At 51.0% G+C, this 71,115-nt stretch overlaps 1 protein-coding gene across 3 annotated transcripts; it reads right to left on the reverse strand.

Moving 5' to 3' along the window:
* Window positions 1-5,000: 5,000 nt before the first annotated feature.
* Window positions 5,001-48,229, reverse strand: LRRC27 (leucine rich repeat containing 27). 3 transcript variants are annotated; one of them, XM_014856842.3, is made up of 11 exons: window positions 48,087-48,229; window positions 46,393-46,662; window positions 43,086-43,216; window positions 38,787-38,845; window positions 31,869-32,021; window positions 26,186-26,561; window positions 24,924-25,070; window positions 21,837-21,933; window positions 16,873-16,991; window positions 14,875-15,004; window positions 5,001-5,950 (listed from the first exon to the last, which is right to left on the reverse strand). In XM_014856842.3, the coding sequence occupies exons 2-11, from the start codon at window positions 46,597-46,599 to the stop codon at window positions 5,804-5,806; spliced, it is 1,566 nt and encodes a 521-aa protein (XP_014712328.3). In that variant the 5' UTR covers window positions 46,600-46,662; window positions 48,087-48,229; the 3' UTR covers window positions 5,001-5,803. The 3 variants fall into 3 exon arrangements, 2 of the variants coding, with proteins under 2 accessions (XP_014712328.3, XP_014712329.3); XM_014856843.3 differs by lacking the exon at window positions 5,001-5,950 and adding an exon at window positions 12,767-14,752 and having other exon boundaries at window positions 48,087-48,219; XR_011506907.1 differs by lacking the exons at window positions 5,001-5,950; window positions 14,875-15,004 and adding an exon at window positions 20,148-20,813 and having other exon boundaries at window positions 48,087-48,219.
* Between the last annotated feature and the right edge of the window lie 22,886 nt (window positions 48,230-71,115).

Consider the following 71,115-nt stretch of genomic DNA (forward strand, 5'->3'; position numbering starts at 1 on the left):
ATATACCAGGGAAGGAGGGCACCCCACCCAGACACCCCGAATACACTGAGGGAAGGCACCCCCACCCAGACACTCCGAATCTACCAGGGAGGGAGAGTACCCCCTCCCAGACACCCCGAGTCTACGAGGGAGGGAGGGCACCCCCACCCAGACACCCTAATCTACAAGGGAGGGAGCGCACCCCACGCAGACACCCCAATCTACCACAATCGGGAGCAGGGCTAAGTTAGGATAGGCCTCCAGAACCGTCCCCCATTAGCCTGAGCACTTTCAAAGCAAGCGTCCAGGTGAGTCATCTCTGAGCCGGTGCAGAATAAGCAAGGGGAAAACAGAAGTGGAGTGATCCTGGAGCACAGAATCAGTACATGTTCCAACAGCCTGTTCTTAGGAGAACAATAAACAGACAAACCACTGGCGAACCTACAGAAGGGGGTGTGTGGGGTCCGGGGAAGACAGCCACTCCCTGGGCTCCTTCCCCTCCATGCCAGTCCACCTGCCGCCCCTGAATCAGATGGGGGCCGCGGGCTATGGATTCTTCAGGACCTCCCCGACAAGAAGTCAGCTGGCTCTTGCTCCCTCAAGGACAACAGCATTGGGAGTGCGCAGCCAGGATTAGGGGTGGGCGGGTCATGGGCCCTGGTGAGGGGCGGGGGTAACTCTGCCTCTCTCCACTAAGAGCCCAAGAACGAGCTGAAAAGGCAGCTTGAGTCCCAACCTCCGTGAGGCCAGGAAATGGGGGCTGGGGGGGGGGGCACTTTCTGCAGGAGCCTGGGGGTGGGGACAGCACCTAGAGCACCAGCCCCATAAAGGTGGGGGACCAGTTCATCATCCATTGAATGTAGCCAGTCCTGACCCAATAAGCCAAGGCAGCTGTTCCTATCTCAAGGAGCCAACCGCCCAAGAGAAGACGGGCTGACTCAGAGGGAGCCAGCGCCAGTCATGGCGGGAGGAGGGGACACAGACAGACGCAGGCCAGTGAGGGCCTTCGAGGAGGCCCATGTGCAGTGTGCACCCCCAGACTTCCAGAGCTAAAAAGTGAATCTCCGTAAATGCACTGATGGAGAGAAGAGCCACGTTGGGATGCAAATCAGAAGCATGGAAGATGAAGTGGAAAAAAGTCTCAGAATACTGAGCAGAAAGAAGGAAATGACAGAGCCGGGAGAAGTGACACTGAGTAATGAGGGCTTCAGAGTGACAAACAGGAGCAGGCGGAGAGCAACCCTTCAGGAAGGGAAGCAAGCAGCTGCTGATCCGAGGTGTCGCTGCGGCGCGGCTGGGCAGGGCTACCTGACTGCGGGTAGGATGGCAGAGAGCCCTGAATGCAGAGAGCAAGGCCCACAGACAGGCGCGAGTGCGGAAGGAAGCAAAATCCCACAGAACCCAGGGAACCGGGCGTGGCCCCTCTGGGACCACCGGGCTGGGAGGCAGCTGGAAGTCAAAGAGCAATGTCCACCCCAGGTCCAGCCCAGGTGCATTCACCTGCGAGGGCAGAGGGAGGGTCAGGCGGGGACGCCCCCTGCCTCCCCACATCCAGACGCACGTGTGTGATGAGAAGGAACCCTCACAAATGAACTGGAGCAGAAAGCTTGAGATGGAGCAGAAAAGGCGGTGAGCAAGGAGACGGGTCTGGATGTCTGCGTGTCCGCACGGACCTGCTCCATAAGGCGCTGCACCGGCTCCTGCTGGGAGGGAGCTCAACAGAGGGCGCTGACGCACGGCACAGGCCCTCTGCGCACAGGCAGGGTGCGGTGGGTGCGGTCTCCCGGCCACAGGGAGCCCCGGCAGCCCCGTGACTGCACCCACAGCGGAAGGAAGTGCCGCTGTGCGCGTCTAGGCCCTCCGCCTCGTGCGGGGCTGGAAGCTTCCACTCTGCACTTGCAGAGCCCAGTGGCCGCAGATGGGCACCCCACCGAGAGACCGAAGAGGCGCCTTCCTGGCGACCCTGCCACGGCGCAGGGCAGGGGAGGGAGCCCGCCGCAGGGCACAGGGAGAGGGGAAGCGGCCCAGCCAGCCACACAACGGTGGCTGCTTAAACCATAAGCGGTTTGTCACATGGCGATGGATAACGGGTGGTGGGGTGACGACACCGTGGAGGCCTCTCTGAGGCAGTGGGCAGGGAACGGGGGGAGGGGCTGGGCTTGGGGGAGGCGTGGAGCAAAACTGACATTTAATTTTCAAAAATTAAGAGAGAAATTCCTGTCTGATGATGAGTGAAGGTAAAGGGAACTAAGTACTAAAAGAACGGAACGCACACGGGACTTCAGGTTGACAAGGAGAAAAACGGCATGAAACGCAACCTGAGCAAACCAGCAAAACCAAACAATAAAGACGGAAGGAATAAAATCAAGCGCATCAGCCACTGCACTGAACGCTTAGACTGAATTTTTCTATCAGCTGTTTTTTCTTAACACAACCTAACAGACTTCGACTTTACCTACACACTGTTCCTAAGAATCGCTCTTAGAGCAAAGTGATTTTTTAAGAAGCCTGACATGAATGGAGCTGACTTCTGGGCGAGACAAGGGAGGCTGCTGCTCCTGCCACTGCGAAACGGCCGAGGCAGACATCACAGGGGCTCTGGGCTGCCGCGGGAGCGTGCCCAGGGAGAAGTCTCCTGTAGCTGAGGCCCCCGCCTGTCCTTCCCAGGGCGCAGCTGGAGGCAGGGGCCCCGGGCCAAGGGAAGCAGGCAGAGCTGTGGGGGCCCGTGGCCTGTGCTGAGTGCCTACAGACCCCAGGAGGGCTGCCCTGGAAGGACAGGGAAACCTCTGCCATCTTCCCCCACAAAGGGGATCAGGTCCCACCAGAGGGCGGAGCCTGCAGCAACACCCGACAGCCATCTCCTCCTGACTTCCGGAAGCAGAGGTACCCCGAGTCCCACTGAAGCTGGAGTGCAGGCTCACCCCGCTCAAGCTGACTGCATCAAGGAGATAAAATCTTTCCCTGTTTATCTGCCTGGCAGAGGAGAAGACCCAGCAGTCCTCTTACAGGAAAGCAACTTCATCTTCAGTCTCCATGCTTTAAAAGTTTACTTATAATGAGAGGCACACTTAAACAATTCTAAGACAGTGCAGCACGTGATAGAAAATGAGAAGAAAAGACAGATGAAATGCACGAGACGGGGAATTTCAACAGAGAACTGGCATCTCTAAAACACCATGTCCGACACCTACAGATACACCCTTCTCATGTGCACCCAGAACACTGACAGCGTAAGTTGTGGGTGTGTGTCCATGTCCATGGACTGGACTCATAGAGGACGCGTTCTCTGACCGACAAGCAGAGAGGACCTTGGAAACAGAGGCTCCGGCCCAGCTGGGGCTCTGGGTGACGGCAACCCAGCTGCCAGCCTGACCGCAGCCTCCCGAGACCCTGAACCTGAACCCAGCCGCGCCGCCCCCAGTTCCTGACCCCCAGAAACGAGAGAGAGTAAACAGTCATCTCTCCAGCTACTGCATTTTGGGGTAATTTGTTACACAGCAACAGAGAAGTAACACCTTTCCCAGCTTCCAGAGTGGGAAGCTTAGATTATTGATTTTACACATTTCTTCTTTTCCAACGCACGCATTAAAAAGTGATAAACGTCAGGGGCCGGCTGGGTGGCGCAGTGATTAAGTTCACAAGTTCAGCTTCTGCGGCCCGGGGTTCATCAGTTCGGATCCCCGGTGCGGACATGGCACCGCTAGGCAGGCCACACTGTGGTAGGCATCCCACATATAAAGTAGAGGAAGATGGGCATGGATGTGAGCTCAGGGCCAGTCTTCCTCAGCAAAAAGAGGAGGATTGGCAGCAGATGTTAGCTCAGGGCTAATCTTCCTCAAAAAAAAAATAGTGATAAGTGTCTCTCTGAGCACCAATCAAACCCAAAGAAAAGAGAAGGAAGGGCATGCGAGAAGAAGATGTCAGGGAGACGGGAAACACGCACACACAGAGGAACCCGACAGAGCCAAAAGTTGTTTTGCAAAGATTAACAAAATTGATAAATCCTCAGCAAGATTAAGGAAGAAGAACCCAAAACACCAGTAAGAATGAGAGGAGACATAACTGTGGGTCCTAAAGACTGAAACACGGGAGGGCATCAGGAAGAACTTTATTTTTGAAATGGTTTTAGTCCTAGGCTGGTGCGTGTTGAAGACATGACGCACACAGAGACGCCCGGGGTCCTCACTAGTTTGTGAGACTGGACGCGCAAGCACAACCACGCCGCCTCAGCACCGCGGGCTCAGGCCCTGGGCCGGGGCTCGCGGACGTGGGACATGAGTCTCGGGGCAGGAGGGGTCAGGGCAGAGTCCCAGCCCCCAGGCAGGCACAGCTCTCGGGGCTCAGGGTCTCGGGTCAGTTTGCTCCATGCCTCAAGCCCAACGCCTCCCCTCCCTGCCCTCTCCTCCCCCTCAGATGAGGCCTCGAGTGTCTTCGCCCCACACCCACCCGTCTCGGTTACCTGTCACTATGTGACAAGCCACTAGTGGTTTAAACAGCAGCCATTCAGGGTTGACCAGCTGGTTCTCCTGTGGTCTAGTGGGGGAGGCCCAGCTCCTGAGTTTCGCTTCTCTCTCACGACCTGTGTGGGGTCCTCCCGTCTGGATGCTTACGATGGGGCCCCAGCTCTCACTCCCACTGCGAGTCTGGTTTCTAGGAGCCATCAGTGTCGCTGTGGTTTCTGGCTATAGAGTCCACATTTACCAGTGGGGCTCAGAGTTTCCCCAGACCCTAAGCGTGTGGGTCTTGATGCCCCCAACCCTCTTCCTGCTGCTCTCAGTGGTCCTGACCCTGACGAGTGAGAGTGGGGCCAGGAAAAGCGAGCAGACCCCCTGACATCCATCCATCTCAGACCTGGGGACCCCATTCCCCGAGGGGCCAGGGCACTGGGACCTTCTGAGGGGGCCTGGACACCCTGTGTGGCTACTACAACCAGAGTGAGGCCGGTGGCCACAAGGGCCCGGGTCCAGGTCATCTGAAGGACTTGATGCTATAAATTTGACAACTTGGATGAAATGCAAAAATTCATTAAAAACATATTTACTAAAGTTAACACAAAAACAGAAAATCTGAATAATCCTATATCTATTAAAGAAATCAAATCAAAGATGTTTTCAAGATCAAGCCCTTATTTAACATCCAATCAGACCTACAGGGCAGAGACCCGTCAGAATCTGAATAGCCTGGTGAGGACGTGATAAAGACTGCTCTGTGGATGGAGGCCCGGGAGCCACAGGGCAGGGCTGTGCCCACTGCGCCCACTGCCCCACGTGCAGGGCGAGGCCAAGGGGCACCTGCTGCCCCACATGCAGGGCGAGGCCAAGGCTGCCAGCAGGTGAGCTCCCCAATGCCCTCGAGCAAGCTGCCCTCCCTCCAGGGCAGACAGGACCACAGGGCTTCTGACCTGGCAGGAATTGGAGACCTGGCCTCCCCCACAATAGAACAGGGAGTCACTGAAAGCTGTGATTACATTTGTGACCTGGGTGGCAGAGTGGCAGAGGGGGAGGGGCAGGTGCTAACATCCAGAACATTCTGTCAACTGGACTGGCAGAAACATGTCGACAGAAACGAACAGCACGCGGCTTGTTTACAGCAGTCTCTTCTCAAGCAGCTCAAACCTTTACAGCCCCAGAAAAGCAGCAGAAATGAGAAGAAGAGGCGTCTGAATAAATCACCAGAGTTACATCAAATCCCAATAGATCCCCCCGCACCCCCACCACACACGAGACACCTGAGGACAGGACGCCCAGCCGAGGGTCGGGTCGGTGATGTCTCAGTCAGTACAGGCGACACCTTGCCATTAGTATCTGTAAACTTTTTCAGATTCTTAATATTTCGTGTTAAAAAATATATTCTGAGGCTGTGATGCAGGCGGGCGAAGTGACAGGTTTCCAGAGAGAGCTGTGAATCGGTGATTTTCGCTCAAAGTCGATCCCAATTTTAGTTTCATTACTTCATCCTGTAGCTTTCTGCCCTTGGGGAGAAAAGGAGGGGGTGGAAGTTAGCCAGGCGGGCGGACCTGGGACAGCATTGCACCTCTGGCTCTGACAGGCTGGCCCCATGGAGGTGAGCAGAGCCGTCGCCTGCTCAGGGGCGGCCCCTCCTCAAGGAGCCAGGTGGGCACGCCTGCCCCACCTCCCCTCCTTGTGAGGACCACCACCTCTCCAGACAGACACGTGGGCTGCTCGCCTGGGCCCCCTCCAGGGCCCACCTTGGCGTCCTGGGCACACAGCCATCTGAAGAAATGCCAATCAACGAACAGGCAAAGGGAGAGCCAGGCTCTCCTGCTCCATCCCCAAGGGGCTCGTTGACCAACCTGCCGACCATGATTGCACCTGAGACCCACACCTGCCCTGGGCAGGCAGGGCCACGAGGGCCACCCTCGTTCACAGACACAGGGATGGCCGAGCCTGGAATCAGGGGCAGGCTTTCTGCTCCAAATCCCACATTCCCAGACAGTCTGCTGGGCCAGAAAGAGGTGACAGGGGCACGAGGCCCCGCGGCCCTCAGGTGGGCCAGAGCCAGCAGCCCAGAGCCGGCCCTTTCCAGCCTCTGCCTCACAGAACTGGGCCAGCAGCACCTGTGTCTGCAGGGCTGGGACCTCCCCACCCCAGGGAGGGGGCACTTCTCTCTCCTCCTTCGTGCTCCCTTCCTTCCCCGCTCCCTCCTCCTCCCCCCTCCCTCCTCCTCCCCCCTCCCCTCAGACCTGCCTCCCTGGGGCATAACCCGGACCTCCACCTCAAGCCCAGGCACCCTGAGACTCCGCACCCCCTCCTCCCCTCATAGTTGGGGTCGAATCCACATTCAGGTTTCTGTGTTATGAGCAGGTAAACACTGCTTGCTGCTGATCCAACAAGAATCTGCTGGTGCCACTTTCTTTCCCGTGGAAATCTGTGTTCTTTGTGGAATCCGGACCTGCTCCTTTAAAACACTTACTTTGTTTCCTCCACACCTGTCACTGAATCCTCCCAAACTGTGGAACTCCGCTCCACATCCCTCTCCCCAGGTCAGTCCTCAGACTCATCTGTCTCTGCTGGAGAGACCCTCTGGGGTCCTCGCTGGCTGCCATTGGGGCTCCTGGCCACTCGTTGGTCAGCTCCCTTTTTTGGGGACACTTGCTTCCTCCTCGGTTTGCCCCTTGTTGTGGGAGAAGGCGTCCCGCGGTGGCTTCCAGGGACGGCTGTGTGGGAAGAGTCCTCGCCTCCACTCTGTGCTGGCGCCTGGCTTGGCGTCTGTGCACGAGCCCCCGCCCAGGCTGCAGACGGCTCTGCCGCCGTGAGGAGCGGCTCCACCGTCTTTCCTGCTCCTCAGCGTGTGCCCCATTCCCTCCCCACCGCCACAACCTCACGGGGTCCCCTCCTCTCGGTTCAGGACCCCGAGCCTGGGGCGGGGCACAAGGCAGGCTTTCCATCTGGACACGCGTTCCTTGGTGAGAAACCTTCTTGCGTCTTCTGGATTCACCTCTCCCAGGATCTGCCCGGTGGCGTCACCCCTCGGCCAGTCCTCCAGGTCAGCTCCTCCGTTTCCCTCTCTCCTCTTCCCTTCGCTCTGCTTCCTAGGGGACTCACTCCACTTCACCTATTGATTCACATTTTTTTTAATTTTTAAAAATTTTTGCCATATTTTTAACTTAACTCCGAGTTCTTGGCAATCTGAGAGTTCTGTTTCTATAACCACTTGTTTCGTGGGAGCAAAATTTTCTATTATCATCCAGAGGATCTCATTCTCGTTTTCAATTTTTAGTTTCTTTCCAGTGGCCCCGCCTCTTCCACGAGCACCTTCCCAGGCGGTGGCAGCGGCTCCAGCCTCCTGCTTCTTGGGCCTTCCCCGGAGGCTGCTCAAGCCTGGCTCCCAGCCCCTCCAGGAGGAGGCGCTAAAACGAGATTCCATCGGGTGTGTGTGGCACGGGGCTTCAGCTGGGAGGCAGCCTTGTCGGCTGGGTCAGGCCAGGGATGCCCGAGGGTCAGGATTCTCTGGTCATTTGTGTTGGTCAGGTGACTTCTTCAGTGAAGACCCTCCTATCTTGTGACTAGAGGGGATGGGCTGGCCCCCAGCACCAGCGCAGGCCGGAGCCTCCCCACTCGCCGCGCTCAGGAAAGCCTCCGGGCCTTAGTGGAGTGGTGCCTCCTTGTTCACCCTCTCCAGAGACCACACCCTAGGCCTCCTGCTGGGTGGGCTGGAGTCAGCCGCTGACAGGCAGGGTGGGGAGGAGAGCCTGGGGCCTCATCTGACCTCGCACACTTTCACCTCTCACCCTGTTTCAGTTTCCCAGTCCTGTGTTTGGGGGTTAGCTTCCTGTGGGCACTCCTCTCAGTTGGCCCTTCCACTGCCTCACTAGGTGGCTTTCTTCTTCCCAAACCACACTGGCCTGAGTGTGGGTTAGGATGCAGGCCTAGCAGCTGTAACAGAGATCCAGATGATGGCGGTGGAACACCAGGTGGAGGGTTTACCTAAGAGGGCAGCTCTAGGTGTTGGAGAACATTACTCTGCTCCTCAATCCAAGGCTTTCACCTCAGGGTCTGAGATGGCTGCCCCAGCTCCTGCCATCATGTTTGCATTCCAGCCAGAGAGAGGGGAAGACAAGCTCAGGAAGTTTATGCACATTTTCCACTCCCATCCTATTGGCTAGAAGGTAGTCACATGCCCTCGTCTAGCCACAAGGGAGGCTGGGAAGCACGGCCTTTAATGGGGTGGCACGTGCTCTGTGACAAATGACAACAGGAGAAGTCGACATTTCTCCACTTTGTCTGCTCTGAGGAGTCCGCATACTTTGCTCCTTTCCTGTCATTCTGCTGGAGTCTCGGGGCGGACTGAAGATTAACCCATGTGCAGAATGGCTGTGCACCCCTGGAGGGCAGGTCCACTGGCTGGCCTGTTCTCAGCATGTCCCTCTTCTGTCTGGCTGTTTCTGGCTCTCACCAGGCGTCCATCCTGGCCGTCCACTCTCACACCAGCTCTGGCCAGGGCGCTTGTGTCTCCCACAGCCGGCATACCAGCTGCGAGAGCTGCTCACTGACCACTGGCCTGGCGCTTGGCCACCACACTGCTGTGCAGAAGGAAACCAGAGGGGAAGGAGGCAGGCTGGACACGACACCTCTGCTTCCGAGGGGCTGGGTGGGAGCTCGTATGGTGCACACATGTCTCACCTCGCATGCCCGCCCTGGGCTGCAGCGAGGCCCGCCCACGGGGACTCCGCGCCAGCTGCGGACAGGCCAGGGCTCTGGCTCCAGTGCTGCCTCAGGGTGGAGGCTCCAGAGGACAGGCCTGGGTTGGCGCACGAGCACTTGGGGCCCAGGCGCTCCTGCTCACGGGAGCTCCGCCAGGACCAGCCCTCCTGCGGGAGGCAGAAGGACAGGCTCACCCCCAGGGCAGGCAGAGCTGAGCCGTCCTCTCCCCAGGACTGGACAGACTTGTTCCCCACCCGGGCGAAAAGACACAGCACTCTTCTTTTTGGCTAGTGGTCCTGTGTGGGCGGTATAAAAAAAGATGGTCACTTGAAATGGACTGGGCCTTGGGAGAGTCAGGTCCTCAGAGGGAAATTTCAGAAAACAAAAGGATAATCAAGATCATCTCCTAAAATGAAGCTATCAGACCGCCCCGCTATGCCCGCCGACACATCCCACCAGCCTCAGGGGCCCCTCTCGCCCAGCTGTGCTCCACGGCCTGGATCTCATTCCCAATTGTTTTGAACTTGAGAACCTTCTACCGCTGGCCTGGCCGATCCTGAACAGAGTTGCGAGGGGAGATGAGGAGCGTCTTTCGTGTACTTTCCCTAGCACCTCAATCACAGCCCAGACGCGCAGGCGGGCCCTGCTGGAGGCGAGCGGGATGCAGGAGGGCAGGAAGGAGCTGCCAGAGCAGCCAACGCCACCGGGAAGAGCAGGACAGTGTGCCTCGACACCGCCAACTTCCACGGGGCGAGACAGGCTGCTTCCCAACTGTGTTCCTGAGAACTTACACGTCGCGCCTTCCTCTGGCTCTCCCGACGCCAGGACGTGGCAGGAAGGAAGCGAATGCTGTGGGAACACTTGGGCCTCTGCGAGCCCAGAGCTGCACGGACCGTGTGGCCGCGGGGAGTGGGCATTTCCAGCTCTCCTTGGTGGGGCAGCACGTCCCTCCTCCCTGAAGCTCCGAGAGTCACCTGGGAGCCAGGCCCTCAGCAGCAACCCAGGGTGGCCGAGCTGCCCACGTCTCAAGAAACTTGGGTAGATGTCTTTAATCACAGAAAAGCAGAGAGAAGCTTTAAAGCCTGAAGTAAACTCAGTGGCTCGTGTCCCCAAGGGGGCAGCACAGAGTTGCGCACAGGCTCGGGGTCCAGACAAACCTGGGTTGTCTCAAAGGCCAGCTGTACCGCGTCACCTTGGGCCGGTCGCCCCATCTTCCAGGGGCTCGGCTTTCCGTCCTGTGAAGTGGGCAGACACCACCTTCCCCACGTGGTAGCTGTGACAGAGAAGGAAGAGACGAGCCTGCGCTGGAGCAGGCATTCGAGACCATCCACTGCGGTTTCCTTCGTGTCACTCTCTTCTGGTCTACTGGCTCTCCCTCCCTGGGGCAGCAGGGCACTCTGAGCTCCTTCCTCGGGGAAGGGGTCACCGGGGAACAGTGCAGAGCACAAGAGCCAGTGCTCAGGTTTCAGTTTCAAAATAGACTTTTTTGAAATTAATAGATTTTCTTTCTGTAGAGTAGTTTCCATCCTCCACCAGACGGTCACTTGTCACAAGGGAAGGAGCAGCACTGACACATCGTCAGCACGAGTCCACAGTCCACACGGGGCTTCACTCAGCGTCACACCTTCTGTGCGCCTGGACGTGTGAGGACACAGACCCACCATCATAGCATCGCAGAGTTTCACTGCCCCACCGCCTCTGAGCTCCGCCTGTTCAGCCCTCTCTCCCCCAAACCCTGGCAAAGAATGATTTTTTTTACTGTCTCCATAGTTTTACCCTTTTCCAGAATGCTGTATAGTCGAAATAATAGAGTACGTAGCCTTTTCAGATTGGCTTCTGTCACTTAGTAACGTGCATTTAAGGTTCCTCCATGTCTTTTCATGGCTTGAGAGCTCATTTCTTTCCAGGGCTGAGTAATACTCTACTGTATGGATGGACCGCAGCTTATCCAGTCTCCTACTGAAGGATGTGTTGGTTGCTTCCAAGTTTTGACAATTACGGACAAAGCTGCTAGAAACATCCGCGTGCAGGTTTTTGTGTGGACATGGTGTCAACTCTCGGGTAAACTCCAAAGAGCATCATTGCGGGATGGATAGTTAAGAGTAGGTTGAATTTTGTTAGAAATTGCCAAACTGTCTTCCAAAGTGTCTGCACCATTTTGCATCCTCACCAGCAACGAATCTGAGTTTGGGACGCTCCACATCCTCACCAGCATTTGGTGTTTTCAGCGTTCACAGCCATTCTAACAGGTGTGTGGTGGTATCTGCTTGTTTTAATTTGCAATTCCTAATGACCTGTGATGTCAAGCATCTATATAGTTAACATCTATATATCTTCTTTGATAAGGTGTCTGTTGAGAGCTGTGGACCATTTGTTAATTGGGTTGTTTTCTTATTGTTGAGTTTTTAAGACTTCTTTGTATATTTGGGATAACAGTTCTTTATTAAATGAGTCTTGCAAATATTTTCTCCAAGTCTGGGGCTTGTCTTATTCTTTTGACAGTGTCTTTCACAGAACAGAATTTTTAAATTTTAATGAAGTCAACTTACCCGTTTTTTCTTTCATGCTCCTGAAGTTCTATGTAAATAGTCATCGCCAGCTCAAGGTCTTCCAGATTTTCTCCCATGTTGTCTTCTGGGAGTTTTGTATTTTACATGTAGGTCTGTGATCCATTTTTTTTTTATAACTTTGTTGAGATATAACTGATATACAAAAAACCTACATATATTTAATGTATACAGTCTGATGAGAGTGAGCCACTTTGAGTAAATTTTTGTGAAGGGAGTAAGGTCTGTGTCTAGATTCATTTTTCTGACATGGATGTCCAGTTGTCCATGGATAGCCAGCACTATCTAGAAGTGTTGCAGACTATCTTTGCTCCATTGAGTTGCGTTTCTTCCTTTGTCAAAGATCAGTTGACTATATTTAGGTGAGTCTATTTCTGGACTCTCTCTTGTGTTCCATCGATCAATTTGTCTGTGCTTTCACCAATGCCCCACTGTCTTGATCACTGTAGCTTTATGGTAAGTCTTGATGTTGGGTAGCGTTAATCCTCCAACTTTGTCCCTCTCCTGCCATAGCATGTTGGGTGTTCTGGGTCTCTTGCCTCTCCATATAAACTTTACAATTAGTTTGTTGATATCCACAAAATAACTTGCCAGGAGTTTGAATGAGATTGCATTGAACCTACAGACCAAGTTGGGAAGAACTGACATCTTGACAATATTGAGTCTTCCTAATCATGAACACGGAACATCTTTCCATATATTTGGGTCTTTCTTGGTCTCTTTCATCAGAGTTTTGTAGTTTTCCTCATATAGATTTTGTACATATTTTGTTAGATTTATGCCTAGCACCATTTTTTTTTGGTGCTAATGTAAACGGTATTGTGTTTTTAATTTCAAACTCCACTTGGTTCATTGCTGGTATACAGTAAGTGACTGACTTTTGTATATCAACCTTGTATCCTGCAACCTTGCTATAATCGCTTGTTAGTTTGAGGAACTTTTTTGGTTGATTCTTTGGGATTTTCTACTTGGACAATCATGTCATCTGAGAACAAACACAGTTTTATCTCTTCCATCTTAATCTGTGTAACCTTTATTTCTTTTTTTTCTTTTATTGACTTATTGCATTAGCTAGGATTTCCAATACGATGTTGAAATAGTGAGGAGGACACACTTACCTTGTTCCAGATCTTAGGGGAAAAGCATCTAGTTTCTAACATTAAGTATGATGCTAGCTGTAGTTTCTGTAGATGTTCTTTTTCAAGTGGAGGAAGTTCCCCTCGATTCCTAGTTTGCCGAGAGTTTTTATCATTAATGAGTGTTGGATTTTTTTTTTTTTTTTGAGGAAGATTAGCCCCGAGCTAAGACCTGCTGCCAATCCTCCTCTTTTTGCTGAGGAAGACTGGCCCTGAGGTAACATCCGTGTCCATCTTCTTCCACTTTATATGTGGGACGCCTACCACAGCATGGCTTGCCAAGCGGTGCCATGTCCGCACCCGGGATCCAAACTGGGGAACCCTGGGCCACCGAAGTGTAACGTGCAAACTTAACCACTGCACCACTGGGCCGGCCCCAGTGAGTGTTGGATTTTGTCGAACACTTTTTCTGCATCTCTATGATTATGTGATTTTTCCTCTTTAGCCATGATGTGATGCATTACACAAACTTATTTTCAAATGTTGAATGAGCCTTCCACACCTGGCATAGATTCCACTTGGTCGTCACAAATAATTCTTTTTAAACTTTGCTGAATTCAATTTGCTAATATTCTGTTGAGGATTTCTGCCTCTTGTTCATGAGAGAGATCGGCCTGCACTCTTCCCCTCACGTAACGTCTTTGGTCTTCGTATTAGGGTAATGCTGGCCTCACAGAGCGAGTTAGGAAGTATCCATCGGCTTCCATCTTCTGGAAGAGATTGTGGAGTTGGTATAATTTCTTCCTTAACTGTTTCACAGAATTCATCAGTGAACCCATTGGAAAATTATTAACTATTGATTAAATTGAATAGATATTGGCCTAGTCAGATTGTCTGTTTCTTCTTGTGTGAGTTTTAGCACATAGCGTCTTTCAAGGAATTGGTCCATTTCATGTAGGTTATCAAATTTGTGAGCCTAGAGTTGTTCATAACACCAAACAGACTTTTGAGTCCATAATCTGAAGCAGTGGGTTCAGATCAGATATTTAGAAGCCCTGAGAGGTAGGATTTTGGGCGTCCAAGGATGAAGCTATATGCATTAACAACAGATTTGGAGAGAACAAAGGCTCACCTGAGGCAGGTGAAATTCTCCGGGCTGGGAAGGAAAATGGTCTGAGAAGAGGGGGCCGCGTCTGACCAGGTGGGGTCTCTCAAGTGGCCCAGCCCAGCCTGCCCTCCTCCCTCCCTCATCCCCGCCTGGGCCCCAGCAAAGAGGGGACAACAGCAACGGAGCCCTCAAATGAGGTGTGGGGATGGTGCCGCTGGCTCTGGGGGCATGGCCCAGCGCCACCCAGACCCAAGTGGCTGCACCAGGGTGCGACATGAAGATCTGAACCACCCCATGAGCCAGGGGCCTGGGTGGTCTCGGAGAACAGGCATGTCTTCCTGCGGCCATGAGAAGCGAGGGCACACTGGCATCACGGTTCTCGTCAAGGCCTGGTCACTCTCGGCGAGGGCAGCGGCTTCCTTTCACAGGCTGGATGGCCTGACTGTGTGTCATTCAGGGTGGAACAGTGTCTTCCTTGATCACTGCATGACTCTCAGAATCCCAGACGTCTCTGCACACACAGTAGGTGCTTATCAGTGTCTGTGGAACAGATGGACGATGCCAGCAGCTGGGTGAGAAGACACCAACCGTCCCAGCACATGAACACTGTGGCCCGTCAGCACGTGGCCCAGATGCAGCCAAGGCCGTCTCCGCAGCGGCAGCCCTCACGGCCCTGCCAGGCTCTGCTGGGCAGGAGCGTCAGGTGAGGACCCCACAGACACGTCCTGTCCCATCCACTGATAACGCAGAGACTGCTGCCGGGGACCGTCAGGTGGCGCAACGAACACATCTGAGGGCTCACACTCGCAGAAACATTTCCTTATCCTCCGACCAACCGAAATTCTGGAACGTCCCACGCTGTAGGCACATAAAACGCCTCCTCACAATTTTAGAGAATGCATGCTCTGCAAAGGCATAGCAAGTTCTCTTTGATTTTTAATAAAATAATTTGTTTTTAAATAGAGCCAACAAATACTTACAATTTCCAAGTCCTGTGTAGCCTTCCTTATTTCCTCGAGTGGGACCATCCCCCGAAACCTTTTCCTTCGTTCGTGCATTTGCTCTATGTGCTGCTTTAGCTTTTCTTCTAAATCCCCCTCTTGGGCGGCACTGAGAAAGCAAAGGGCAATAAGAGAATGATTTTACACTTTGAGCCTCAGCGATTTCAATTCCAACAGGGGAGAAAGAGTTTTCCTTTTCTCCTCCAGAACAAATCACAGTCCTGGGGCTTGTATGCCCTCCCAATGCAGTGACAGCACAGCCATAAGAGGTCCCTGCTCCCTCCAGGCCCCTGCTCCCTCTGGGCCCCGTTCCCTCCGGCCCCGCTCCCTCTGGGCCCAGCTCACGGACAGACCCCCAGCCGCCTCTCCCAGCCCTTCTCCTTAGCTTAAAAGCCACTGGAACACACACTCTCCTTTAGAAACTTCAAATTCATTTAAGATATTATTTAGGACACAGCATGTTGTGCTACACAAAGGAGAAGAGTGTGTCTTTGTTTTCCTATGAAATACACACTTTTCATGAGTCCTCAGAAGAGCACAGAATATTGTATAAAGTGAGGATTTTAGACCTACTTGTTCTGCTAGCATCAGGGATTTGGGTTCCTGTCCTTTGACTTTAAGCATGATCACACTCAGATGGCAGAGAGACCCGAGACCCTGCTGCAGCGTCTCACACCCCACAGACCCCCGTAGCGCCTCGGGCGTGGGGTGCCGAGGCGCGTCCATCCAGAGCACCAATGCTCCCGCCGCCCGGCCTCCCACCGCACTGCACCCAGCAGCAAGGTCTGTCTCTGTTTCGTTTGCTTTTCAGAATAACTGTTGCGGAGATAGCATGGCAGCCTCCCGCATCCTGCACAACAGGCCCCAGGGTCCGGCGCACTCTCGCCAAGTGCCGCAGACTCCTGTTATTAGTAAACTCATGCCTGCAGGGCAGCGGGCAGTCTGTGGATGGACGTGGGCTGCTGTGAGCTTTCTAAGGGCCCATCAGGGTGACCCAGATGCCCTGGGGGATGTGAGAGAACATGCAAACGCTGTCAATTTTAGTCTAAACCATCCCCAATGGCTGGGGGCTGATTCAATCTGCAGACCTGGAGTTTCTCCCAGAGCTCCTGGCCAAGAGGGGAATGATTCCCTGAGAAAAGAAGACCCCCTCGCTGCCCCATGCATTCCATCGTGACCTGCCTCCAGGCCTCTAGGACCTCAAGTGGTCTCCAGAGCTGCTACAATACACAGCAGGGGGCCGTGCAGCCGGGCAGCCGGCCGGTCCTCCCAGGAAAGGGCTGCGGGCCAGGAGCAGGTGCATCCCCCATGGCCCACAGCTCACTTCGGCTCTGGCTCTGAGCCCGGGGGAGCCTCCTCCACTGCATACCCGCAGGGGGCCTGGTGTGGGCAGGAGCAGGCCACAAAAGCAAGAAGGGCATAGCAGGGCCATGCCGAAGCCTCAGGGCTTCCTGGTGTCTCCGGGCTGCCTGAGAAGTGTGTGTGTGATGCAGAGGGGAGGAATCAGAGGGTGAAGTTTCTTGGCAAAATGCACAGACAGACACACACACACATACACGGAGGTTCAGTCTGGTGGGGGGTCTTTATAGACAAGGCCTCAGAGCAGCTGAGGAAGGATGGGCACGCTTAGCAGTAATTCCAGGGGTGCAGACGCTAGACCACTACCCACTGTGAACCCGGGAAAACCAAAGAAATGCTTGCTGATGAGGTTAAAGGGGTCACATGCCAGGACCCCAGAGCAGCTGCCACTCTGGGTGGGGAAAGGGCTTCTAGGGGCCGAGGGGACCTAAGTGGGAAGTGGCTATGGGGGCTCCCTGGGGGCAGGGACCACGCCTCTCCCACTCTCCATCTGTCCCTGAGCCTACCACATGCCTGGACTCCAGGAGGCACTCAGCAGGGGCTGGGGGGCAGGGAGCAAATGCACGTGGCAGCAGGGGACTGAGCCCCAGGAGTTCTGGAGCACAACCCATTACTAACCCCATTTCTTTACTTGCTGGCGATGATTTCTCTTTGCTTTGTCTCATTTTTCCAAATGAATTCTTTGGTATTTTCTCATTATCCATCAGATCTGTGGCAAAGGGAATCTTTGATGCCACCTAGGAAAACACAAGATGCTCTCAGGATCCAAGACAAGGCTGCTGTCAACACAAAGCGTCTTCCAGGAGCATCACACAGTTTCACATCTGCGAGGGAGTCAATAACTGATATCTAGAGAATGCTGTTCTCACACCCAGGCCATCAGCCTGAGGCCTCGGCTCCCTCCTGCTCCCGCCTCAGGCTTGGCTGGACCTCTCTGCAGAGGCCTTCCCGGCCGGCCCAGGTGGAAAGGCAGAGCGCAGGGACACACGGCGTGCTGCCCCAGGTGACACCCACTCGGAATTCTGTCAGCACAACAGACAGAAAACACATGACCTACAATGGGTGCGAGTCCTTCAGAGAGATGGGACTGCATTCCTAAGCCACGAAGTTTCAAGCTGATACAGAATTGCTAACGCATGACTGACCGACAGGGAGAGAAAGCAGAAAGTCTTGTAGTCAGAAAGCTGCATTATAAACCCATCGGTCCTGGATCAACGACGTGATGAAACGGCACAAACAAACTTTGAAAACTTACGAGAAATTCTTCAGTGCTGGTTTTTGATAAAAACCACTGCGATTCCACGTGAAAACACGCAACTTCCACACGTAAACAGGACACAGTTAGAGCTCAGCTGCACCCCATTAACCAGCCCTACCCCGCCCCCAAGGCGGCGAGCAGCCACTGCCGGCTCCAGGGGTCCCAGAGCTCCGGATGGCAGGTCTCAAAGACGTCAACAGCCCCCTGCTATGGCCCAGGGTCTCCTAAACAACATTTTCTTGACCCCACCCCCAGAAGGCCTCGAGAGCCAAGCACGGCTGAGGCTGTGGGTCATGGGACTTGCTGGGCGTGGGCGGTGGCCAGGAGGCAGCCGGCGGGGAGAAGGGTGACGGCGGGGCAGAGGGCGACAGGATAAAGGCTGACCTGTTCTGGAAAGCTCTCTGTAAGAATCCACAGACTGCTTACATTTATTGCGTAACAACAAATTCCTTAAAACTTCTACAGCATTGCACAAACTGGGCTCACACAGCACCACAGATGCTGGAAAGCTCGCTGTTCCTGGGGCCTGTGACATCACACCAGGTTTCTGCTCGCCTGGACCCGGCGTGTCTCAGCCACAGAGTGCCATCCTCCAACTCCAGCCTGACTCCCTCTCCCCTGCTCCCTAGCTACTGGCTGTGCCTTCTGGAATCTTCCTTTCCCCTCCGTCCTTCTTGGGCCACACCTGGGTGTCAGGTCGGAGCTCTGGGCTCTCCTACACGGTGTCCTGACCAGTTGCTGCACCACCCCCAACCTTGGCTCCCCCTATCACTCGTCTGTGCTCTCAGCCGGGTGAGCTTTGATAAAACGCCCCTTTGGGCTTGGCCCCGGGCTGCCGAGGGATCTCCCATAACCCCATGCCTGATGCACAAGCCTGAGAACCAGACTGACCCCCTCCTACCTCAGGGAGCTTTACACATGTGGGTGCGTGTGTGTATACTTGCGTGTGTGTCTGCCTGTGTGTGTTGGGACAGTATAGCTGCTACGAAAGGAGAGAGGGTGCACCTCTCAGGGCATCTGGAAGCCGGACAGCGGGAGGAACAGGGCAAGTGTGAGTGCAGGGAGGAGGCTGGGTGGGCTCCTGGGGGGGTTGAACCTCCTCCCAGGGGCTCCTCCAGCTGGAGTCTGGTGGCGTCAATGCAAGTGCTTACCAAGACTGTCTGGAACTGTCTTATCTGTCAGGTCACCTCTACACGGATTACCAGGGCAGGACCTTGTCTTTCCGTGTCATCAGTGCCACTCTAGCACATGCCTGACTCTTAAGAGGGGTTTAACACCTGGGAAGTGTGGGAGGGAGGGGGCACGGGGAAAGGGAGAGGACAGAGGGAGAGGGAGAGGGGAGGCAGAGGAGGGAAAGTGGGGGGAGAGCAAGGGGGAGCAGGCATGGCCTTCCAACCCTCCCTCGGCCCCACGCCCACTATGCTGCCAGGCTGCGGACACAGCAGAATTACAACTATCTGCTGACTGTCAGAGCTGCACGCTTCCAGTTAATCAGGACTCTCCCAAACATTATTCCCACAGAAGAAAGGAACAAATGCTAAACCCAGCAGGTGTTTTTTTTTAAGTCAGACATTTCATTTTGTTTTTAAAAATATTAAAAGTATGATTTGGAAAGGAGCCAGCCCAGCCATATTTTACTATTACTAGAAAATAAGAGGAGGGAGATCCACCCAATACCCAGTCTAACGAGACAGCAAAGCAGCACACACACGGAGCAGGAGGGGGGAGCAGTGCCCTTCCGCCCCCAGGACCGCCCTGCACCGAGTGCGCCCTGCGTCCCCCCCCCGCCCCTCTGCAGGAGGCCCTCGGACGGGACTGAAGCCATGTGGCCCTTTCCTACTGGGGACACACAGATGGTCTTCATTTATTCATGTCCGCCCTGCAGACGACACTGAAACGCTCAGATGCGTCTTTGCATATAGACGCTTACGGTGTGGCTGCTTCTGTTTCTGTAAGATGCTCTACTCGAGTGTTCACAGAAAGGTGTGTTCTCAATAGACCTTTTGCACGAAGCTGAAGCGGCCGTGGCAGCAGCAACTGGGAGCATTCCCCTCACAGCCTTCCCGCCCCGTGTCACCCTCACTCCTCTCGGCCACCCTAGCAGGTGACACCGCGCCTCCTGAGCGGGTGGGGCCCTGTCACTATTTGTCGCATTTGGGCCTCCCTGTCTGTGAACTGCCTGTCACACTCTTTGCCCATTTTCCCACTGGATTCTTTAACTTTTAAAAATCTACTTATAATCCTTCTTCATATTTTAGGTAGTAATCTTTTGTCACAAACATCACAAATATTTTCCCCTGTCTTTTGACTTTGATTACAGTATTTAGGCCATATGACATATTTCAGTTTTATGAAGTAAAATTTTTCTACTCTTAGTTTAGAGCTCCTGGATTTCCCAGTTTACTTAGAGGTGACAGGGAGCTCGGTTTCCTTGAAAGCTGCTGCGGCTCTGACATCACTAACAGTAAAGGAACATGAAAGCTCGCAGAGAAGACAGCTTCAGGGTCTGGAACACCTTTAGGAGAACAAGCCATTCTAATTCTGTCCCCCTAGACAGATTTCTCTAGTCAGAACCACGTGTCACGTGAACGAACAGATCCCGTGGGAAAGGCCACAGTCCCAGGGGCCCTCTCACCTGTCACTCTGAGGACCTGGCGGCCGAGCGAAGCCCAGCCAGGCCGGGGGCTGGGGGGCTATCACAGCAGGCCAGAACTGGGCAGGCAACCTCAGCCAGCAGGCAGGGCCCAGTGACTCCAACCGCACCTGAATTGGAAGGTTTCCAATGCTGGAAATCAGGGCGTCCCACCATGACCTTCCACTAGGACTATATGGTCCCTCTTTTGTTTTCAAAGTTAACAAACCACTCCTCATTTGGACGGACAAAGGCAACTTGGGAAGTGTTAGGTGGCAGAAGAATTCGATCACAAAGATTCCCGATAGGAGACGGACCTCAGGAGGCTAAGAAGCAGGCACAAGCATGCGAGAAGCAGCAACTGCACATCCCAGCGTCCTCCCAAGGGATGCACCAGCCTCGGGGCGAAGACGGCGCCTCTCCAGGGAGGGACCAAGGTCCGCCGACGCCACATCCCGTGATGTGCTACACAGACAGACGCGGCTTCACTTCTGTGCTCTTCCAGCCCTGAATGCAAGACCTCAGCCCGATCGTGAGAAGCATCAGACAAGTAACTGAGATGAATGAGACGGCCGACAAAATAACTGGTCAGTACACGTCAAAACTGCAAGGCCAGGGTGGACAGCCTGCGGGACACTGTGGGGACATGGCAGCCAAGCGCTGGGGACCCTGGAGCAAAGAAGGACGTCAGTGAGAACATGGTGAGTCCAGCGTTCCTGTCGTCACAGCACCATCCCACTGTCAGGCCCGGGCCCGAGCACGTCTGTGGTGGCGGAAGATGTGAACACAGGCGAGCTGGGCAGGGGCACACGGAGACCACGCGCTCTCGGCAACCTTTCTCTAAATTTAAAGTTAGTTCAAAATAAAGTTACAAGAAAAACAGACCCCTGGGCTGTCCAAGTGGCTGCCTACCCACCTGCTCACCCTGCTGTGAGATGGAGGCCCCGTGGCTCAGGGTGCCTTCCCCCACTTCGGGGGCCTAGAGGCAATCCCCGGCCTTGTGGGGTCACACACAGTGAACATTTCCTCACAGAACTGAGAAACCATGGTGACCAAGTTCAAAGGCACCCTGCCCACTGCTCCCAGGGCACAGGCCAGCAGGTGCGGTCCAGGCCTCCGTGCCTGTCTGGGCTGAGACCCCTAGACGGTTCAGGAGGAAAAAGGGAAAAGGGGCTACCCTCAGGTCAACCTGTGCACCACACAACGGGGGAGCTGGTGACCCCAGTGTTTGCCACCATCCTTGGGAACGGAGGGGACAGGCCGCTGAGCCACTGCTTCATGGCTTCCAAGGTGACCAGCCTCCCAGGGCTGAGACCAAGGGCAAGGAGACCCTGTGGCACCTCAACTCCAGGTGTTTGCTTCCTCAGTTTCTCCCACCCCGTCCCGCCTTCCTCATGGGAGACCTGACTCCTCAGATAGAAAGGAAACACCGGTCAGAAGGCAGAGAGGTGGTGGTCGAGGGTGCAGACACAGACCCTCCCATCTATGGAGGTCCCACCAGCCCCACAGTCACACGTCGGTCTGCAGGCAGATTGCTGACTCTCTGGGTCGCAGCCTCTTACTTCAGGAAGCAGGGGCATCTGCAGACCCCTCTGCCCCACGTGACTGAACAGGACTCGTGAGCACGGTGTCCTCCGTGGAGCTGTCCACACCGTGGTCCCACTGCTGTTAGGCCCCCGCCCACCCGCATACCAGCGTCCTCTGTGGGGGCAGGAGCTCGCTCAGCTCCTCCTTCTTCCTCTTCATCAGCTGGGTGTGCTCTCTCCACTCCTGCAGCACTCTCCTATCCCTGGGGAAAACACGTCACAGTGTCACTGTCACAGTCAGCAGCAGCTTCAAGCAGAGCTCACGAGGACTTCACTGCTGCTCATAAAGCTTCCCACAAAAGCCCTTCACCCCTGGTCCCTGCGTCCAGAGGGGAGACGCCAGCTGGACACAAGAACACTGAGGGCAGGTTCCGATGAGCATGTTTGGGCAGAGCTGGGTACTCGGATCCTGGCCCAAGGCTCTCTGTGGGGGGTGGGGCAAGGCAGCCCTCCTCGAGCCCCACTGGGTGAGGCATCAGGAGGCGGCTGGGCTGGGGCTGTGGCCAGAGCTGGGGCACCAGGCCCTCAGCATCCATGGTCTACGTCAGGTCTGAAAGAGCATCACTGACGGGCCAACTTCCTTCCAGAAACTTGCATTTCACTTTAGAGAGCGAGTGTCCCGTCTTCCCACCCTCCTCCTGTGGCATCACCACGCGTGGGCACCCCCTCCTGTGGCATCGCTGCACGAGGGCACCCCCTCCTGTGGCATCGCCGCATGCGGGCACCCCCTCCTGTGGCATCACCACGCGCGGGCACCCCCTCCTGTGGCATCGCTGTACGAGGGCACCCCCTCCTGTGGCATTGTTACACCATGGGCACCGTCTCACCCGCCGCATGGTCAGCCCCCTGCAGCAATACATGAGGGGATGCTCTGCCCACAGTGTTGAGGCTGGGCCAGGCTCTGGCACCATAATGCTTGCGGAATTCCTCAATGGAACGTGTGGCTGTGGTTATGGCTTTGGGGATGGGGTGAGGTCCCTGTGAATCCTCCAGGGGCCCAGGGCTCCACCCACCATGCACTCTGGGTTCTGGAAGCCACCTTTCCAGTCCAGGTCTCCACCTGGCTGTTTGAGTCAACGCCTGGATCTTCCGTTAGATTTCTGTAGTCAGCACCCCTCCCCATCCCGCCCCCAAGTCTGGCCCCCTCATCTCCCCGCTCAGCTGACAGCTCCGTCCTTGGCCCAGATCCTTGGCCGCCATCCAAGACTCGCCCTGGCCTCTCCAGCCCTGGGCTCTTCCACCCTCAGGGCCACAGTCCCGGGCCCACCTGGCTGTGCCGGCCGCCTTGCTGCGGGGGGCCTCCATCCTGCCCTCAGCGCTACGGGATGCGGGACTTTTAGGCGCCGCGGAACTTGGCTCCATCCTCCCCAGGCTCCTACCCTGACCCATAGGCTTTGCTGTTTCTGGCAGCTGTGTGTTGCTATTTCAGAGCCCCATGAGGGCCAGCTGGCCTCCTCCGCACCTCTGCAGAGGACTCCTCACCTGCGAACTGCTTCCTGCCCTGCCTGGCTGGTTCCTGAGCCCCCAGCCCCAAGCCGAGCTCGTGCCCCCGTTCTCCTCCACCCAGCACTCCTCACGTGGAGTCATGACTTGGTGACACGTCACCCTGGGCTGTGCTCCTGGGCACAAGGCTCCATCTCAGTCTCCACCACCTCGTGGTGAAAGGGGACAGGAGGGACCCACTCCCACTCCTTGAGAGGCATGGGGTGAAGTTCTTGGGAGCTACAGGTGCACAGATAACCAGGGGCAGGACCAGGGTCCAGGGGCTGTGATGGGAGAGGAAGCCACGGCACAGGACTCCGCAAGCTGTCACCAAGGAGGCCACAGAACGACGTCTCAGGGTCCCAGGCAGAGAAACTAAGGAGACAGCTCGCGCCTGCCCTTTGTATCAAGAGCTTCCTGCAGTGAAGGTGTGCAGCATCCCGAGCACCACAGGGCCTGACTGCGCCGTATGAGGATGCGCGCTCCTGCCTGCTGCACCTGCAGCGGCCTGGGCTGCTCCGAGTGTCCACCCCCAGCCAGGCGCCCACCTGTGCCACCTCTCCCTGCATCGCCCCGATCGGGGGCCTGGCCAAGATGGAGGGGAAGGTGGCAGTGGAGGGAGAGCGGGACGCACATGTGAATGCGAGGAGCAGCACAGCCGTGGAGGCGGAAGCACTTGTCTAAAGAGTTGCGCAGGGCAGGGCCATGGGGCCAGTCCCAGAACATGACACCAGGAGACAGGCAGAGCCAGGAGACATGGCGTGCCGGACCAGCTCTGAGGGTCTAACATCACCCATCCTTCCACTGAAGGGAAAGAAACTCGACTGGACAAGTCTGTCTTGGGGTCGAGGGGATAAGCAGTGGACAGCAAAAACACGTGTTCTGTGGACAGTCTGCATCTGCCAGGGTCCCAAGAGAAAACACGTTCATGTGGGATGATCTCAGGAGGGTTTATTTACAAAGGGACTATTCACAGGGGAGGGCAGTGCAGGGCCTGCTGGGAATATCAGGCTGTAGCCCCTCCCAGCCCCCAGGACTGGGGGAGGGGAGGAATGGTTGCCAGCACCAGGAGAGGAAATCATAGAGCCACAATGTGAGGGACTCCGCCAGCACCGGGCAGCCCTCGTGGGGAGGGGCGGGGGAGTAAAGACTCTGCCCTCCCTCTGCCCCTTCTCTCCCACCTCCGGCTGGGGCCCCACTGGCCAAACCCAACCAGAAGGTGAGGGCCAACGGGGTACTGTGGACACTGTCCATGCTGACTGACCTCCTGGGGCCCAGAGCACAGCAGAGATGGGCGGTCGGCAGAGCTGGAGGACAGAGACAGTGAGGAGAGGGTCGACCACAGCCAGCAACAGGCCCAACGAGGCAGGGGCAAGAGTGAACTTTATTGACGAGCGTGTTATTTTTAAATAACTTTCCTTAGAACAGACCTGTAAGCCAGGTGATTGAAGGGAGAGGAGGGCGGATAAAGGAAGAACAAGAAATCAGAGGAAACACGAGAGCAGGAAGGTGGATGAGAAGGAATGGCCTGTGCGGCCGTGCCCACGCCCGCCCAGAACGGCCTCACGCACACCAGGTGCCGCAAACCCGACAAGAAGCAGCAGGCCACCATCCAGACGAAGCAAAAAGCAGACCCCGCTCAGCCGGGCACTGAGCCCCGCATCCAAGCCTACCCCCGACCCCAGCCAGCGGCTGTGGCACCAGAGCTCACCTTCTCCGCTGCTCCATCAGGGCGTGCTTCTCCCTGAGCTCCCGGAGGGCCGCAGCCCGGCTCTCCTCCAGCCTCCTTGCCCCAATCACTGCCTGGTGCGACAACGGGAGGGCAGGCAGGATGCTCCTGAAGGAGGGGGTCTTCCTTCTAGAATTACACAAGCTTTTTAGCCGAATGTCGAACAAAACCCTGCAAGGAACACTCACACCTGCAGGACAGGGTTAGAGAACAAACACCCAGAACATGGAGGGTGCACAGTGGAACAACTGACGGCTACAGACACAGTGGCCAGGAAATCGGCCCCCTGGGCCACTGCCGGGCCAGCAAGTGCAGGGCAGGGCTGGGGGCCGCGTGTGGGGCCCCAGCCTCACGGTGCCAGCCCTCCATTCCCACCTCCAGGCCACCAATCGGACCCCCAAAGGCCATGAGCCAGATCTAAATCTGAAAGACAGGACGAAACTGTCAAGTGCCCTGAAAAGGCTGACCATAAGCTATTCGGATAAATCATCCTTGTCCACGAGAGAATTAAGAGAATGAATGGAGGGAGGGAGGAAGAGGTTCCTAAATAGCAGTGGCCTTAGAACATTCCTGTCCTTAGATGTACGACTGTGGACTGAGGACATCACGGCAGCCTCAGAGGCGACGCCAGGCTGCACCGCGAACCACACTGCAGGCTCCCAGCTCTTCAAGGTTACAATCGGCTATGATATGTTAACATATGTTTATTTTGAAAATTTTCAAACTTACAGAACAGGTGAGAGAACAGTGCAGCAGACACCTGAGTGTTCTCCACTTGGCCCTGGACACGGCCCTGTCACACTCACTTCTCCCGGCTGCCCCACAGTCTCACCACCACAGGCGCCCCGCACACGTGCTCTGCCGCCGCAGGGCAAGCCGTGCGGCGCCACAAACCAGAGTAACCGCTAAGAGCCAATTTCTGTCCCCACGGCATGATACCCACCCCGTCGAATGTATGATCTACATTCACATTTTGTTTGACCACATTCTCTCTCTCTCTCTTTACGTGTTCATCCACATGTGCGTGCACATCACACACACCACACACACACACGAGTTGAGTTTTTCTCTGGGGTAAGCTCCTCCTTGGAGGCTGTGTTCTGGGTAACTTCAACCCTGAACCAGGGCTGGCATCCGCTACATAATAACTGATGGCAATGCAGGCACACATCTACCTGATGTTTTAAAAAAAAATCACAACTTTGCGAAGATCAAGAAAATGCACCTTTCCTTTCAAATCGTACCTGAAAGCGTGTCTTCGGCTGGAACGCTCTTTCTCCCTGGTGTTCAACGCTGCCTTGAGGTTGGGAGGCAATTCCATTGGTAAGAGCTGGTTTTCAAGAACTTCTGCTTGTTCGTTCTCCACAATCTCCTGCCGCAGCTTCCAGAAGCGCCTGATCTCCTCCTCACTCGGCCAGTCTTCCGAGGAGTCGGTGGACTTTCTGAGCTCAGTCAGGTCTAGTTTTTCAACAGGCGGGAAAAAGTCTGCCTTTTCTTTCAACGTGGTCCCCTTTCCATCCTGAGAGGTAATGGCTTCCCTGTCAGGCACACGGTCTTCGGATAAATCCAACAAGGGATGAGGCAGCTCACTTACGTTCATCTTTTTAACTTGTGAAATTGCTAGCAGAAAAAATGCTGTGTTAGTGCACTGTGCTCTGACACGGCCCCTGAGACTCAGAGACTCAAACAAACCCGGTGACCAGCTCCCTCCGCAGGGAAGACTTGGGGTGGGGGTGACCAGCTCCCTCCGCAGGGAAGGCCTGGGGTGGGGCTGGGGTGGGGGTGACCAGCTCCCTCCGCAGGGAAGACCTGGGGTGGGGGTGGGCTGGGGGCGACCGGCTCCCTCCGCAGGGAAGGCCTGGGGTGGGGGTGGGGGTGACCAGCTCCCTCTGCAGGGAAGGCCTGGGGTGGGGGGTGGGGGTGACCGGCTCCCTCTGCCCTAGGCCCTCACACTCCATACAAATCCATATAAATCAAGATACTTTTCTGCTTCCCCCAGGTCTTTTAGTATCTTTATTCTAATTGATTTTTTGCCCATGTACCTGTTGTTTTTGTTTGGCAATGCTTTTGTTGACTAAACACTTTTATTTTTGGCTCTAGGTAAATTATTTGAGAGAAAACTGCCCTGAAACGCATTCATCCACTATTTGTGCCGGGTCCCAGACCAGGCGTTGGAGCTGTGGTGCCTCCTGACCCGATGAGGCCTCTGCTCCAGCAGGACACAGATTGGGACCACTCACAGGGCGGGGCACGCCCACCACACTGGGCACGGCATCCTTGCCACGCACTCCAGACTTGTGGGCCCTGTGTGTTCTTCAGCAAATTTCATACAGCTTTGCCCACTGCACGTTCCTTCTTGTAAAAAGCGAATTCATTTTCAGCCCTCCAAGCCTAATTTATTTAGCTACTTTCTACCTTTTTTCCAGTCAATTACACATCTATATATTTCAACCAATGCAGCCTTCTTTGTAAAAAAACAAATGAAAATTGCAATGAGGTTGAAAGATGATGAGAAAGAATGTTGATAATCTTAATGTTAATTACACATTAAAATATTAAATTCTAAAAAATGTTTTTCAGTGTCAGTGGTTTGCAATTTTTCTTTTAAGCAAAAGCTTTTCTCTAGACACAACGTCAGGGAGGAGCGCTCGCAACATGAGACAGGTGACAGCTCTGGTGTTAAATGGCGTCCTTACTGCACACGCCCAGCACCACCCCAGGGCCCGGGCTCTTCTGTACCACCACCGAGTGTGACCCGAGCTGGCGCCATACCAGACACGGCACAGGACAGTGCGCTCCTGATGGCTACATGCTCTCCACCGCTACACGCTCCAGCCGGTGTCTTTGAAGAAAAATAGTTTACAAAATGGGCAAAGATATGCTTTTAAAAGTCCTAAGGAATTGTAAAAGTCCCCCAAAGTACAAGTGACTAGAAATAAGCATATCTGACCAATTTGCTTGCAGACACTCAACTGAGAGCCAGAGCCAAACTGAAACTCACGGACATATCGCCAAACAAGAGGACTGGAAATGCCAGCAAAACTCGTTTTTAAAGTCAAGCAAAAGGGCAAAATGTAAAAAATGTACATAACTGCTGAAAATTCACCCTACATAGCACAAAAAACATTAATACATGAAAAAAGAGTCAAGAAATACTTACTTTTGACCAATTACTTGATGTATCTTTAACTTTTATTTTGCAAGAACAGCACAGAGAAGTCGGAGCCCCGCCTGTGCCACAGCTTTAGCGCCCTGCCCCGAGTGCCCTCTCTCCCCTCTCTCACCCTGTGTCTGCATGTCTAGCAGTGTTCTTTTCTAAAACGTCTGCGAGCGATGTTCAGATGTCAGGCCCCTTACCCTCAGATCAAGAACACACAGCACAAAACCACAGTCCAGCCACCAAAACCAGGACCGTGACACTGACAGCTTCTGTTATCAAACCTGCAGACCTTACTCACATCTGCCAACTGTCCCAATAATGTCCTCTGTCACTCATTCCTGGCCCAGGATCCAATCTGGATGGAGCACACTCTGTTTCCTGATTCCCTAGCCTCTTTCAATGGGAACACTCCCTCACCGTTCCCTCTCTTGAAGAGCACAGACCGTCTTGCGATCGTTCTTGTGTTGGGGTCTGCCTGTGTTTCCTCGTGCCCCCTGCATCCCAGCCCCCGAGCTGCTGCCCCAAGGTTCTGCCCATTCTGACCTCACACAGCCCAGCAGTTGCTGTGTCCATGCCCTCACTTCTTGTCTCTCCTCAGCCATCCCACAGGCTCACCGACCCCCAGTTTCCTGCCAGGCACCTCCAGGGCATTAGTCCAATGGCTACTTTCCTTTTCTGTCCTCATTTACAGGACTTTTAGGCAGCATCTGATGCCAGTGCATTTGCCCCCACCTCCTCCACATGTGTGCCCCCACCTGCCTCACCACTTGCCCCCACCTCCCTCCTCCCCCACCATCTACCCCCCAACACGCCTCCCAGGCCCGTGCAGCATCACCCCCCTGGGTCTGCCCCATCTCCACTGAGGCCCCTCTCTGTCCCTCTGCTGCTCTTCCTCCTCTGTCCACTTCCCACTGTCCGAGGGCCCCCGGTTCTGACTGAAGCCCCCACACGGCCCTCCAGACAATGTCCTCCAGCCCTCCCTTCATGGGACATGTAGCACCCATGACACCTCATCTACATTGCAAGCCCCTCTCTCCCATTTCACTGGATTCCAGGCTCTGACGGCCAAGAAGGCTGCTCACCACCTCATCTCTGCTGTGCACACAGTCAGCATCCAGAGTCCGCATGGCCACCAGGGCGCCCGTATCAGCCAGCTGGTTCTGCACCAGGGCAGCCCCTCTCTGAGCAAGGCCCCACCATCCACTCAACTGCTCAAGTCAGGGCCCCGAGTCCTCCTAGACTGTCTCTGTCCCTCCGTCCCAACATCCCGTCCACCAGTGAGGCTGCCAGCTCCACCTCCAAAGGGCACGTATCTCACCTGCCTCGCCTCCCTCTCCCCCTCCCCCAGCCCTGCCTCTCCCTCCCCTTTCCCCTCCCCTCCCCCAGCCCTGCCTCTCCCTCCACCTCCCCCTCCCCCAGCCCTGCCTCTCCCTCCCCTTTCCCCTCCCCTTCCCCGGCCCTGCCTCTCCATCCACCTCTCCCTCCCCTAGCCCTGCCTCTCCCTCCACCTCCCCCTCCCCCAGCCCTGCCTCTCCCTCCCCTTCCCCAGCCCTGCCTCTCCATCCCTCTCCCCCTCCCCCAGCCCTGCCTCTCCCTCCCCTTTCCCCTCCCCTCCCCCAGCCCTGCCTCTCCCTCCCCTTTCCCCTCCCCTCCCCCAGCCCTGCCTCTCCCTCCCCTTTCCCCTCCCCTTCCCTGGCCCTGTCTCTCCATCCACCTCCTCCTCGCCCAGCCCTGCCTCCTCCTGCCTCGGATGATGCCTTTGAACAAGCAGCTAGACAGATCTTCTAAAGAACCAAATCCTTCCCTCCTCTGCTTACTTCCCATCTCACTTGGGGAAACTCACGTCCTGGCCACGGCCCAGGGGTCCTCTGCCAACAGCTGGCTGACCCCATCCCTGGCTCCCCCGTCACTGCTCTGACCCAGGCCTATGGCCTGCTCCTAAAATGTAGCACCTGGTTCCCAGCTGAGAGTCTCTCAACCTGCTGGCCCCTCTGCCAGAAACATTCTTGCCTTTAGGACTACACTCAAAGGTCCCCTCATCAATGCGTCTGCCTAGGACGAGCAACCCCCACCTCCTGGACCATCCCCAAGACAAAATTAGGTCACAGGTTACGATGACATGGCCTCCTTTTTGGCTTTGGGTTCAGACTCGAAATAGAGACTCAGAACCTTGGCATCCTTTCTGCGATGGCATTGGATTCTGAGCTGTAATTAACAGATAAACCTCGTACATTCTTTAGTAAACGAGAAAATTCAAGATTCAAGATAATAGGTCAAGTGGACAAAACAGACCACCTGGAGCAGACCACTGGCACCCAGCACATGCCCTTGGCCCTCACCGTTGCAGCGCTGGCTGGCCTCACCTCCGACCAGCACCTGTATCTTTGAGCTCGGGCATTTCCTCTGGCACATGAAGGCAGGCCTGCAGGGCTGGGGAACCATGTGCCTACCCCCAGGAGAAGCCCTCCATTCCACCAAGCAGTGCTGGTGCTGGAGCAGGCAGGCCCCACTCCCTCGCCCTGTGGCGGAGTGACCCCCGGGCCTGTGTTCAGCACTAGCTTTCCACAAAAATCAGCGCGCCCTGGGGACCCTGTGAAATGCAGGTCCTGACCCAATAAGTCTGTGCAGGGCCTGCGAGGCTCAATGTGACCAGGTGAGGCCCAGAGGGGCTTCACCTGCTTCTCAGAGCCCCCGGCATCAGGACAAAGCACTAGTGTCTGGGGCGTACCTGCCTGGTCCCTCACCTCTGCTGGCGTCCTCTCCTTCCCCGTCTCACTCCCCCGTGCCTCCTCAGTGTGTCCTGGGATCACCTCCTAAATCAGCCACTGGCCCTTCGATCCTGTCTCAGGAGCTGCTTCTGGGGGAGCCAAACTCAGACACGTCACAAACACAACCACAGTGTACATCACACATTTCAGAGCCACCTGTTTGGACTTGGGATAAAGGTTAATTAAACACGGCATCACTTCCCGATCACTTTGGACGTCCCTCACACCTTCTGAGACAGACCTAATTATTTACACATTTCTATTATAGCACATATATGACCACCTTGGCTAATTGTTTCAAATTTATGCATTTTCTTAATTATAGAAGCAATGTTTTAAATAGCAAAATTTAGATATTCTGAAGTTGATTTTCAGAACTCTTACTTTTTTGGTGAGCATTCATTATGATTCTCCTTTATCACCAGTTTATTTTGTCTGAGTGTAACCACAGCACTTATTCAAGATCAGATTAATCATGAGCATTGCAGAACATCAGGTTGGATCTGTTTCATCAACATGATGAAAACATGGAATTGTTTAGTGAGTACTCACAAAAAGTGACTAGACCACCACGCTGACACAGCCCATTCTCATGCTGGTCTCTTGTTCCCGCCTCAGGACATTTCCGTGTGCTTATTGTTACACAGTTGTCTAACGGACTGAGTAGCTCCTGAAGCAGTGGCCTGATGGTGGCTCAGCGGTGAGGTCTGTTTCACCTGATGGATCCCAAGGAACTTTTACCAAAATTGACCCTAGACAAGCTCTACAAGGAGCACTGAGGAGGCAAACCCATGAGCACAGAATCAGGAAAAGACACAGCTCTGGGCAGTCAGGACGGAGATATGAACACACTGCTGTGTGGGGGTCCAGCCGAGGACACTCGAGGCTCCCGTGTTCCTCATGACATTATCAAAGGGAGACAGGCTTCCTAGGGATCTGATTTTATGAAGTACTGGCTTTGGTTTTAACGCGGTTCATCACAGTAATTGTCCCACAAACCTCGAGAAGTTACATCCTGGGAGGAGGAGTGCTCTGCTGCACACGTCCGCAGGAAGGACAGGATGGCCACCAGCCCCTTCTGCACAGTCAGCGGAGGGGGGAATTCCAGAGGGCAATGCCTCAAGTTCAGCGCTTTCAGTGTCGTCACGTTCCCTGCAAGGGAGAAGAGAAACAAGCAGCACTTCAACACCCTTCTGTGGGATGAAAACCAGGAGGCGAGGGGACGAGCTGTTTGCACATCAAAAAATGAAAGATCCTATTGAGAATTTTGGGTAAAATAATATGACAGATATCTGAGATTTGCTTTTAAAAACACTCTGCAGAGGAGACAGGCTAGCTACAAAATAAAACAAACAGCAGCAGTGACAGCTGTTAGGTAGAAATCCTAACACAAAGTTTCTATATTACCTAAATGCCTATTTTCAACAAAAAAAACAGAAAGCATGCAAAGTAAAGAAAAATGTGACTTGTACTCAGGAAACAGGCAGTCAACAGAAACTGTCTTCAAGTAAGCCCAGACGTTGGACCAAGCAGACAAAAGCTTCAGAGCAGTCATTACAAATACATTCAAAGAAACGAAGAAAACTATGTTTAAATAATTAAACACAGTAAAATGACTCAACAAACACAGAAGGTCAATAAAAATAGAAATTATAAAAAGAACCAAATAGCAGTTCTAGAGTTGAAAATTACAAAAACTGTGATGAAAAATTCACTAGAGGAACTCAAGAGAAGATATGAGATGACAGAAGAAACAATAAGTGAATGAAGATGGAAAAATAACAATTATCCAATCTGATGATCCGAGAGAAAAAAGATTAAAACAACAACAGAATCTCAGAGACCTGTGGAACAACATCCAGTGTGCCAACATCTACGTCACGAGTCAGAGGAGAGAAAGAAAGGGTCAGAAAAAATATCTGAGGAAACCATGGCCAGATACACCCTCAATTTGACGATAAACATTAATCCATACATCTAAGAAGCTTAACAAACCCCAAGTAATATAAGTCAAAGGGATTCACACTTAGAAACATCACAAACTACCGAAAGAGAAAGAAAAAGAAATAATCCTAAAAACAATAAGAGAAAAACAACTCGTCTCATACAGGGAACAACAGCTGACTTCCTGTCAAAAACAACGGCGGCCAGAAGGAAATGGAACAAGGCAGTCAAAGTGCTGAAGAAAAAAACGTTAATAAAGTTCTCTGAATCCAGCAGAGCCATCCTTCAAAAATGCAGATGAAATGAAGACATCCCATAACTGATGCAGACAGAAACAGAGACTCTGAATCAACCTATAACAATTAAAGAAACAAATTAGTAATTTAAAATCTTCCTGCTCACACACAATCTCAAGTCCAGCTGAAAACCACTAAACCCACCGGATGAATCCACAGCAGACTGGACACGGCAGGAGGCAGAATCTGCGAAGTCAAAGGCAGCTCAACAGAAAACAATACTAACCAGAACACAGAGAGAAAAGACTGGGGGGAGAAAAGAGTATTCAAGGGACGAGGGACAGAATCAAAATCTCAACATCCATGTAACCAGAGTCCCAGGAGAGGAAAAAGTGAAGGAGAAAGAAGCAATGTCTAAAGAAATAATGTCAATAGCCAGGAATTTCCCAAATCTGATTAAAGCTATCAATAACCAGATTCAGGAAGCTCCGTAAACCCCAAACAAAGTAAATATAAAGAAAAATACACCTAGACACATCATAGACAAATTGCTGAAAATTAAACACAAAGAGAAAAATTTTAAAGCAGCCAGAGAAAAAAGATACATTACTTTTAAAGGAAAAACATTAAGACTGACAGCTGACTTTTCAACAGGTGATGGAAACCAGAAGATAATAAAGATATATATATAAATTTTTTTTTTGAGGAAGATTGGCCCTGAGCTAACATCTGTGCCCATCTTCCTCTACTTTATATGTGGGACGCCTGCCACAGCATGGCTTAGAGGAGTGGTGCATAGGTCCACGCCTGGGATCCAAACTGGCAAATCCCAGGCTGCCAAAGTGGAACACATGAACTTAACTGCTACACCAGCAGGCTGGCCTCAAAGATATTTTTTAAGTAGAGACAAAGCCCTAAAACTAGATTCCTATACTCAGCCAAAATAGCCTTCAAAAATGATGGAAAAATAAAGATGACTTTTAACAAAACCAAACTAGAATAATTCATTACAAGCAGACTAAATGAACTACTAAAGAGAGATCTCAGGCCAGGAGAGTCATCCCAGATGGAAGCACGGAACGTCAAGAAACGAAGAACACCAGAAGGGTAAGTACGTGAGGACATATAAATAAATACCGACAGTTAAAAAGTGTTTGCTGGATCTGTAACACATATGAAAGCAACACCTACGAAACACCACAAAGGCAGGGAGGAGGTAACACAGACAGACAGTAGCACATTCTCCGTGAGAGAAGGAGAGGGTCCCAGGTCAAGGATGCAGGGCAGCCTCCAGACAAACACTGAGGCATACGAATGGCACCATGAGAGGTTCTGCTTCCAGTGACATCCGGTCAGCTCCAGTCAGATCAATTCTCCCACGAACAACCAGGAGGGGGCAAACACAAGCCACCTGTCGGCAGGGGAGCAACAGAGGGCAGGCACAGCTACAGGGGACTGCAGCTGCAGGAAGCGACTGGCGCCAGAGCCACGTAGATCCCTGTGGGTTTCTGCCTGAGGGGAGGCCCCGGAGAGCACCCAGGGCAGCTACACCATGAGAGAAACCATCCGGACATTCACAGCCTGGGGGCTGGAGAGCAGACTGCAGAGCTGCCACGGCAGCAACGGGGGGTGTTCCAGAAAGACGAGACTGCACGGGGCCCTGTGACGCCTCTCAGCTCTGCAGAGGCCTCCAGTTCCCACGCACGGGACGGCTCCGAGCAGCACAGCAAAGGCTCAAAGACTGGAGCAGAGCTGTCACCTCCCGCCCACCGCAAGACAGACTGAGCGTGGAGTCTTAGTCCCATCAACCTAAGCACTTAGTTTGAAAAGTCAGTTCTCTACCGAGGAGTACAGCAGAACCAGACTCTCCACACCATGTCTCTGACAACGTCTGGGACACAGTCCAAAATTACTGGACAGACGAAGAGACAGGAAAATGCGACCCACATGTCAGAAACAGCAAGAAATGGAGACCAACTCTGAGACAATCCAGAATAGCAGGCCAGAATTTCACGGTGTTACGGGCTGAAACGTGCCCCTCAAAACTCCCAGGCTGAACCCTAACCCACAGGCCCTCAGGATGCGACTGTGTCTGGAGACGGGCCTGGAGAGAGGGGCTAAGGTAAAACGCGCCTGTCAGGGTGGCCCTGGTTCAATGTGACTGGGGGCCTTATGAGGAGGGGAAGAGACACCAGGGGTGCGCGAGGACAGAGGGGGACCCCGTGAGGACACAGCGAGAAGGTGGCTGTCCACGCACCAAGGAGGGAGGCCTCAGAAGGAACCCAATGAGCTACCGCTTGATCTGGGCCTTCCCGCCGCTGCCATGAGAAAACCAGTTTCCCTGTTCAAGCCGCCCAGTGTGTGGTGGTTCGTCATGGCAGCCTGAGCGGACTAACGGAAGCACTGATGACAAGCATGCCCAAGGACATGAAAGGAAACATGTTTGTACCAAACGAAAAAGATAAGGACTCTCAGCAGAAAAAGTAGAAACTACTTTTAAAATAGGAAAAATCTAGGGCTCAGCCCTGTGGCCAAATGGTTAAAGTTCCGTGCACTCTTCTTCAGCGGCCTGGGTTTGCAGGTTCAGATCCCAGGCACGGACCTACTCTGCTCACCAGCCACGCTGTGGAGGTGCCCTGCATACAAAAAAATAGAGCATTGGTACAGATGTTAGCTCAGGGATAATCTTCCTCAAGCAAAAACAAGAGGAAGATTGGCAGCAGATGTTAGCTCAGGGCTGATCTTCCTCAGTGAAAGAAAGGAGGGAGGGAGGGAAGAAGGAAGGAAGGAAGAAAGACAGAAAAAGAAAATTCTGAGACTGAAAATAGTCCTAGTATCTGAAAAAACAACTTACTAGAGGGTCTTCAGAGCCAACTGGAGACAACAGGAAATGAGATTCATGAACTTAAAGACATTTATCTATCTTCCCTGAAGAAGAAAAAATGACTTTTTAAAATGTACAGAAGCTCAGTGATCTGTGGGACAATAACAAAAGGTCTAACATATAGGTAAAAAGAGAGAAAAGGAGCAAAAAAAATTTGAAGAAAAAAGGACCAAAATATTTCCCAAATTTGACAAAAGACGTGAATTTAAAAACTGAATAACTTTGACAAACTCCAAGCAGGATAAATACAAAGAAAACCACACCTGAGTACATCAGAGTCAAACTGCTGAAGGGCACAGACACAGGAAGCTCGAGAGTGATCAAAGGCCATGAACACAGGGGCACAGGAGAGCAGCAGCAAGCGACCACCGAGGCCTGTAGACACAGGGTGTCTTTAAAGTGCTGGATGAAAAATTCAACCTGTATTTCTAAATCAGAAATGTCCTTTAAGAATTAATGCAAAATAAAGACATCTTTAGGGGCCGGCCCCGTGACCGAGTTGTTAAGTTCACACGCTCTGCTTCGGTGGCCCAGGGTCTCGCTGGTTTGGATCCTGGGCGAGGCCATGGCACCGCTCATCAGGCCATGCTGAGGCAGCGTCCCACACACCACAACTAGAAGGACACACAACTAAAAATACACAACTATGTAGCAGGGGGCTTTGGGGCGAAAAAGGAAAAATAAAATCTTTAAAAAAAATAAAGACATTTTTAGAAAAATAAAAATTGAGAGAATCATTTGTCAGCAGGCTGGTTTTAAGAAATCCGAAGGGAGGTTCTTCAGGCTGAAGGAAAATGATGCCAACTGGAAACCCGGATCTTTAGGAAAGAATAGAGAGGATCAGAAATGTTAAATATTGAGTAAATATAAAAGACTTTTTTCCCCTTAATTTCTTTAAAATATACATGACTGCTTAAAGTAAAAACTGTAACATTGTACTGTGGGTTTATAACACACCCAGACACGATACACAGGACAACTACACATAGGAAGGGGTGGGTGAGCGCTCTGTGTGGTTACAAGGCGGCTACGCTTGCCGTGACTTGGCACGTGCCTGCTCTAAGGAAGCACACTGGAACCCTGAGAGCAGCTGCCAAACCACTGAAGGAACGTCAATAAATTAAAATGGAAGTCTACGTGATATCCATCAACTCAAAGTCACCTGGAAAGTAGAAACAGAGAAACGAAAAAACAAATGCGATAAACAGAAAACGAACCGTAAGATGACAGACCCAAATCCATTCTTGTCAATGATTATATTAAATTTAATGGACTGAACCCTTCAATTAAAAGCGGAGGTTGTCCAACTGGATAAAAGAGCAAGATCCAATGAGGGCCTGCCCCCTAGAACACACTAAAAATACAGAAGGGTCGGACACAGGGAGGCTGCAGGGAGACGGACGGAGAGCACGCCGCGTACACAGCACGAGAAGCAGGCTGCAGCGGCCACACCGACACAGACCAAATGGCCAAGAAGCACATGACGAAGTTCCACATCACTGGCCATCAGAGGAACACGTATGAAAACCACAATGAGGCACCCCTACACACACCAGAATAGCAAAAGCAACAAGGAAACATAAAAATCCTAAATTTTTATTCGACCAGTAACACGTTTTCAAAATATAAAAGTTGACAGATCTAAAAGGAAATTGTGGACTGTAGATAAATCCACAATGACAGTGGACGATGTTAACACACTTCAGGAACTGACAATACAAACAGAAAAAAAACCCCAAGAATGTAGACAATTCGAACACTGTGACAGAGCAACTTGACTTAAACTGCTTGTAGAGAACCTCACATCAAGTAACAACTGGAGAAGACACAGTCTTTCTTCTCAAGTGCACAAGGTTACATTCACCAGACAGAACATCTGCATCTTGTGCCAGAAAGCGAGCCTCAAGTTCCAAACAACCGGAATTACACAACACACGTGGCAGTAAACTAGGACTCAGTAACAGAAAGGTAAGTGGAAACTCTCCCGTTGTTTGTAGTTAAGCAACACGCTCCCAAAGAGCCCACGGTCAGTGGACGTTAGAAAGCATTTTGAGCTGAATGATGGTGAAAACACGGGATGCTGAAACTCGCGGGATGCAGCCAAGGCGGCGCTTAGACCGGGATTACAGGCGTAAGCACACAGACTAGAAAAGAAAACTTCAAAATCAGCCATCCGAGCCTCCACCTCAATAAGTCAGAAGAAAGAACAGGGAGCCAAACCCAAAGACAGCAAAGAGAATAAAGAGCAGAAATCTACGAGACAAAACAGATGCAGAACAGAGAATGTCGCTGCCCTCCTCCTGCCCCTCATTCAGAGCAGGGAGAATTCACAAAAATGAGCACTCTACAGTCACGCATGTTCACAGGGATGGACACCCAACAGCGGCGAGCCAAGCGTGCACATCACCAAGAACACGTATGGTACGATCCAACCTAGGACAAGTTCGAAAGGCAGCCTTTCAACATGTACTGTTTAGGATCCCTAAGTGGCAGAGCGCCCGAGGAAAACAAGACAGTGGCCAACACACATCACGTTTGCTCGGCGGGGAGGGAGGGAGGGAGCTGGAATCAGAGTGGGCGACGCTGTGCACTGGGTACAAAGGCCTCGGTTTTCAATATTTCATATTTCTCACACTACGCTGTGTGTCCTACGCTATCCATAGAACACGTGTGAGCACACCCGCAGCTCTGGGGGCTGCAGCGTCTTGGAGCCTGGAGGGACTGACACAGAGGGGAGTGTAGACACCAGCCAGCCCGCCTCCTGCGTCACGCCGGAGGTCTCCGCTACAGGTTCCAGCGACCATAGTGCACCACGTTGTAAACCATCCTCCACTTTATTGTTTTAACACTTACCCAGCTCCACAGGTAACATTTTGATGGGATTTCTTTCTAAAAGCAAGGTTTTCAAATGCCTTTAAAACAAGAGAAAAAAATATGTAATTTAAAAAGCAGAAAATCAAATGACCACCCCTAAAATATACTATCAGATTTCTTCATCGTCTTCTCCTTAAGGGGGCAACTTCAACAGAGATGCACACACATTCACCGCTGCCCCACGGACGGCCTAGCGCCACGAGCAGACACGGCTCTCCGCCTCAGCACTGCTGACGCTGAGGGCCAGGCAATTCTTGGTTGGGGGAACTGTCCCGGGCCTTGTGGGTTACAAACAGTACCCTGGCCTCTCCCCACTAGTGCCAGGAGTAACCCCTCCCCAAGTTATGACAACCACAAAATCTCCAGATATTGCCAATGTCCACTGGGGCCAAACTTGCCCCACTGAGAACCCATGCTCGGGCTGCCCTATGGCCCGGGACGTCCTCACCACCCACCAGTGCTTGCTGAGGTTGCTGGGAGGCGTGTGTCTTAAGAGGCTCTATGAAAACATTTGGGAGACTTCGGCCAGAGGGCACTGGCCCTGCCTGGGGATGAGCAATTAGCACATGAAGGACCCTGGGGCATCTCAGCAGCAAACATGGGTCAAGGGGCGTTTCTGCACATATTTGACCTTTTAGCATCCTTTGTAAAATTTACCATGAAACATATCATAGATAGATAGGCTAGAAAGAAGGTACCCAATAAAAATTTACTAATTGAATGATGTGGGAAAATAAATCTTTCATATTAAACTCCATCTTGCCCCTTTTATTCTATTAGACTTCTTTTTGTTTTCACAGTTAATTAAAATTAAAAGTACCATATACTAACGATCAACTTCTTTCTCCTTTACTTTTCAAGGATCCCCAGTTGAAATCTGGCGTAAAAAGACTGAAAATATCCTGATTGTTCAGTGTTTTCAGCCCCGGGCTCTGACGGCCCCTTCTCATGGCACCCAAGCAGAAGGCAGGACCCATCCCCGTCCCTGTCCCCCGGAATCTGCTCCAGCCGGGATTCACTGAGAGACCCTTTGGAGAACCGCTGGACGTGCTGCAGGACGGTCTGCCAGCCTGGAGCACCCACGCCACAGCAGAGAGCGGCTGGCCCAAGGCAGGCACTCAGGGATGCTGACTGCGATGTGGGGCTGCTCTGTGAAGGGGATGGCTGCCTGGCACCCCCAGGAGGGCGCGAAGACCTCACAGCCGCCCGGAGAGAAGTCCCCATCTGCTTTCTCCTGGATCACAGGAGCATGGAAGGCTCCACGCCCTCAGGGTCCAGGAAGCCGACTGGGCAACCGAGAGTGGCCTGGAGCATAGGCCAATCTGTATCCCACATGGTCAGCTTTCCTGTCCCAAAGAGTGCTCCTCAGAGAGGAGCAGAGGCTGGCACAGACAGCAGAGCACTCTCACAAACCCCGTAAATGAATCGACACTTGGCAGGGGCGGGGAGTGGGGGGAGGCGCCTCACGTTTCATTTTGTCTCAGAAGGTGAAAAAATTAAAATCCAACACCACGACTGACCAGGGTCCCCAAGATTTGAAAAGAGGAAATACAACTTCACAGAAACACAACTGAGAGTTCTAGTAAGCATTCCATCTAAATTAAGTTCAGTTTCTTGATTAGCAACCCCGAGGGAAAATCAGGTTCCTTGAGGACAGGACAATTTCCTTTCCATCGGCTTTCCTGGATTTTCCTTATCATTTGAAGTTTCAGGAAGAAACTTTACGAATTAAACTTTTCTTGACGGACACAAAGGAGAACTATTTCAACGTTGTTACTTTGAATATTTTTGGCTCAGCCCCTTTTATCTCACTAACACAAAAACAGCCAGGGAGGAGAGGTCAGCCCTCCACAGGGTCCTTCAACAGACGCCGGGGGACAGCACCCTCGGCTTCTCTGGCACCAGATCTGCCTCAAGGCCCGGAATGTTCCAGCACATTTGTTTGTTTGTTTGTTTGTTGGGGGGGGGGGGGGGAGCGTGTTAGCCAACTATTAACCTGAAAGTGCACAGGGGGTTTCTCCACCTCATGTGACAAAATATTAAAGTACTCTTGCATGCTTCAGATGATAAATTTACAAACCTTAATCCCTCGCACACTATCAGTAACCCACCATTTCATGTCACCGACCTTCAGCTGAACACACGACTTTACACACTGGATTGCAGCTGCTTGCCCAAGGAGCACACACTGACGGACGCTTTAATCTCTGTTAGCAAGCGCACACATCCAAGACACCGAGGACGGGGACACTAACACTGGCATTGTCTTAATTAGGCTTTTTGGAAAGTTTAAGGCTTTTAATAAGCCCATAATTACTTAAAATTTCTAATTAATATGTTTCAGCTCTTCAGCAGGCTGATCTAATTTTAATGATATAATGGGTTATAAATCACATGCAAAATTATATCTTAAACAGTAAGCAGCTGGCTTTGACTGGTAAAATCAAAGAATTCCAGGATCTGAGAACTGTGTATTCATTTAGAAGAAAGAAGAGCACATACGGGCCGGGCTTCCGTTTCCTTTCCCCTGTGAGTGGCAACGACTCCACAGAATTGAGTGCTAATGCTGCAACGATGTGCGGACAAAGGCTCCACGCTATTCTACTCAAAGACGATGCTCTGTGAAGAACAAGGCTTCCTGAACCACCCTGACCACAAGCTTGGAAGACTGGTGGGGTCACCTGGGCCAAGCTGGGAGGGACACAGTGGGAGCAGGGCCAGAGAACACACAGCCACTTGTCACATGACGAGCTGGCAGACCAGGGCTCGGCAAGTGTGCCTGGCCCCGGTGGGAGCGGAGGACACTGTTCCGTGAGCAGGGGCACAACTTGTGGCAGGTTCCCTGCTCTGCAGACCCCAGTGTCCCCAGGAGCTCTAGGAAGATGGCTCCTGGCTCATGCCACCTGCTGCAGGCACCTGCTTATCATCAGAAATTAGCAGCTTCCTTGCAAAGCCTGAAAAGGTACAAATGATCCACGGAGATGTTCTCTTACTGTCACACATGACACAAGACTCACCTCTTAACAAACACTTCTAAAAACAGTGAGCTACAGTTCAGGAAACAAAGGGCTTTCTACAGGCCTCCACTCTGCTCTTCCAGAGCGATCCCCTGGCTCACTGCAGACACACTTCCTCATGTCAGAACTGGGGGTCGCCCTTGCACACCTCCCCTCCTTCCCCACCCTACATCCAACCTGACTCCCACTGGCTCTGCGGTCCACCCACAGCTCTGCCTTGTCCAGCTTGCCCAGGCTGCCGCCTCTTGCATGGACGGCTGCAGCAGCCTCGTAACTGGCCTGGTAACCCTCCTTACAGAGTGATCTTAAAGCCCAGTCAAAACCCACCCATCTCCATTCAAACTCTCCTGTGACTTCCTATCTCTTTCAGAAGGAAATCCAAAATCGCAACCACAGCCTACAAGCTCGGCCGACCCTGCCTACATGCATCTCCTACCATTTCTCCCCTCCTCTGTTCCACTCCACTGGCTTCCATGCCATCCCTCCATCCACCAAGCACACATCCACCTCAGGGCATTTGCACATGCTTTCCTCTGCCCAGGATGCATTCACGTTAAAGGAGGTCCTGATATGTTTATCAGAAGGTTTTCAAAAGGCTGAGAAACACTAGCATAAAAGGACTGGGCACTCAAGGCAAAAGGGTCAGGAGAGGAAGGTGGCCTCACGGTGAGTGTGACTCCTGGAGGGAGTGAGGATGCCAGCCGACGCTTGGCTGCTGAGAGGGGCACAGGTGAGGAGGAGGAAGGGAGGCACGAAGCAGGAGCGGCAGGAAACCCCTGAAGTCGAGGCAGCAGGAGTGTGGCAGGACAGCAGCACACACTGCTTACCTTGGGGTTTCCAATTTTCCAAAATGGGAAGAATTCTCATTATCTACCAGGAACCAATACAGATACATCCAGGCCCATGGGCCCTGAGCAGCTGGTTGTAATTCATCAGCAGTACCTCTGACCCTGCTGGCAGCTCCACATGACACGAGCCAGAGGTAGAAGCAGCTGTTGCAAAAACGACAGGGCCCGTCCAGCAAAGGCACTGTGGCTACCAGCACTCTTTTTGGTACGAAATGTCCTAAATTAGAATGACAGCTACGTGTACTTGGTCCATGCAGCCATCGTACCTCTCAGCTGGCTTTAAAGACACCAGTAAATGCTTTTATTCTGAAGTCAACATTCAGAGTGGGAGCCAAGCGGCAGAAGAGCAGGCGCTCAGTCATTTGACAGACAATCATTTCTTAAATCTAGAAACACATAAACAGACGACTTACTTGTGAGATCCGATCCCAGAAGGAAGCACTTTAATTCCATTAAACCGGAGGTCTAGCCAAGTAAGGTTTGGCAGTAACTGAAAGAAATCTTTGGGAATCGCAGAGAGGGCATTTCTCTGAAGATACAATTGCTTCCAGGGAAAGAAGAGAGAATGTTTAGTCAACCAACCAAATTTTAAAACATGACATATCCTAAAAGCATTTCCAAAAGAACTACTAGCAATTGCAACCATACGTAGCCAGTTAAAAGAAAACCCTACTATTTTACCCTATTGAAGTGGTTTAAACAGAAGACATGAGAACCAGAGAACACAGGCCGGGCCTCCGGGCACGGGAGCCGAGAGGGACGTCCCCACCGGGACATGCTGCCCCTCCTGGCTGACGGCTCACACGCCACCACTGAGCACAGCACACTTTTTCTACAAATAGCCTTCACACTAAACTATCCTCAAAGTTTATTAAAGTCACTTTTCTCCTTCCTGGCCCCACACTCAGGGCTCTCAGGCCCGGCCGGCCCAGACCCCCGCAGCCCGTGCAGCTCAGTGGCCCAACAGCAAGAGCCACGTCTGGTCCTGGGGACTCATCCTAGGAGATAATCGAAAGGAAACCAAAAGACACAAGCACCGAGCTACCTGCTGTAGCGCTATCCGTGACAAACAGCCACACAAGTCACCCCAGTGACCATCGCTCCAGGAACAGTTTGACGGGACAACTCAGCGGAATCTTAAGTCATCGTCATAAATAAGATACAGTCGTGTGTCACTTAACGACAGGGATGAGTTCTGAGAAACATGTCCTCAGGCGACTTCGTCGTTGTGCGAACACAGAGCGCACTTCCACAAGCCTAGATGGTAGAGCCACCACACCCCTGGGCTGTATGGGACTAATCCTACGGGACCACCGTTGCACACATGGTCTGTTGTTGACCCAAATGTCATTATGCGGTGCACGACTGTAGCAGAAGGTAGAAGACAAAATCTAAGACACCAATTTTAGCCACGTAAAATGTATATATATATAATTTTACAGTCACAGTGTGGCAGGATTATGGGTAATTTAAAAAATATCTTCTTTAATGCTGATGTTCTATATATTTACAATGCTGTATATATTATATATGTACATATTTACATATCTCTACCTACCAAGGCCACAGAGTACAGATGTTAAGAGCACCAGCCTGGAAGCCAGGCTGCCTGGGTTCAAACCTAAGAGCTGTGTGACTTTGAGCAAGTTCCTGAACCTCTCTGTGCTCCAGCATCCTTGTTTGTAAAATGGGCAAGGGGAGCTACCTCCTGGGGTGTGCTAAGTGAGCAGTGCTTGGCACACAGGAGTGCTGGGTAAGCATCAGCCATCACGATTATGCACTTTTTCTATGAAAAGACCCTCTGAGCACGGCAGAGAGCACCACCCCACTCCTTTCTGATCACAATTTCTCAACCCCCAATTCCACCTCCAACACCACCTTCCAAGTCCTTTCATGAGTTACAGCAGAAACTTGAGAGACCCTGGCCAGGAAGCCACACTTGTTATAAGTGTGTGGAAGAAAGTCTTCAGTCAGCTCAGACACGGGCACTGGCGCTCCTTGCTGGCAGTGGCACACAGCCGCGGGGAGCAATCTGGTGATTACAGACACACGCGTGGAGCCCTCTAGCATGGCCGCTCTTGGCCCTGGGTTGCACACACACGCGTGGAGCCCTCGAGCGTGGCCGCTCTCGGCCCTGGGTTACAGATACACAAGTGGACATCCCGCGCGTGGCTACTCTCGCCCTCGGCTACAGCACATGCATTAAGCTCCTCAGGCCCGCTCTTTCTCTTCAGGGCAAGCCAGTTCTAGTACTCAGCTTTAAGTCACAGATCCTCCTTAATGCCAGAAAAAGGATTCCCAGAAAGATAAGAAAATATAGCACTACTCTTTGTCAAAGAGCTGGCTCGGGTAAAGATGAGTTGACTTCATCTGAGTTGACACGGTCCCATGAGACCATGTGACGGACGATGGGGCCCCTTCCTGTATTCCATGATCTGTTGCCATGGTAATAAAATTTATACTGACATCTGTTTTCTGAAAGGCATGAATAGTTACGAAGTTTCTTTATTAAGCCTGAAGAAGGGTTTTGGAATTTCCTCCTTCTTCCTTTATGCAAAAAGGTAACATAAACCTCATGACACTGTTGGATTTTAGAGTTGAGAGCATTTGCTTCATTACAAGTGCCATGTAGGGGGCTGGCCCCGAGGCCTAGTGGTTAAGTTCAGCATACTCTGCTTCAGCGGCCCAGGTTCGGTTCCCAGGCACCAACCTATACCACTCATCGAGCCATGCTGTGGCAGTGACCCACATACAAAATAGAGGAAGACTGGCAACAGATGTTAGCTCAGGGCAACTCTTCCTCAGCAAAAAAAACGAAACAACAAAGTGACACATGCCTTACAGGAGCCCTGATGACCCACTAATTCACTCCAAGAGGTCAGTGTTAACAAAAGAAAGAGCAAGATCAGTGCTGGCCCTGACACCAAAAACAGGGTGTGCAACACACAATAGTGGGGTTTTACAAATTAAGCAGCTACCTATAATCTAAGTATACAGTTTTTGTAAGACTGTCAATCATCACCATAACGGTGCAATGTGTCAAGTGTGTGCTGTGTTGTGGACACTGTGCTTTATATGCATTATTGTTTAATTCTTATAACAACCCATGAAAACATTCTTGTTCCCATCTTCCAAATGAAGACAAACGAGGTTTAAGGAAATTACGTGGCTACAGAGCAGTGACAACACCGCTGTTGAGGGCGCTCGCTTGTCTCACGTCAAAGCTGTGCTCTGACGGAAGCTTATTCTAGAAATCACCGGGACGAGACAGCACCTGCTGCATTACAGGCAGGTGAAGGCACGACCTGGCGAAGGCACCGGGCACAAGGTAAACCAGCGTGTGACATCAGTAATGTGTGGTTGAGAAACAGTTGTTAACTGTTTGAACACGGCATGGTTTCTTAGGGGTTTTGTGTTTTAAACAGGAGACCAAGGGTGTTTTCGGCACTGGTTTCTATCACGGGCTTCTTGGCACCTGACATTCCTGAGGAGAGAGAGGATATTGGTCTGACTCCATGGGTATTTTCACTGGCTGGTCCCCATACTCGAATTTCTCACTCTGTTGTGAGCAGTACATGAAACTGGGAGCTAACCCTCCCCTCTCTCACTCTAGAATGTCACTCTCCTAAAGAGGAGCCACAAGTAAAACCCACGGGGTTGAACTGTTCATTTCTGCCTATACAGCACATGCGTACAACGCCCGGAGGAATGCCCACTTACTTTAAGGGTGGGGATTTTAAAGATCTCTCCTAAATGGTGAAGACCACTTTGACTCAAGTCTAAGATCGGTGAGGAGGAAAAGACGACCCCCTTAAGACCCTTGTGAACGTCTGTGGAGGGGGAGGCGGGCGTGCTCCTGGCTTGACCAGCGATGCTCTCGGGGTCAGCAGCCCCAGGGCGAACCTTGTAGAAGCTGCTTCCCTCCATCTGTCAGACAGGAAGAAGCAGCCCTCCGGGGCCCACTGCTCATCCTCCTTGGTCTGGAGTCACCTGGAGACAGGGAGGGGAGACGAAGTAACAACTTAGTACACTGACATGACCCTGCAGGCAGATGGGCAAGCTACCTGCCAGGTCTGCAACAATTTCACTTGCTTACGAAACCCTCATTTTTAATAAACAGTATCATAAATTTGACTTTTAAATTTGTAAAAAAAAAACAAAACAAAACTGGAATGCAACAAGGTTCAGATCAAAATGTTCTGCCGTTCACTTTGTATCACAGAGTTTCAAGATTCAGATTTAAACTCTTGGAAAACACAATGATGCAAAATAGGAATGGCTGTTTTAGGGACGAAAACATAGCAGAAGGCACCAAACTCAGTAAACCAATGTATTCCTTCCACAAAATGTACTGGGGCGGGGCTCCTAAATCTGCAGTTTCTTATTTCTGCTGTGGCTCTGTGCCATTTCCACCATGCCTTAAGCTCCTTGGGCAGGAAGCCTGCCACTTTCACCAGTTCGGCTCAGTGACCGGCTCTGGGACTGGTGAGCACGAAGCTGGGTGCTGGGGAAAACGTGTCAAAACAGAATCTTGAATTTTAGTTGTTCAGCAACACTTTTGCTCAACACAAAGTGAAAGAACTGTGGCTCACCACAACATCATCAGGTGAGGCATTCTTCCACGTGTAATTTCCAAACAATTTATCCAGCAATGACAATCATCGTTGGAACCTTACGAGTTTTCATGCATAGGTTCATGAACATGATCCACTTGACAGCCCAACGACTGATATGTAGGTGTGCACACACAGACTGCGCTCTCATTTTAGGGATGAGGAATACGAGGTTTGGATTCGTTAAGGAACTGCCCAAACGTCAAGCAATTAAGGAGTGGCGTTGACCTCACAGCTGCCTGCACTCCCTGGAGACCCTGGGCCTTTCCCCGGGGGTCATTTTCTGTGGATCACTGACGACCCTGAAGGAGGGGAGGGAGGTTTCAACCTCCTACAAACCTCTAAACAGGGAAAATATCTTAAAACCGACAGCAAAGCAACAGAGCCTCAAAATGAGGAGGGGGGGTGGGCGGGCTCCGCGGGGTCGTAGAGGCTGCTCCAGGTCCCCAGCGCACCCTGCCTCGGTTTCCCCGCTCACGCCAGGCTGGGGTGGCCCCGGCGCTTTGGGCCTCACGTTGCAGTCCTGGGGGCGCAGCCTGTGCGGGGCAGTACCCGGGGCCGAGGCGGCGGGACACGGCACGAGGGGCTGCGGGACGGGGACGTCACCTTCCTTCTGCCGCCCGCCCGCCCACCCTCCGGCCCCGCGAGCTCCGCGACCCGCCGCCGCCTGCGGGAGCCCCGCGCTTCACCTGCGGCGCCTCCCATTCACACCCCAGCGACCTCCGCCTCCCTGTCCGGCGCCCCCTACCCCGGAGCCCACCGACCCCAGGACCACCCTCTACCCGCAGCGCCCCCACTCACCTGCGGAGCTCCGCCCCAGTCGCACGCCGCGCGCCCGGGGGACCCAGAGCGACAACCCAACAATGGAGGCCGCCAGGACCACGCGGTCGCCATGGAGACGCCGGCCATACGGAGGCCCGCAGGCTCCAAGCCGCGGAAGGCGCGCAGCCGCGGAGAATGTGGTGCGCCTGCGCGCGGGGCACCTGACGGGGCTGCAGCGTCTCCGCCAGGGTCCCTAGTACTGGCCTGTCGCCTGCCATCTCCTCTGCCAGGCAGTGGGTGACACTCACACAGAAGTCGGAGCGTCCGGGCAACGGGGACACGTGTGCCGAAGCCAGAGAGTCGTGATGCACGAGGAAGAAGACTGCGGGGCTGCGCACGGGGCGGAGCCTGGGCGGGCCCCTCCGGAAGGCCGCCCCTTAAACTTAAGCACGGCAAGTTCCATTTTGGGCTGACCGACCCGGTGTCAAGAACTTGAAAGTCCTTCCCGCCTTTTAACTTCGCCATCTGCAGCAGGCAGTCCCAGGTCCTCTGGGGGTCACGGGATTGTTGTTATAGCTGCGTCGTCACACGGACCCCCACCATGCGGGAGAAGAAGGGGCCCTCTCCTTATGTCACAGGGAAGCATCCTTCCCAGAAGCCCCCGGCACTTGCCTCTAAGATCTGGCCAGAGTTGCTTCAGTTTCCTGGACCAGTCACCAGAAGGGAAGTGAGACCGCTGTGGTGGCTCAGACCAGTCGGGATTTCCTGGGGCGGGGCCCCCTTCTCCTAGCACCCAGGTGGAGCGTCGTGGTCACCTGTATCAATCGGACGCAGAGCCACCAGGGATGATCTCTTTACAGGAGCTGTTGCAGGGCTTTGACTTCTGCATGTGGAGCTGGTGGCACGGTCTCTGAAGGCTGTGCTCTAGCCTGGTTCAGCAGCGTGAAGGAGCAGAGCAGGGAGTCAGGAGGGAGGGTAGAGGTAAAGGGGGGGACATGAGGACCGATGAACCTGCAGCAAACTGGACGCCGGCCGGAACTGCCAGCGTGGATCCATCCTGTGGATGTCCTGCAGGAGAACTCGGTGCCATTCATCACAGATTTGCATACCCCCCTAGCCCAGGAGTTGGAGAAGCTAAAAGAGGACTCAGGGAAAGGCAGAGTGCCTGCACACCTGTCTCCCCCCAGTGAGGTGAGCTGGCACATAAACGACCTGTGTGACCTGCAGCCACACCTGGGCCCCTGCCCTGCCCTTGCAAGTGTGGAAACATCACGGCTGCTCCCTCACTTCTTCCCCCTCGGATCTCATGCACAATACCTCTCTGTAGCCCAGTTAGGAAACCTGCAGGAAAGAGAATTGTGGAGAAGTAGTTAGCCTAGACATGTTGACACGTCACAAAGCCACCGCAATACCTGAAAATAAATCGGGGATACTGTTAGCAGTGAAGAACGGGGGTGACGGAGAGGGAGGGGCTGCTAAACCCCCATTTGGAGCCCCAAAACGCTGTATTCTAGGAAAGGCATGAACGGGAAAGGCCAAACCTCACGGAGACTGAAGCTCAGCTACAGATCATGTGAAACCCTGATGTGTTAAGGTGGTCTAGGGCACGTGTGCTGTTAGCTCCTGGCCTGAAGCAGGTAGCGATCCTTTCTAGAGGCGGAAGAAAATCCCGTCTAAGATCTGAGATTATCTCCGTGGTTTGGGAATGTATAATGTGTGTCACACACAGGGCAACACAAACACATCAAATCAGAGAAACAGCAGAAAACAGAAACTGACCTGTGGGAGGCCCAAATAATGAAGCACTCACTTTGAAACAATGAGGCTTAACATGTTCAAGGAAGTAAAAGCAAGAATGATGCTGAAAACTGTACAAGGAATCAAAACCTGGGTTCTAGATATGAAAAATACAGTAACAAGTGGAAACCTCATTGGGTTGGTTTACTAGCAAATTACTTAGAGCTGAAGAAAGAACTGTTGAAATGGAAGAAGAAAATACCCACAAGCAAGCAGGAAGAGTAAAGTTCAGAAAAGTCAGGGGGGCGGCCCCGTGGCCGAGTGGTTAAGTTCACACGCTCACTTCGGTGGCCCGGGCTTCACCGGTTCAGATCCTGGGCTCGGACATGGCACGGCACAACCAGAGGCACTCACAACTAGGATATACAACTATGTACTGGGGGGGTTTGGGGAGAAGAAGGAAAAAAAAGGATTGGCAACAGATGATAGTGCAGGTGCCAATCTTAAAAAAAAAAAGAAAATTCAGAGAAGATTGTAATCTGCACGGGACACTCAGTGAACAGCCCTCACGCAGCTGGAGCTGGAGGGTCTCTGATCGACCCCGTGCCACCAGCACTTCCTCCTAGTGTCTCCTCTGCATTGCAGAGACCTTGCGAGCTATACTGCCCTGAATCGCTTTTTGGTTTCACCTTGGTCCAAGTTTGCCGCCAAGAGGCTCTTGCATGGCATTTGGAAGGCAGAAGAGGACAGGCTGTTAATTTCTGGAGGCACAAACAAGGAGGATGTGAGGTTCAAAGCAGCTTCCAGGTGGTCCGCAGTGGGATGCGTGGGACGTGCGTAGTGTGATCGCTGTGGACGTTCTGCTTCCAAAGGGGAGAGACTGGGAGCCACGAAAGTGATTCCTCTATGCCTGTGAATGTAAGGAAGTCTCTATTTTGACCTCACTCTTGCATGATGGTTTAGCTGATATGGAGCTCCTTATCGGCAGTTATTTTCTATCAGAATTTTGAGGACATTATTCTCTGGAAGCTGTCGTTGCTAAGGAGAAGCTTGCTGTCCATCAAATTGCCATTTCTGTGAAGGGAATCTGTCTTTTCAGTGTTCTTGGGGTTCTGAAGCTTCACTGCAGTAATTCTAAGTGTGGATTGATTGTTGGTTATGCTGCTTGGCGCCTGATGTGTACTTTCTACCTGAGCTCTGATGTCTTCAGTTGTGGACACTTCTAGTCGTTCTGTCTTCACATAGAATGTGGTCCGTGGGCTGTGCCCTGACCTTGACCCTCTTACCCTGCATCTCCTCTAAGGTTTAATCCACTCAGTCTATTCTCCATGTCTCGAAATTGCTCTTCCTAATTTTTGCCTGTGTTCTGGGCACACTGTCTTCCCTCTCACTAAATCTGTCTCCACTGGGGTCCAATTAGAGTTTGTCTCATCTGTTGAGTTGTTTTTTGATGACTTCATTTCTCACTTCTCATTTTTTGAAATCCACTTATTCTTAATTTTTTCCAGTTTTTGTTTTATAATCTCTTTTAAATTTTTATGGATGTTTTCTCTTCACCACCATGAGAATCCTAAACGTACTTATTTTAAAGTCGGCTGTAGTATTTTACTTTTCAGACCACTCTATTTTTTTCATTTCATCCAGGCTGAATTCATCTGCTGCTTGCTGACTCTGTCACCTCTCTTCCTAGAGTCACGTGTTTTGGAATTTAGGCTCTCAGGCTCGTTTTATGTAAGGGGTTTGTGGTCTCTTTCCCTCTCTGTGCCCACCCTTCTGCATGTCATGGTCTCAGGTGCCTCCATCCAGCCCCCTGGGGCTCTGGGCAGCCAGGTGTGTTACGCTGGGTGCTCAGGGCTCTTGCCCAGCCACGCTGCTGAGAACTGCAGATCCTGTGATGGAGCAGCAAGCACCCAGGTCCATCCTCTTCTTGACCCGTAGGCAATTGCTACAGATGCTGATTTTCTCTCAGCTTCCTGTTGTCGAGGTGGGAGACTTTACCTGGTGCCCTGGGTTGTTGCTCTCCACTCTCTTGGGGCAGTTTTAGACCTTTTACTGCCCAGGGACGGCCACCTTTCCTTCCCAGCCACCTTGGCTGTTTCTGGGCCCAGAGCCCCACAGGCCAGAGTCTCAGTCCTCCACACTGCCTTGTGTTTCCTTTCACTTTTGGTCTATGGAAGTGTTATGGTTTTTAAATGTTTCTTTTTAAAATTTTCTCTTGTAGCCTTGAGTGGAGGGAATCGGGGGAGGGCCTCTGAGCGTGGACTTATAATGCCATCTTTCCCAGGGGAAGTGCATGTTTTTCAAATAAAAGAATTTTGCTCTTCTTTTTTGTTTTTTGGGTTTTTTTGAGGAGGATTAGCTCTGAGCTAACTGCTGCCAATCGTCCTCTCTTTGCTGAGGAAGACTGGCCCTGAGCTAACATCTGTGTCCATCTTTATATGTGGGACACCTGCCACAGCATGGCTTGCCAAGCAGTGCCTTGTCTGCACCCGGGATCCGGTCCGGCAAACCCTGGGCCGCTGAAGCGGAACATGGGCACTTAACCGCTATGCCACTGGGCTGGCCCCAAGAGTTTTGCTCTTTTCATTTTTCCTGTTTAATTTCTTGGTGTGAAACTGCTAGAAGTTATGTTTGATAGTTTCCCAAAAACTAATATCCACATCAAAAGAAAAGCAAAGAAGCAACCACATTTTTTAAAAACTTTAAGTCTTCTTTATAGAAAGTTGTAAATAAGGACAATAAGTATCTCTAGGTAAGTTTCACAGATTTCAGAAGAGCCAAAAATTATTTTTGGGAAGGCGTTCGAAATGCTTCTCAGCAGCTGGTTCTGTTTCTGCTCTGCTACAGCCATTGTTATAAAATGCAACAGGTGAAATATTCTATTCTTCCTCTAAGAGGACTAAGCAAAGCAAAGATGACCTTTGTTTCCCCATGTGACTCCCTGTGAGAACACCCCACGGGCAGAGGACTACGGTGGAGAGCCCGGAGAAGAGCAGGACAGCTTAGGAAGAGCTGGTTCTTCGGCACGTCGGGCAGGGATGTGATGGCTCTGCAGTGAATTTTTCAGATGAACCGAAGCGATGACCTCGCTGCATCACCCAGCTGTGGACTCCATCCTCCTGGCCTGGAGATTTGGGTACAAAACCATTTAGCCCCATAGACCACTCCAACCCGTGCCAATTCCATGGGCTGTGGGCACCCGTGCCCCTCCCCCAGGTTCCTGTGACTTCAGACTTGTGAGGGGGCGGGAGGTAGACAGGGAGGGAGGGCTGGCTTCCCCAGGGCCCCTCTCTTTTACTCTGCACTGACGGATTAGTAAAATCCAGGCATCTTCACAGTCCTCAGAACACCCCTGAAGCCTGGCAGAGGGCAGCCCTGCTGTCGTGCCCCCTGAGCATCTCAGGTCCTTCACCTCACAGAGTCGCAGCCCCTCACCTCTCCCTGGTTCCCGGCTCTCCCTTCTCCCCTCTCCCTTTCTGGGGATGAAGCAAATTCTTCCTGTGGGCTCACTCAGAGGAGCAGTTCCCCCCCATGACGTCCCCAAGACACCTGTGCCTTCCCCACGCCAACTTCCACTCTCAGGCTTTGACTCGCTTCCTTGTCCCTTGGAGATGTCCCTCACTTCCTGCAGGGCCATCAGTGCAATAAAAATGTGGGTCACTTGGGACCTTGCTCTTCTGTGTCATAGGGGCTCCTCAAGGTGTCGTTCAGGGAGCTCTGCTCCACGAGAGCCACACGGCTTCCAGGGGCAGAGGCCGTGCCCTGGAGCAGAGCACAGTGCCCTGTGGCAGGCGGGAGCCCAGTCACTGTTGAGTGAATGAATAAATGAATGAATGGTGTGTTCCCATCTTTCTCACTGGCTTTTTGTTCCATCTTTAAAATCACAGGATGCCGTTGTATTTCAATAATTTCTGATAAGCAGAGCACATTCTTTCATTGAAGAGAAAGCAATAGCAGTAACAGATAGAGCTGCTTCTTAAGAAGCCTGATTACACAGACGGCAAATATCTCTGATACACAAAAGGTGCTAAAAGATAGGAAATGCTTTGTTTTCATGTCAAGCTAAAAGCTCTTGGTTGAACAGACTGATGCTGTGAGGTAAGTATTTTCAGGCCAGTTTTGATAGATTTTCGTCAGCTTGATGTTCACTATAATAAGGCAAATACAATTTATCTTAACTCTAGTGTATTTCCTATTGCTGTTGTGACAAATTGCCCAAAACAACACACCTTTTCTTGTCTCACAGTTCTGGAGATCCGGAGGCTGACATGGCTCTCACTGGGCGAAATCCAGGTGAAGCAGGGCTGGCTCCTTACTGAAGCTCCAAGGGGAATCTGCTCCCTGGGCTTTTCTGGTTTCTAGGGGCCTCCCGCATTCCTTAGCCTGTAGCCCCCTTCCATCAACGTCCTCCCTCCAACCTCTGCTTCCATTGTCACATCTCCTTCTCTGACTCTGACCCTCCTGCCTCCCTCTTTGAGGACCCTGTGATGACATTAACCCATCTGGATAATTCAGGACAATGTCCCCATCTTAACATCTTTAACTTAATCACTTGCACAGAGCCCCTTTTGCCATGTAATCGGACATATTCACAGCTTTCGGGGGTTAGGACGTGACATCTTTGGGGGTGTCACTCTGTTTTCCACACTAGCATCAGCATATCTCTTGGGGAGGTACCAAAGGCCTAACTACCACCATTGCCCCCTTTCAGAGTAAGAATACGGAGACCAAGTAGTCAATATGTCCTGGCCCATGTGTGGTTTGTAATGGGCTCACTGGGTCTGCAGACCCCTGCAGTGGTCCTTTTTCCAGTCCCTGAATGTGTCAGTGGAGTAGACATATGTTGTCAGCCTCAGCCCTGTATTAACTGTTTTCTTCTTTTCTGTGATCTTCATGCTCTGGCACCTGGGGTCTTGAGGACTGGGGAGAGACTGCCCCTGCCAGGCCAGCCAGTTCTTACACACAGCAGAAGACTCACCTGGGGGTGCGCCTTTCGTATGTAAACTAACCGGACTAACTAGCTATCTGAACCCCTCCTCTACGGGCATTTACGCTCCAGGAGGCAATAGGTATCAGACAGCTAGGGCCACCCTAACAGCCCAGAGCCTCCCGAGACTACTCACTCCATCCAGTGCTAAGCCTGCTCAGCTGTGACCCAGTCCTTCCCGTGGAAACCACAACAAAGGCCCTTGTCCACTTTTCCCTGCCTCCCTCTGCCTCCTGACCAGCCCTGGCCTTGCTACATGGCCCCAGGTGGTGGTCTGAGCCTCCGCCTTCTAGGAACTGTGAGTAGAAATTTCTTCCTTCAGGACGGTCATTTCTGCATGTACCCCCATACCTGAGGAAAACAAATTCGATGTACGTTTTAAAACTACCCCCATTGGCTTCTTAACCTGTGGGGTAAGGACTGCCATTGTGAGAAGGTCCAGTGAGGGCTTTGGATTTGGTTCATCATTCTGGGCCAGCACAAACCAGATGGAACCCAGACGACGGCGGTGAACAGCTTGAAGTTCCACCGGTAGCCCCAAGTGCAGCCCCTGGACAGACAGGCTCTCTTTGCAGGGCTCGGGTCTGCAGCCATTGATCTGCATTTCCCCTTCTCTGTCACAAAAGTGATCAGAAACAGGTGAAGTTCATGTGGAGTGGACACAGCGGCAACCACAGCCTTGCCCCAGGCCTGTGCTGGCCTCCCACCCTCTGTCATAACAGTCTGTGTAGACGCGGACCGGTGGTCCTCCTGCAGAACAGCACAGTGGAGGCCCCGCGCCTGCTCATGGATGAGCTGGAGGGGCAAACACACACTGGAGGTCGTGTGGACATGTGCTCTCGGATGGAGGGAGATCATCCTACAACGATTCAGGGGCCCACCATTCCAGTAACATCTTTAGAGGTCCCGTGCTGGTGGCAAATTGAGACACTCCTTCTAGAGTAAAGACAAATTCTTGCATCTTCCATTTTCCACCAAGAAGAAGGAAGCACAAGGCCAGTTGGGCCCGTTCCTCAGAGTAAACGAGCAGAAAAAAAGCAATTTGGAGGGAACAGATTTTTCAGGGAGGAGAAAATATCTTTTAAACAAACCGCAGTACTGGGGATCTATGAGAAGGCATTTCAGCCAAAGCTCAACAGCAGGGTGCTGTTAAATGGGGGGACATTCAGAGATCAACAAGGAAACAGCTCTGGGAAATTAGAAACCTAAGGGCAGAAATAAAAACTCAGTTGGAGGATCAGATCAGTGGTTTGTAAGCAGGGGCAAATTTGCCTCCTCCCCTACCCCCGCCAGGGGACATTGGGCAATATCTGTAGACGCTGATCCTTGTCCCAGCCTAGGATCGGGGGATTAGGAAGGAGGAGCACCTTCATCCAGTGGGAGGAGGCAGGGCTGCTACAACGCCCTACCGTGCACAGGACGGCCCCCACAACAGAGAATTATCTGGTCCCCAATGTCAATAGTGGGAAGCTGGAGAGACCCTGGATTAGATGATAAACTTGAGACGATCTCCCCAAATCAGGGCAAAAGTGCGAAGAGGTGGAAAACAGGAGAGAACATATGTGAAAACTGTAGGATCTATCCATTTCACAACTCGAACCAGAAAGAGAGAAGTCAGAGGGGGAGAGAGAATCTATGAAATGATTTTGTAAATTTTCCAGAGTTGAAGGACGTGTGTTTCTTGAACAGAGGCGTCCACTGGGCACCTAGCACAAAGAATAGAAATGGACCCTCAGCAAGTCACATACTGTGACATTTCAGGACACTTCTGTCAAAGAAGAAATCCTACAAGATCAGAAGGAGTAAAGTGACCACACAGACGACCTATAGAGGATCAGACATCTATATTCTCACTAGCAACACGGCTAGTCATTCAGGCTGGAGAACAGTGGAGCAATGCCCTCAAAACTCTGAAAGTCAATGACTTCCCACCTGCATTTCTGTAGCGAGTGTGAGTCCAGAACTGAAGTCGTTGTGGAGGTTTAAGGGCTCAACAAAATTGCTTCCCGCATGCTCTTTCATGAGAAGCTACTGAAGGAACTCCTCCCGCAAACAAAGGAGCGCCCCAAGAAAGAGGACGTGGGACACAGAAAACAGGGGTCCCAACCTCAACAGGCAGCCCTCCAGGATGACAGTGAAAGGGAATGTGTGCACCAAGAACAGGGCAACCAGTGTGGACCCCAGACACAGAATGTCCTCCACCAAACCCAGATGTAAACCTCGAAGAGGATGCAGGAGGAGGACACAGGGGATGCCCAGGATGACAACAAAGGGAAGTCCCCGCCCCTGTGGGGCATGGGGGTCTCTACCATTAACAGTTGGAACTGACAGCTGCCTCTAGTGGCCCAGGTGGTAGAAATTGACCCTCGAGGCTAATTGCAAGGGCTGGAGAATTCCCAAGAGCTTCAAAGAAAACTAAGCAACTGAAGAAGACATGATTTATTTCAGGAAGGACAATAATGAGGGTGCACAGACTGAAAGGGTGGTCAGCCTCTTCGGGGCAGCCCTGGGGCCAGACGAGAGGCTCCCCTTGCCCTCAGGCACTGGGTTTACAGGCTCTGTATTCCAGGCACAGAACCACACTGGGTTCCTTTGGGTTTCGAGAGAATGCTCTTTGAACATTAGTAACTGATCAAGTGTGTTCAGGATAGGGACACACAAGCCGACCGGCCCCAGGGCCAAAGAGAGCAGGGCTGCGATGTGCGAGTGTTCACGGGCAGAGGAGAGAGCCCAGCCTCCACCCTAGGAGCTAGAGAAAGACCAGAGCTGGCTGCCACAGATGACCCCAAATAGGTGCCAGGCGTGGGCTTCCCAGGTCATGCCCTCCCCCTGCTGGGGTGATGTGTCCCAGGAAGTGTTCCCAAGTCCCTGGGCTTCTCAGACGCTGGAATGTTCTATTTCCTGTGCTGGTTGGTGGTTACGCAGGTGCACACACTTTGTGAAAATCCATCGAGCTGTACATCCATGGCCTGTGCGGTTTTCCTCGGCATGCTGTACGTCAATACAAGAGTCCATTCTGTACACAGTCTTAGAAGAAAATATGGGTGAATTTTACATTGTTCTTAGGCTACCAAAGGATTTCTTAAACACGGTAAAAAAGCACTAGCCATAAAAACAAATATTGATAAGTTAACTGCATTAAAAGTACTCTTGTTTATCAAAAAGTCATTCTAAGGAAAATTAACAGTTAAGCCAAAAATGAGAGAAGATATTGGCAATTCTTATATCCAATAGGGTTAGTATCCATAAGAAATAATGTAATAAAGATTAGTATGAAGAATATATAAAGAACTCCTATAATTCAATAGGAAAAAGATCAGGATAATAGATACATTAGATTAACGGGCAGAAGAAATGAACCAATGACTCAGAGTGGAGGAAAAACAAATGGCTGATAAAGATCTAAAAAGATGCTCCACTTTACCAGCTAGCAGAGAAACACAATCTCACCCAAAATGAGATACCACTTTATGCTCACTCATTGGCATAAATGGAGAAGTCTGGTAACACCCTGTGCTAGTGGGTTGTACTGCCGTCAGGAGGTGTCCGTCAGTACCTTGGGAGCATCTGGGGAAGGTTCTGCTCTCCTCGGTAGGGCTGAATTCCCAAGTGCAATGACACACATACCCCCGGTGTCTTCTCGAGAAAGACAAGTGGAGATGCGTCAGGACGCATGGCAAAGGCATTCACAGCAGCCTCACTCGTTTTAGCAGAGAAGTGGAAAGGACTCCAAAGGCCAGGACAGGAGAATGCCACGAAATGAATGGACAACAGCTGCTCGCCAAGATAGGATGAGTCTCAGAAGCAGCTTTTAACAGAAAAAAGCAAATTGCAGACCTTATACAGTATGAAACGTTTTTATGACGTTTAAAGTCAGGCAAAACTAAATGATAAATTGCATGTGTGAATGACAAAATTCTAAAACAAGGAAAAGTCAAGGTATGGGTGGGCCCTAATCCAGGATGAGGCAGGCAGGGGATGACAGGGATGCATGTGGTGGGGGTCAGAGAGTGGTGCAGCTTCTGAGGTTTTCATGGTTACACTTCAGAACATCTAGATGTTACGTGTCACTTTGTATGCATCCAATGTTACAGAAGAAAAGACAGCTGCCATCTAGTCAGGGTGCAGCACCAAGAATTTATTCCACATCGACTGTGGGGGGCACTGACACCCCTCCCACTCCTGCTGGACCTGGGTGAATCCCTCATGGGACGTCAGCAGTGTCATTGCAGCCAGGCAGTTGCTTGCCTCATAGGCCTCCTATCACTCATCTGTAAAATAGTCGTGAAGGTAGGCAGAAGGATGCTGCGAGCTCTGAGTGAACGGTGCAGTAAGACGCACAGCGCTATGCCTAACAGGCCAGTAAAGGACAAGTGCTCATCTTGACGATGCAAGGAGGTAGGGGTTGTCACTTTGATTTTACACAGGAGACACTGAGGAGCAGGGGGGTGACAGTGGGCTGGACACCGCCCCCTGAGTAAGTGGAGGACCAGGATTCACACCCAGTGCTGGGGCCCCCCAGCAGCTCTGAGCCTCTGGCCACCTGCTACATTTAAGGGGAGCGAAAGAAGAGGGACCCCCCATGACAAGACTCTAAAACAGAAAAGGGATTTCTCCATGGGGGCCTTTCTAGGGCCACAGAACCAGCAAGCTCACGATCGGATGAGAACTCAGCAAATAACCAGGACGGCTGCTGGCCCCCGGCCTGCGTCCAACATCCATGGAGCACCAAGGCCCTCCATGCTGGATCGGAGCAGGGTCGACAGTGTCTGAGACCCCAGTCTCCATCCCTGGCAGCCATCTCAGTCCTGGGCAGGCTCTGAGTGGAGCATCCGCGCTGACCCGGCCTCTCCGTTCCTGGCCCCCGCACCTTTCACTGGGGGTCAGCTGCCCGGACAGAGGTGGGGCCAGGTCTGTCTGGGGCACACAGCTGACTGGTGCCTGCCAGGACTGACCCACGCCCCTGCCCGTGGAAGCATGACAGTGCCACCTCTCAGGGGAAGGTTATGATGGTGAATACCCCAGTTTGGATGACCTGAATTTCCGGGTGCGAGCTTCTGCTGGGTGCTCCCTTGAGGACAAGCGGCTTTTCCCTGACAGGACGGTGCTTTCCCAAAGCCTGAGAAGCCCAATACTGTGTTGCAAGACTTGCCTTAGTTTCATAGATCTGAAAATGAGTAAGAGAGCTATGAGGATAATGAGCCTATTTTGAAAAGAGGATTGAGCACAGAAAATCGGCTTGCCCTTTTTTCTAAGGATTTCCGGAGAATTTGTACAGAACTGCCTTGGAAGCAAGAATGGGGGAGAGGATTCCCCCCGCGCCTCTGCTGCCCACGTGTCCTTGACAAGACATGTGCAAGCAAGAGGCAGCACTTGGTGCTCCTGAGGGGTCAGTGACCGGGAGGACGGTGGGGTCGGCTCCATTGTGCCACAGTGACCGGGTGGGCACAGAGACTGGCCTGGCTCTCTGGGGTCAGCCTGGCAGGGATGACCAGCCCAGGCTCAGAGGGAAGCACAGGCCAGTGGCAGCCACCTCATTCACCTGCTCTGGAGTGACATTCTCCCTGGAAAAGGTGAAATTGTCAAACATAAAGATCTCTGGATTTGACACCAAAAGCACAGGCAACAAAAGAAAAAATAAACAGGTGGGACTAGATCAAACTAAAAAGCTTCTGCACGGCAAAGGAAACCATCAACACAATGAAAAGGCAACCTACTAATGGGAGAAAATATTTGCAAATCTTATATCTGATAAGGCGTTAATATCGAAAATGTATAAAGAAATCATAAACTCAACAGCAGGAAAACAAACAATCCAATTAAAAAATGGGCAAAGGATCTGAACAGACATTTTTCCAAAGAAGACACACAGATGGCCAACGTGTACATGAAAAGATGCTCAGCATCACTAATCATCAGGAAAATGCAGATCAAAATGACAGTGAGGAGCCAGGCCTGTGGCCAAGTGGTTGGGTTCGTGCACTCTGCTTCACTGGCCCAAGGTTCACCGGTTTGTATCCTGGATGTGGACCTACACACAGCTCATCAAGCCATGCTGTGGTGTCATCCCAAACAGAAGAATTAGAATGACTTACAGCTAGGATATACAAGTGTGCACTGGGGCTTTGGGGAGAAAAAAAAAGAGGAAGATAGGCAACAGATATTAGCTCAGGGCCATTCTTCCTCACCAAAAAAAAAAAAAAAAATCACTTGAAATATCACCTCACACCTGTTAGAATTGCTATTATCAAAAAGACGAGAGAACAAGCATTGGCGAGGATGTGGAGAAAAGGGAACGCTCATGCAGGTGGGAATGTAAATTGGTGCAGACACTGTGGAAAACAGCATGGAAGTTCCTCAGGAAATCAAAAATACTATCTATCGTATCATATCATATCATGCTGTCATATGATCCAACAATTCTACTTCTGGGAATAAATCCAAAAGAAATGAAATCACTATCTCGAAAAGATGTCTGCACCCCCATGTTCATGGCAGCATTATTCACAATAGCCAAGATATGGAAACAGCCTAAGTCTCCGTTGATGGATGAATGGATAAAAAAAGTTGTCGTATATATGTACGGTGAAATATTATTCAGCCATATAAAAAGGAAGTAAATTCTGCCATTTGTGACAATGTGGATGGACCCTGAGGGCATTATGCTAAGTGAACTAAGTCAGACAGAGAAAGACAAATACTGTATGATCTCACTTATATATGTGGAATATAAAAAAAACCTGAACTCATAGAAACAGAGCAGGTTAGCGGTTGTCAGAGTGATGAGTGGGCAAAACAAGTCAAAAAAAAAATCTCTGAATCCAGTGTGCCCCCAAGGAAAAAGATGTGGGCTAATGAGTTAAAATCAGCGTCTGCTTGGACAGGCTACAGGTGGCGGCGTGATTCCTCGCCACTGAGCGAGCCTTCGCGCTGTCACCTGTGGAGAAGTTGGGGGCAGCCTGGGGAGAGCGGGAGACCCGGCCCCGCCTCCTTTACCAACACTGGTTCCGGACCCTCCAGGAGGCAGGTCCGGGGCCCGAGGCCAATGCTTCATGATATTGCCACATGGTCTTGTGGCAGACTGTGGATCCCAGGTCCTCCAGCCTGCAGTCAGCAAGCCTGAGATGGGACAACAGCAGGCAGGTGAGAGTAGACGTGTGTGGAAAGCCTGGCCCACGGGAGGCGCCACTGCGTCAGTGTTCGGCTGTCCACAGATTGAACAGTTCACATTAAATGTGACCGTGTCTAGATAAGCTAATTCAGCTCAGAGGGTAAGAGAATTGTTTTTGAGGAAGAGATCTTTAAAAAGCAGACATAACATCCCACAACTAGAAGGACCTGCAACTAAGATATACAACTGTGTACAGGGGAGGTTTGGGGAGATAAAGCAAAAAGAAAAAAAGGCAGACATAGACAGTGTGAGGGAAGTCGAGTGCTAGTTGCCTAATAACCAGACACTTTCCAACCTTGTTTTCCTGCCATTTGGGGGAACTTACCTGGTGTGCACCCCAGTTGTTACAGATGAGGAGATTCAAGCCCAGAGAGGTTAGGACTCGCCAAGCCCACGTGGCTGTCAAGTGAGAGAGCCGGGCTCTGTGCCTGGCCGTCCGCCACTGAAGCCCTGAAGGCCCAGCACAGACTATTTTTTTTTTTTTTAAGATTTTATTTTTTCCTTTTTCTCCCCAAAGCCCCCCGGTACATAGTTGTGTATTCTTCGTTGTGGGTTCTTCTAGTTGTGGCATGTGGGACGCTGCCTCAGCGTGGTCTGATGAGCAGTGCCATGTCCGCGCCCAGGATTCGAACTCATGAAACACTGGGCCGCCTGCAGCGGAGCGCGCGAACTTAACCACTCGGCCACGGGGCCAGCCCCCAGCACAGGCTATTTTTAAAACACATAAAAGAAAAAGAAACAAACTAGAAATTCAACCAGCCACATTATAAGAACGCATGAATTCAGCTATAAAACAAGTAAAATTCTACCCACAGGCAGGTGGAGCGCAGTGCACGGCTCTTCATTAGTCCTTAATCTGACTGCCAGGCCGCATCGGACGCCTGATTTCATCTCACAGTTGTAAATGTGTCGTTTCATGATTCTGTCCTGGACAATTCCGTCCAACCTTGAGTGACTGTGACCCACGCTTTGAGAGCATGTGCCAATGAGACTTCTGCAGATGGGGCTGTCACCACCCTTCTCCTGGGGATCATGGGTGCCCATGACATTTGACCCCACCCCCCCACGTCAGGCTTCTCCAGCCAGCCAGCACTCCCAGCCTTTCTCACCTCGGCACGGTGCACATGCTGTTCCTTGTCCCGGAACACAGTTCATCCCGACCCCCAGGAGCTCCCGGTCCACCTCCTCCACGATGTGAGAGATGGAACACAGTTCATCCCGACCCCCAGGAGCTCCCGGTCCACCTCCTCCACGATGTGAGAGATGGGACGCGAGCAGAGTCCCCAACGCCCTTGCACAGTTGCCCTCTTGCACTTTTGTGTTCGTGTGGGAGGCACCTGGGTAGCCTGCTGGCCCCAGAAGAATGAGAGAACCCTAGAGCCGACCTGACCTGAATCTGCAGCCCGGAGCGAAGGCTGGCAGCATTGGCCAAACCACAGCCAACCTGCAGATGCTCGAGATAGACGCAAATGCTTGGTGGTAAAGCTACTAAGTTTGGGGTTGGTTTGTTCTGTAGAATTATTGTGGGAATAGCCTGCTGGTACAGGGTCACTTCATCCCTCCACATATCCCTCGGGGACCATGTCCGAGATGACCTGAGGCCAGATCCCTCCAGGGGGGCCCCAGCAAGCACGTACCTTTGTCCTACCAACAGAACCACTTCACACACCCTGATCTGCAATTCTTTTAAAAATGCCTTTTGAGGGGCTGGCCCCGTGGCCGAGTGGTTAAGTTCACGCGCTCCGCTGCAGGCGGCCCAGTGTTTTGTCGGTTTGAATCCCGGGCGCGGACATGGCACTGCTCATCAAACCACGCTGAGGCAGCGTCCCACATGCCACAACTAGAAGGACCCACAACGAAGAATATACAAGTATGTACTGGGGGGCTTTGGGGAGAAGAAGGAAAAAAAATGCCTTTTGAGGTACAATGGGTGAATTTTATATTAGGTAAATTATACCTTGATAAAGACGGAAAGATGACAAACTGAAAAAAAAGACCCTTGATCACAACCCATTGTAAAGATACAATGTAATGATTTTTAGTAAATGTATCGAGTTGTGCAACTGTCACCACATCCCAGCTTTAGAACATCGCCATCACTCCCCAAATTCCCGTGAATTTGTAGTCAATCTTGTCTCCACCTCCAGCTCTAGGTCAGCACTGATGTGTTTTCTGTCTCTACAGATTTGCCTTTTCTGGACATTTTGTATAAATGGAATCATACAGTACGTGGTCTTTCATCTGGCTTTTTTCATTTTATAAGAATATTGAGGTCCATCCATGTTGTAGCCGGTACCAGTAGCTCACTCCTTTTTATTGCTGCATAGTATTCCAGTGTATGACTAGACTATTTGGTATCCATTCACCAGGTGATAGACATTTGGGCTATTTACAGTTAGAGGATGTTAAGAATAACGCTGCTCTGAATATTTATGCACATATCTTTGAGTTGCCGTATATTTTATTTTTCTCAGGTAGATTCCTAGGAGTGGAATTACTGGGTCATATGGCAAGTTTATGCTTGAATTTTTAAGGAATTAACCGTTTCCCAAAATGGCTGTACCATTGCACATTCCTATCAGCAAAATATGAGGGTTCCCGTTATGCCACACCCTTGACAACACCTGGTATTGAGGGGGTCAGAAGATGCCACCCTGAAATATTTCACTGTGATGTGAGGATTGCTTTGAGCTGAAGGCTAGTGAGAAACAGTAGAGCCAGGAGGCCCTCTCTGCCCTCCGCCTTGCTGCCTCAGAGCAGGGCATGAATTTCTCTTTGTGAAGGAGTTCTCCCTCCCTCTCCCAGGCCAACGGGAGGCGACAGCTCTTATCCCTGGAGAGGGCACCAACCTGAGGCGCCCCCTCCCCTGTGCATACAAAATAAACGTTTTCTCCTGTTAATCTCTCTTTCGTCAGTTTAATTTGCAGGCCCCACACAGTAAATTAAGAGGTTAGAAGAAAAGTTTTTTTCCTCCACTGCAATATTTTGTTTTTTTAATTATAGCCATTCTATTGAGCACATAGTAATATCTCATTGTGGTTTAAATTTTCACTTGCCTAATAATTAATGATATAGAAGTCATCTTTATGCATGTGTTAGCCATTCACGTGAATGGTCAAATGTCCATTCAAGTTTTTTGCCCACCTTTCAATTGGGTGGTTTGTTTTCTTATAATTGAGTTGTAAGAGTACTATACACATTCTGTGTAATCCTTTACCAGAAATATGATTTGCAATATTTGCTCCCAGTCTGCACCTTATCTTTTTGTTTTTTTAATGATGTCTTTTGAAGCACAAAAGTTTTTAATTTATGTATTGTTTTATGGCTCATGCTTTTGGTGTTACAGCTTTTAATAATCCTTTGCCTGACACAAAGTCACAGAGAGTTTCTCCTGTGTTTTCTTCTGGGACTTCTTTTTTCTTCTTCTTCTCCCCAAAGTCCCCCAATACATGCCCAGCTTTATGGCTCAATGGGTCAGATAACACCCAGTTCATGATGGGTCCTAGTTGCATGTCCTTCCAGTTCTTCTATGTGGGACGCCGCCTCAGCACGGCTTGATGAGCGGTGCTAGGTCTGCGGCCAGGATCTGAACCAGTGAAACCCTGAGCCGCTGAAGCGGAGCACACGAACCCTATCACTCAGCCTAGCTCTCCTATTGAGGCTTCTGGCACATTTCGAGTTAATATTTATGTAAGGGTCTAAGTTTATTGTTCCCGTAGGCTGTTCAATTATTTCAGCACCTACAGTTTTCTTTGTGGGAATGTTTTTAATTACAAATTCAATTTCTTTTACATAGAGGGGCCTATTCATATTTTCTACTCTATCGATTTTGATAAATGGTATTTTTCAAAGAATTTCTCCGTTTTACCTGAGTTGCAAATTTATTGGCACAAAATTTTCACCATATTCTTTTATTATTCTTTTGATATCTTTAGGTTCTGTGGTGATAGCCTCTTTTTCATTTATGTTGGCAATTTTCTCTCTCTTTTTTCTTATTCTGCCATGCTAGGGTTTTTATCGACTTTATTGATTTTTTCCAAAGGAACAATGATTTGCTTTGTTGATTTTTTCCATTATTTGTCATGTTCTATTTCACAGATTTCTGTTCTGATGTCTATTTTTCCTTCTTTCTATTTATGTTGAATTGACTCCTTTTTTAGCTTCTTAAGGTAGAGCTTAGATCATTGATTTTAAACTTCTCTTCTTTTTCTCATATAAACATTTAAGATTAGCTGCATCCTGCAAATTTTATTATGTTGGTTTTCATAATCATTCAAATTTTAATATTTCCCAATTTCCTTTTTGATTTATTATTTGGCCCATGGATTATTTAGAAGTTTGTTGCTTAATCTCCGAAAGATTATAGATTTTTAGGATATTTTTTATTGTTGATGTCTTACTTAACTTCACTGTGTTCAGACAACATACTCTATATTATTTCAAACTTTTGAAATTTACTGAAACATTTTTTTTGTCCCAGAATATGACTTATCTCCGTGAATATACCTTGCATGCTTGAAAATAATGAGTAATATGCAGTTATTTGTTACAGTGTTCTGTAGATGCCGATTAGGTCAAGTTGGGTAATAACGTTCCCCAAACTTCTATATCCCTAGTCATTATGCATGGGTGTGTACTTGCTCCATCAACTACCGAGAGAGGAGGATTTAATTCTCCTATTATGATTGTGGATTTGTCTATTTTTCCTTTGGGTTGTTGTATTAGGGCTCTCCAGAGAAACAGAACCAATAGGATATTTATAGATAAATGTATAGAAGAGGAGATTTATCATAGGAATTAGCTCATGCAGTTATGGAGGCCAAGAAGTCCCAGGATCTGCTCTCTGCAAGCCAGAGACCCAGGGGAGCTGACGGTGTAAGCCCCACTCCGAGTCCGGAGGCCCAAGAACCGATAGCTCTGATGTCCAAGTTCAGGCAAACCACTGGCCACTGACCATGAATCAGCATATAATTGCAAGCGAAGCGAACGACCAAATGCAGTGCTCAAAGTTCTGCCCCGGGAGGATTTCCCTTCACCACCGTCCTTCGGGGGTGCCCCGAGAGGGGCTGTCGTGCTGCAGCATCGTGCAGAAGCATCAGTGGGGCGGGCTCCAGTCTTCCCTTCCTCTGTCAGCCGATCTTCGGGAGCTCCCTCATGAGGCCCTAGGTGCAGGCCGGGAGAGGAAAGGCTGTGTGGCAGGAGTGGGGCCCATGGGCATTTGGGCTACTTGTTCATTTAATGTGCTTGTGGCCTCAGGGCCTGCTCTGGCCAATCGCATATATACCATGCCCATTTGATGACGGTGCCGCTCTGCATGCCCAGCTTTATGGCTCAATGGGTCAGATAACACCCAGTTCATGATGGGCAGCTCAGACGGCATGGTCACTTGGTGGCCCACGGTCAAGTGTTCAGTCTCTACTACGGCCAAGAGCTGTTTCTCAAAAGGAGAGTAGCTATCTGCCAATGATGACGCAGCCTTGCTCCCAAATCCTGAAGGCCTGCGCTGTGATTCGTCTAGAGGGGCTGCCGGAGGCCCCAAACAGCATCCCTGTCTGCCATGGACATCGAGCACCATTGATCTGCTGGATCACACGGCCCAGGTGGCAGAGCAGCTTGCACAGCAGACTAGACTTGTTGCAGAGCCTTCTTCTGTTCTGGGCCCCACTCGAAATGAACAGATTTCAGGGCACTCAGCAAACGGGCCAGAGTAACATACTCAAATGAGGACTATGTTGCCTCCAAAATGCAAAGAGGCCCACCATGAACGAAATGGAACAGCCCGATGTAGCCCTTGGTTTAACATGGAGGAAGGGATTCAAAGGCACAGGAGATCGAAATGTGAGAGTGGATTTGTCGGTGAAGACCCACTCAACGATACTGGGAGGTCCAGAGGACACTCCTTTCACCATGACTGTGAGAAACAAATTTGCGAGGGTGCCCCAGCATCCCTGAAGAGCTCCATGATGGCTCTTCTCTGTAGGCCAGACCTTACATGGGAAGCACAGCTGCTCAACTGCTCAGTGCAATGGGAACGATTGGGTCCTGGGGTAGTGGGGCCACATGTGGCACTCAGCCAGGAAAGAGGCATGGGGTCTAGTTTTGCTTTATGTACTTTGAAGTTTTCTTATTAGGTGCATTCATATTTAGGAGTGTTATGTCTTCTTGAAGGATTGATCCTTTTATCATTATAAAATGTTCCTCTTTATCTCTGGTCATATTCCTTCTCTTGAGGTCTACCTCATCAAATATAAACATAGCTTCATCACCTTTCTTAGGATTATGTTTGTATGGTGTATCTTTTTTCCATCTTTTTACTTTTAATCTCTTTTTTGTTAATTTAATATTTAGTCTATAAACCATCTTTACATTTAAGATACATCTTTTAAAAACAGCATAGATTTGGGTCTTGCTTTTGAACCTAGCCCAACAGCCTCTATCTTTTAATTGAAGTTATTAGTCCATTTACATTTAATAATAAAATGTAATAAAATAATAAAATCTGTTTATTATTTTATTCATCTCCTATTATTCTTTTGGATTAATTGAGTACTTTAGTATTCCATTTTATCTCCTCTATTGGTTTTCTAGTTACATCACTTTTTAAAGTGATTGCTCTGGATTATAATATGCATTCTTAATTTATCAGTCTTTCTTAAATTAATCTTATACCACTTTCATTACAACCTAAGAAACTTTCAGCAGTATAATTTCTTCGCCTTCCTTTATTTGTGCTATTGTCATATATTTTACTTCTACACACGTTGTAGACTGCCTGCAATGTTATTATTTTCGCTTTGAACAATCGTCTTTCAAAGACATAAAATTTATGGAAAGAAAAAAATGTTTTCTATTTACCTACATATTTGACATTTTGGGTACTCATTGTTCCTTTATGTAGATGCAAGTTTCCAGATAGTATAATGTCCATTTCTCTGGAGGAACTTCCTTTTCCACTACTTATAGTACTGGTCTGCTGGTGACAAATTCTTTCAGTTTTTGTTTATCTAAAAATATCTTTATTTGCCTTTTTTTTTTTTAAGAATATTCTCCCTTGATAGAGAAGTCTACGTTGAAGTTTCTTCCTTTTAGCAAAGTCGAGATGTTGTTGCATTGTCTTCTGGCCTCCATTTCTTCTGGTGAGAAGTCAGCTGCCATTTTCCCCTCTTTTCAAAAACCCATTTTATTCCATCTTTTCTGCATATATTGTTGACAATTTTTATTGACCAATCTGCAACTTCACTATTCTTCTACTTTTTCCAATATAATGTTAAGGCTATTGATATATTTTTTAAATCTCAGATATTGTATTTGTCAGTTGTAAACTTTCCATTTGATTCTTTTTAAAACTTTCCATTTTTCATCTGATGTTACCTATCTCTTCACCTGTTATGTCCATCTTTTCCTGTAAATTCTCTAATACATTTATAAGTGCTATTTAAAGTCCCTTTCTACTGTATCTGTTTTTGCATAATGGCTGTCTCCTCCCAGAGCAGTCTTTGTACTTGTCCATCCAGGCTCTGTCGTCCTCTGATTATCTGACTGTCTGGCTCTCTTATGGGCCTGCAGGCAATGGGGGTTGCTGAGGGTGTGTCTTGAAAAGAACTGGCATCAGTTCCAGAGGCTTCTGCCCCGGGTACACTCACTGAAAAGCTTCTATGCAAAGGAAGCCTTATTCCGTCAGAGCGAGAAGGGCTGCTTTTGCCAGCAATGGAGGCCCAGGCAGATTTGAAAGTTCAAATTTCTTAGCCTCATCCATGTCTTCCCAGATGTCCCCTTCTGACTCCCAAGGTCCCCCTTTCCCCCCCCATGCATGTTGAACTCTGACATAAGTGTAATAGTTTTACGTGTCTACTTGGCTAGGAGTTACTGAATTAAACTAATGCAGGTGTTGCCGTGAAGGTATGCTGTAGATGTGGTTAACATCCACAATCAGTTGAGTTTAAATAAGGAGATACCCTTGATAATCTGAGTGGGCCACATCCAATCAGTTGAAGAGACCGTTGGTAGAAAATGTGGACCTTAAAGGTGATTCTGCTGAGAGCCCAGAAGGAGTAAAACACACAACAGAAAAAGTTACCATCTTAGAGAACACGTGTATCATCATGAACAGAACATTGGTAGAAAAGCAAGGTTAAAGGTGCTTCTGGTGACATCTCAGATGCAAATGAGGAACACGTTATTGGAAACTGGAAGAAAAGTGAACCCTGTTTTAATGTGGCAGAAAACTTGATTGAATTGTGTTCTAATGTTGGGGGAAATGCAGAACTTGTAAGCAAAGAAATTGGATATTGGGCTGAGGAAATGTACAAGCGTAGTGTTAAAGGTGTGGGCTCATTTCTTCCTGCTGCTTACAGTAAAATGTGAGAGGAAAGATATAAATTAGGGAAGCATATGTTGAGCAAAAATGGACCATTACTTAATGATTTGGGAGGTTCCTGGCCTATCCAGATGCAAAAGATGCTAAAGTGAGTAAATGTAGCGTTGGAAAGCATGTTCTAAATAGAGGGCCAAGGGTGTGGCTGAAGAGGTTAGGTGTGTGAGTCATAAATCCACTCAGCCATCTTAGCAGAAGCCACAAGAGAGGTGGGAGTATCCAGGAAACATCTGTAGAGGACCCTCCTGTTTAGTGGACCCCTGTGACATACACAGGAGATTCACAAGGTTTTTGAGAATGTGTATCAGCAGAAACATTGCCAGCTTGGACTAAAAGGAACAGATTCAGGACAAAGTGAAAGAGGGCTGTCAGACTTCCAAAATCCTACAAGCAGGAAACGGGCTGACAGAGCTGCTCAGCTGCAAACATGTGCTGTCCTTGAAGAAAAAAGAAGAACATCTCTGAGGGTGGTGCAGACGTCAGTGGCCACTGTAGGCCCAGCACCCAGCCACAGAGGATTCTTCTTAGGCCTTGAGATTTAATGGAATTTTCCCTGCTGGATTTTGAACTTACTTTGGACTGGCGACTCCTTCATTCCTTCTAATTTCTCCCTTTTGGAATGGAAATGTCTATCTTATGCTCATTCCACCACTGTATTTTGACAAACTTGTTTTTGAAATAACTTGTTTTCTAGTTTCACAGGCCCATGGATGAAGAGGAATTTTGCCTCAGGATGGATCATAGCCAGAGTCTCACCCATACCTGATTAAGATGATGAGCCTTGGGACTTTTGAGCTGA

Source organism: Equus asinus, chromosome 2, assembly GCF_041296235.1.
Source record: "Equus asinus isolate D_3611 breed Donkey chromosome 2, EquAss-T2T_v2, whole genome shotgun sequence".
NCBI lineage: Eukaryota > Metazoa > Chordata > Mammalia > Perissodactyla > Equidae > Equus > Equus asinus.

Excerpts from the sequence above, each read along its gene's own strand:
- LRRC27 (XM_014856842.3), bottom strand. The coding sequence starts at position 46,599 with ATGGAGGGAAGCAGCTTCTACAAGGTTCGCCCTGGGGCTGCTGACCCC. Across the intron at positions 32,022-38,786 it reads AATGTTACCTGTGGAGCTGG|GGAACGTGACGACACTGAAA; the intron begins GTAAGTGTTAAA and ends TCTCCCTTGCAG. Across the intron at positions 5,951-14,874 it reads CTACACAGGACTTGGAAATT|GGCAGAAAGCTACAGGATGA; the intron begins GTAAGTATTTGT and ends TTTCTCCCCAAG.